The sequence below is a fragment of the Chenopodium album genome, chromosome 26 (assembly GCF_948465745.1).
Source record: "Chenopodium album chromosome 26, dcCheAlbu1.1, whole genome shotgun sequence".
NCBI lineage: Eukaryota > Viridiplantae > Streptophyta > Magnoliopsida > Caryophyllales > Amaranthaceae > Chenopodium > Chenopodium album.
The window spans coordinates 11,017,697-11,076,060 of NC_137859.1; the positions used below are offsets into that span (position 1 = coordinate 11,017,697).

Consider the following 58,364-nt stretch of genomic DNA (forward strand, 5'->3'; position numbering starts at 1 on the left):
TGTTATATAATCAGAGTGCACGTAGTAATATGTCATGAAGTAATTAGCTCATGATGCAATTTAAATATTTTCTCCCTGTCATTTGCAGGTGAATCATGGAAACTTGGTCAGATTGGAAGGATTTTCTATAGACCCTGAAGATGCTACGTGCTACTTAGTTTATGAGTTCATCGAAAATGGCTCTCTTCATTTTTGGCTACACGAAAACAAGACAAAATTAAACTGGAAAGCCAGACTAAGAATTTCAATCGATATTGCAAATGGTCTTCAATACTTTCATGAGCATACTAGACCACAAGTCGTTCACAAAGACATTAAGAGCAGCAATATTCTCCTAGACGCCAACATGAGAGCCAAGATTGCCAATTTCGGGTTAGCAAGGTCAGGGTGTAACGCTATTACAATGCACATTGTAGGCACCCAAGGGTATATTGCACCTGAATATTTAACTGATGGTGTAGTCTCTCCAAAAATGGACGTCTTCTCATTTGGAGTAGTTTTGCTCGAGTTGCTATCAGGTAGGGAGGCCATCGATGAGGAGGGAAAAGTACTTTGGGCTAGTGCCCATGAAATATGGGACTACATTGATGAGACCGAAAAGGTGAAGAAGTTGATGGAGTGGATAGACGAGTTCCTACAAACGGAATCTTGTTCGGTTGAGGCCTTGACAAATATGATGAATTTGGCTGTTGCTTGTGTTGATAAGGATCCCTCAAAGCGGCCGAGTATGGTAGATGTTGTGTATGTGTTGTGCAAGAGTGATGATCCCTTTTATTATACGTCGGGAAATGAGTTTTCTACATCTTCCTTTACATCAAGATAGAACGGAAAAATGTTTAGGTTGAGATGCATGTAGTCCCTGTATGTAGATGGTTGTTAAACAAATGAACACTAATAGTTTGTTTGTTGATAATGAATTTCCTAGTTAATAACATTATTAAAAACTTGTAAATCACAATTTAGGATTTCTTGACAATTAACACCTACAATTGTTGCTGTTTTAGGAAAATGAGGGAAGACCGTTTGTGAGCCCATCATGACGTCATCTTTCAAAATGGTGGAAAGTTTAATCATTATCATAAAATGTAGGTGGTAAATTTTAATAAAAATACGGTAAGTGGTAATTCCTAAAATAGCAACAATTGTATATAATAATTGTCAAAAAATCCCACAATTTATTCCAAAGATAGATTATCTCTACGACACTACTCTGGTGAAAGAGTGTCAATTGTCAAACACTAAGTACAGTAGTCGTTAATTGCCATTAATTGCATGGGCCTATTAAATTTATTTTGGGCTCAAAACTTATGGGTGCTGGAACTAGAAGTCAAAGTGTATTGGTGGCTTTTCTTCCAAGACAAACAACGGCGGCAACCCCCCCTACTTGTCTAAGTCTCCTCCGTTGACCGTTGCTATTGTCCCTCCCCATAGTTCGAATAAGTACGGAGTAATAAATGGGTTAACATTAAGATATTTGGTCTATAAGGGCGAGTGATGAGAATCGATCAAATGATCATCTAAAATTAGGAGGGAAGCTCTAGCTACTTGAGCTACCCTATCTTAGTAGGCGCTAATCAATTCACTTTGTCTATAAGAAACGACAAATTGAATTGACATCTAAGTATCTAACTAATTAATTAAACGTTTAGGTTTATTAGTGTCAATATTCGACACATTTTTTTTATTTATTTTTTTTTTTTTTCATTCTTGCATGTCAACTAATTACTTTAGAGAATAGAGTAATGAACTACATCACCTCTACATTATGTACAACGTACAAAATCCAAAAAAGGGGCAAATGGATATACTTGGAATCATCTCAAAAAAAAAATATACTTATTGCAAAAAAAACCTAACAAACGCCAATGTTGTAATTTTTTAGCATCAAGAATCAAGATACTTGTAATCTAGTATTAGTTGTAGATGACTACATAATGTATGAGGTCAGATTTTAGAGAGCATGTAAAAAGAAAAGAGAAAGAAACAAAGAATGTGCTTTACAGTTAAATTGAAGGTGTTAAAGATGATGGATTACGTAGTTAATTAATTAATCTAGTGGATTTCATATTTGGGTCTGAGTATGATTGCAATGTTTGTCATCATAGATTGGAGCTAGCTCACAATTCTTTACCTGCATTCTTCTTGATCCTACTCAACGCCTTTATTGTTTTTTTTTTATTTCTCGACTTTTTACACTATTTATATCCATATGTTAATATTTATTAACTTTGACTTTTTTTATTTTTTTTATTTTTTACTACAATGTAATACAAAAAACACAAGTATTATTATGTAAGATGTTGTATTATCATGTAAGATATTGTTAAATTAGTACTAATATATATTTTCACAATAAAAAGAATTGTTATAATATTTTGACTTCTAAAATAGTTGACCTTTTTTTTACTTTTACACTGTTAATATACTCATTTTAACTATAATAATCTTATAAATTTATTAGTAGAATTAAGGATAAGGGAATCTCCACCTCAAAAATGTCTCCAATAAAGTTTGATATGAAGTAACGTAATATACTTCCTCTGTTTTCTTTTAGATGCAACACACACTTTTTCACGGTATTTAAGAATTGTGGGGTTCACATTATATAATACACATTAAAATGGGATGAGTGGTTGTTGGTAGTGTAATTTAGTGGGCCATGTGCTTTAAATAAGGGAAATAGTATGGTTTTTCCCTAAAGTAACTTTCCTTTTATAGTGTGTCGCAAATATTGTGACATTTCCTATTTAGGAAAGTGTTGCAAGTAAAAGAAAACGGAGGAAGTATAATTTTTACGGAGTAAATTATAAAAAGTAGCTATGACATCATTTTATATCATAAAGTTTATGTTCTCATATCAGATCAATCGTATTCATCAATGTGGCATGTGTGCGTGGTATGTCATAATCAAAAATGTCAAAATTAAAAGAACCCAATCGTGGCAAAAACTCTAAAAAGGTGCCTAAAAGTCTCTTTTTCACTACAAAATTCTTGTTGTATGTTTACATTGGCTCCTCCTTTAAACTATGGTACAGGTAGGCGTCCATCATATCATAATGACTCGATTTGCTCCAGCCTACGGGTGGCAATTAATGGATAGGAATTAAGGGTATGTTTTGATTTATTGAATTGAGCTGAACTGAAATAAACTAAACTGAATAGAGCTAAAATGAATTGTTTATGAGAGAAAGAAATTTGGAACTAAACTGAACTGATTGGAACTTAAGTGAACCAAAGAGAATGAACAACCCTAAATCGACTGATGTTTCAAGCCTTCAGCCACCAACAATTTATCCGCCAGCCGATCCATGCAATTAAACTACGGTGGAACGAAGCGGGGCATAGCCACTCCAACACAATTCAATATTTGATGTTTTCTACGATAAAACACAATTCAATCGCTAACATTGCAAATATTAGACATTAGATTATTAAAAATAAAATTACTCCCTCTATTCCTATTGTGAGAGAAATATATGTGGTCAAACCGTAATCAATAAATTAAAAGGAACAAAGGGATTAATTATTTTATTTATTTTTTTAGATATTTAATTGATGGGTGGATGGGTTGGATGGAATTCCATCCAAATCTGACCTGATCTATCTCTCGGATCCATCAATCATTTGTTTAATTTAAGGCTTGTTTGGTTCACCTTATTTTTGCTTATCTGAACTTATTTGATCTGGTCTGGTCCGATCTGATCTAGTTTGATTTGATCTAATGTGATTGTTTGATTAGATTAAACTTTAACCTTAAATGTACGATAATCTATAAGGAAAAAACATATGAAGTGGGATCTTGTTAGATTCGTGAAAATGTGTATTTTATTAATATGTAATTTTCACAATTTTTTTAAATATGAAATTAAAGATATTTAGCAATAAAAAAATCTGATCTAAACTTATTTTTCTAATCTGATTTGAACTTATTTTTTCTTAAATAAATAAAAATTAGGTGAACTGAGCTGAACTGATTGGAGCTGAACTGAACTGAACTGATTGGAGCTGAACTGAACTAAACTGAACTGATTAGAGCTTACTGAATTGAATTGAACTGAAATGAATATTTTATGAGAGAGGAAAATTAGGAGCTGAACTTACTGAACTGAACTGATTGGAGCTGAACTTTATTGAACTGATTAGAGCTGAACTGAACTGAACTGAAATTAAGTAAATATGAACAGGCCCTAAACAAGGTATTCATTGGGTTTAGATGATATTGCCACCCCTACTCCCACCCGAGGATCCACCACCAGAACTAAGGTGGTCATTGTAAATTGAGTGAGGACGCTGTGGAGATAGAGAAATTCTTAATTTTATTTGACGAATTTCAAAGCCAGGTTGCATGTTCTTTCTTGTAGCTTTTTTGGAATTCCTTCGTCTTATTTTTATGAAAATGTATCAATGTGACACTTTGTTGATGTATAAATGTTTTGATGATGAGGAAATTAAACTGAAGCAAACTCATCTAATAAAGGTTTCTCAAGTGTTTGTTTAGCTTAGGTGAAATTGATCTTGGAGATGAAAGACGTAGCTGATGCTAAGAAGCCTCGAAGAAGCTCTTTATTCAGAAAGTTATTCAATAAGAAGAAGAGTTCCCTCACAGGAACTAAGTTCCCTAACAGGAACCTGAAGATGAAGGACTAAGTTCTTTGGAGGAACTTAGTAATACGTGAAGCCAAGTAATTCTACCAGATCAAAAGCACAGTGCAGCAATAGTTTAATTAAGATTTTATCTTCTAGATTTATTGTTAAATATGTTAAGTAGGATATGCATGGAATTTATTAGAAGTGTGACAAGATAGCTTGGCAAATAAATTATTTCCGGAAAATATAAAAGATAGAATTCGAAAAAGATTTTTAACTTAAAAGCTTATTTCCTAAAATCTGATGTTAAAAAGATATTATGCTTTTTAACTAAATATTTCTATCTTATTTTCTGAAAAGATTTTCTTCACAAAGATTTACTTAAAACCGTATTTTAAGATAAGTTAAGTTTAACTTATTTATCTTTTTGAAAACCTACTTTCTATACGAGTCTTACTTGTATAAATAGTAGAGGTCGAATTGAGTTTAGGTTTTGTGAGTTTTATGTGTGAAGAATTACAGAGCTTAAATTGTGTAAGTTTGCCAAGCTTATAAACTTGTCATATTAGTTTCGGGTTTCATGCATAGCTTGCCTATCATATACTAGGTGTTCATTATTTGTATTTGGCTTGGGTTATTTGGGTAGTAAGTATTTTATTAATTTTGTTTATTGTGTTAGCTTCTGGTGAAAAGGGGGAGATTTGTACTTGGGGAGTACGAGTGAGTCTAAGTGTGGGACTTGGACAGGGAGAACAGGGTGCTGTTCTGTAGTAAGTTCTTTTAGGAACTTGAGAGTAGAGTCTTTATTATAGTAGGTTGTAACTTGGTGTTTGCCCTATTATAGTGAAGTATTTTGTGTTTGAAATCCCTAAGGTAGGGTCGAGGTTTTACTTCTAGTTGGGCACTAGAAGGTTTCCTCGTAAAATACTGTGTGCTTTACAAGTTCCTGTTTTATTCTGTTTTGTTATGTTTTATAATTCGAAAAAGTAGTCACTAGGAACTCATCTACAATTCACCCCCCTCTTGTAGAGTTCGTCTCAACTAACACACTTATTTTTAGTCCATATATAACTCACACCTCTAATTAGGGCATGTTCATATTTATTGAACTAAACTAAACTGAATAGAAACTGAATATTTTATGAGAAAAGAAAATTAGGAACTAAACTGAACTGAAATTAAGCTGAAGTGAACAGGCCTTAATTTAAGTGCTTAGTTGAGAAAGCTTTTTTTTTTTTTTTTTTTTTTGTGAGAGAGGGGTTCGTGGTACCTCTGTAAATGTGGCGCGAATCAATATAAGTGAAATTTCAAATCAGCTCCTTGCACGTCTTCTTTAAGTTGCTGAATTTTCCACGGCATTGAGCCTTTCCCTGCAAAATATTAATAATAAGCAAATTATCCCCTTCAATAAATATTTTTGAAATATTATGGGCCTGTGCCAAAAGAAGACCATTACGAAGGGTCGTAACTTCTGCAATAAGAGGAGTACATTCATACCAATATTAAAAGAACGACTACAAACATTATATTCTAAAGTAAAGTACTTACTACGCTTACCTTGTCATTGTCATTTTACATACACAATAAAAGTAATTATCAACTAACAACTACTATTCACCAAACATTTTTACACAAACAACTTATATAAGCAATTGATCAAACGATTTTATATCATCACAATCAACTAGTCAAACTAGCTCACGCAAACAGTTAGCAACGAAATACAAACTTATTCTCAATGTCAGATAGAGCTAGGTCATGGAATCAAATCTTCTATTTACAAATCACATCTTAATTCATCAAATCTACACTTTAATAGTGCAAATACTTTTGTATTGTTGCTATATAATCTATCCTTATCGGTGAAACTTTTTAGCCAAGCTGACAAGAGTTTATGCCAGAATGTAATGTGGTGAATGCTTCTTGTTCAAGCTATTGATGTTTGAAGTCTTTGAACCAAAAAATATGCTCTATCAACCATATTCTTCACGATAACATATAAATATACCATGATTTATAATTCATTCGTCTTTACTTATTTTTTATTAAAAAAGGATATAGAAAAAGTTAGGACATTCTTCTCTTAAGATCAATGATATATTGATATGCCTACATGAGCCATGAAGTGACCCAGGGAATTGATACAAACATTGAAACACATTTGCTACTCTATTTTCTTTTCTATAAATATGACAAATTCAAATGAGGAGAAGAGATTTATAACTCATTCAATACTTAAGGATGCTTTTATTGATTTGATTTTGTTCTTCATTAATTTCAATCGCATAGGTGGTATAAATTAAATCTTATTTTACTTCATTTTTTTATTAGATAAATGTTCGAGCTGAGATTGTATTATTTTAATTGAGAAACACATAAATCATCTATATCTATATTTAAAGGCCTGTTCTCATACATTGAAATTCAGTTCAGTTCAATTCAGTCCAGTTCAGTTCAATTCAATTCAATTTAGTTCAATTTAGTTCAGTTCAGTTCAACTCCTAATTTCCTTCTCTTATAAAATATTCATTTCAGTTCAGCTCAGTCAGCACAGACAATGAGAACAGGCTCTTAGTATTTAAAAACTATAACCAAGAAACTAAGAAAGACACAGGTCCCCATCCATTCTATTACACTTCTCTAACCATACTGCCACATGTCATCTTACAATACTAATTTTTTATTATACCATTTTTTTTTAATTCTTTCATTAAACTTATAATTCATCTTTCATACACACTTCATCTCTTCATTTTCATCTCTCCCCTTTAATTCAACCTTTTCCTATTCTCTTTTTAATTTTAGCCCTTCCACCTTCTATTTAAGCCTCTTTTTCGATTAAAGTTCCAAAATTTTAATTTCTTTAAGCATGTTTCTGATTACATATTATACCCAATAATGACTTACTGATATTTCCTCACTTATCTCTCAATATAATTTTATATGAATAATCCGTGCATTACACGGACCAGATGGCTATTTTAATATAATACAATGTCCATGCATAGACATTACCACTATTCAGTATTCGCACATTCATCGATAATCAAGTAATAGCATCTTTGAGGAAGATAAAAATATATGAAATGGGTAATTTGGTTCCTTTTTCAAAGAATATGACCCCAAACACGAGAATCAAATACACTTACAAATCTAATTTATAATTACAAGTTAGAAAATTGATTAATTTGTAGAAAATATTCGTATTATCTATTACTATAAACTTTTTAATTATACAATTATTGATTAGAGCCATGTGGAGTATTATAACATAATCATGAATTTCATATCATAAAGCATCCAATAATTTTGCTTATCATACAATTTGTTCCCTAAATTAAAAGTTAGATTATTTGTTCTTTTTATAAAAAGTACAAGATCCTAATCACCAATCAATGGTTCTCAACCAATCTCTCTTATTCTCTGTTAATTTTTATTTACTGTACTGTCCACATTTTTTTTTTAATTTTCTAACAATAACAACACGTTTAACTAATGAATTTGATATCATGAAAGCTATGAAAAAAAAAAAAAATGTTTCTAAGATTCGGTATAATCAACCATTGTAAATAATGTTAAAATATCATATAGCATAGTGATGAAGGACTTTTTTAGATTATATACCTCCTTTTTATGGTCAAATTTTAGATTTTTAGAATATAGTGAAGGGCTGAAGGCCAATATCAAGGAATGTGAAAAGTTTGTGTCTTTCTATCTTGTCTTTAAAGAAATGTTTGGGACTTAGGAGTAAACAAATATTATCATATACTGTAGTATAAATGTATAATACCCCATAATCCCATATCATGGAACAACTTTATATATTCACTATTTCACTGTATTATTTCATATATATACTTCCTCAGTCTTTTAAACAGTCTTTTAAAAAATACTTGCAACATTTTTTCTAGTGTACAATATTCATTTACTCCATTTTAATTACAATTTATGATTTATACTTGAAAATGTGTTCATATAAGATAATGTCAGATTTTTTTAACGTTTACATCATCATAATTTCATTTCTATAATTTTTACAAATATATAATTAGAGATGTAGGGCTTGTTCCGATTTACTGAAAACAACTGAACTGAATTAAACTGTTCTGAACTGAAATGATCGAATTGATTAGAGTTGAAATGAATTGTTTATGAGAGAAGGAAATTAATTAGGAACTAAACAAAATAGAACTGAACTGATTGGGACTGAACTGAACTGAAATTAAGCTGAAGTGAACAAGTCCGTAGTATTAACTATTGAAGTTATATGCATTGGTAAACACGGAAAACAAATGATTCAAGAGAAAAAAAAAATAAAGTTAGAAAAGTTTACAACTCCACTTGTCGGTATAGGTTAAATGCATAAGTTTTATGCTTGTCAAAGTACCACTTTGACCACAAAAAGTGGTATTAGGGCCTGTTCACATTTACTTAATTTTAGTTCAGTTCAGTTCAGCTTCAATCAGTTGAGTTCAGTTCGGCTCCTAATTTCCCTCTCTCATAAAATATTCATTTCAGCTCAATTCAGTTCAATTTAGCTCCAATCAGTTCAGTTCAGCTCAGTTCAGTAAATGTGAACGGATCCTTAGTTAAAATTATGAAAAGTTGATAATATATTGAAAAAAAAAAAATCACATTCAAATTAATCAAAGAGCTTTTTTTTTTGGACATATTTGTATGTTTATGCTAGTAAAATACTCCGTATTATGGTCAAAGTGTGAATAGCATAAAATTTAAATTATTACATTAACTTTTTTCTTTTTTTTTTTTTTTTTTGAAACCAAATTACTACATTAACTTGAAATAGAAGGAGTAGTCCAAATTGAGACACCAAAGAAAGAAAATGGAACAACTAAAAAGAATACAGTAAACACAAATTTTTGTATGCGGCTGGCCACATGGTGCGGCAGGGGTTACTTGTATGGTGTTACTATAGGTGTTACTTGTTTCTGGGGTTACTTGTATGGGTGTTACTGGTTTTGTCAGGGGTTACTTGTAGGTGTTACCTGTATTCTGGGGTTACTTGTATTGGTGTTACTGGTTTTGGTCAGGGGTTACTTGTAGGTATTACTTGTATTATGGGGTTATTGTATACGTGTTATTAGTTTTGGTCAGGGGTTACTTGTAGGGTGTTATTGGTTTGGTACGAGATTTTGATCTGGGGTTACTCAACCCATTCAAGTGTTCCATACAAGTAACCCCAGAATACAAGTAACTCCAGAATTGAAACAAGTAACCCAGAATACAATTTTTTATTTCAAGAGTTACTTAATTGGACGATGTTACTGGTTTTGGTCAGGGGTTACTTGTAGGGTGTTACTAATTTTGGTCGGGGTTACTTGTAGGGTGTTACTGGTTTGGTATAGGGCATACGTACAAGCAACCCTTGAACAAGTAACTCATACAAGTAACATTGAATAAGTAACTCATACAAGTAACCCTTAAATAAGCTAGTAACTCATATAAATAACCCTTGAATAATTAATCATACAAGTAACTCTTGAATTAACTCATACAAGTAACCCCTGAATAAGTAATCCATACAAGTAACCCCTTAACAAAAACAAGTAACCCCTAAAAAATACAAGTAATCAGTAACTCGTGAAAAAAAATAAAACAAGTAACCCCTGAATAAGTAATCCATACAAATAACTCTTGAAAAAAAAAAAATTATAAGTAACCCCTAAATAAGTAATCATACAAGTAACTCCTGAAAAAAAAATACAAGTAACACCTGAAAAATACAAGTAACCTTGACAATACCCATTATTTTTGTTGACTTGGCAGCAGGCCACACCATGTGGCCTGCTGTACCAAAAAGGCACTATACAGTAAAAGATGTAATTGTCCTTTATTGGTGTGAATATGTAATGCTACCCTTAGATAAATTACATTGAGTATGTTAAACGTTATTAGTCATTATTCCATTACTTAAAACAATCAAACAATTCACATGTTATTTATTTTGCTTATGGCAAATATTCTCCGAATACAATATATGTTCTGTAGTCAAAAAAATTATTCTCGATAAAAATATATTGTTCCTCCAAATCTGCCTTGATATAAATTACAAAATTGTCGCCAACTCCTCAACAAATCCCTACTTTTGAAATTTAGATAATTTTTGGGATATTTCATATAGAGTTTTGAAAATTTCATAAAGCTATTGAGCTTATATCACAGTTTTAAATAGATAAATTTATGGTGAATCAGTCTCACTCAATATTTTATACGCAGTATAACATAAATTACAAAGTTGTAGCCTCTTCAACCTTAGGACCCTACAATTATTCCACATGTATGTAGAGGCATTGAAATTCTCTTCATAAAAAATCACCAAATTAGCTATTGCTATTTGCTAATGAGGTTTACACGATCGAGATCTTGCTTTTTAAGACGCAAAAGTGACGCCTAGCTTTATGCCTTTACTTTCGAAAAAGATATGAGCCCATTACACGACCATAGTGTAGCTTTCGAATTAACTTATTCATGGTCAGAAAGCAATAGAAAGATATTCATAATTATGTATGAGAATTTAAGAATCATAAACGTCAAATAATTATGACAACACTTAATACTTTGAATTCTAAATGGCCAAAGACCTAAAAAGCAATCGTAATATGGGACCATTATATATTATGGAGGCCTTTACCACGCACATATAGCTTAGCACAATAGCACTCCTACGGATTGGAAACTTAGGAGGATGGCAACAATTTTATACAGTCCGAACGAAAAGTCGATGTCATGTATAAAATATTCCAAATATACAAAGTAAAAAATTACAAGAGATTTAAAGTTAATAAATTTATAAGAATTGATTAAAAACTTCCTTTAAACAAAGTTTTGATTGTTGCATATTAAACCGTGTTTATGTCCTATTAACATAATCACCGTGTTTAAAGATTATTTTCAACAATGGGGTCTATTAACGATTAATCTGCTACATACATAAAGATGATAACCATACATTATTTATATAACCTTGTATCTAATCTAATTATTTTGATTACAAAGAAATAATTTTCCTCAGTACACTCAATAATCATCATTATGTAAAATCAACCACAAGTCCACAACCATGTCAACCACCAATGAAAAAGAAAAAGAAGATTTGAGAGAAAAAAAAGATTGAGAGAGACATACAAACCACCAAAGCAAGAAATGTTGTGGTTTTATTAAAGCTCTATCTATGGAATTTTGATGGTCGAATTTGACTATAGCAATGTTGGTGGTGAGAGAAGAATGATGACAAATATATAGCAAGCAACGGTGACGCAAAGGCGGTGAAAAAAGAGCAACGGTGGCGGTTGAATGGTTGGGGAAGTGAATAGTAAAGGCGAGGAGAAAAAAACAATGAAAATGACCTAATAATTATTACCCTAGGAAAGTTTAAACTTTGATTGAATGGTATAATCTCGTTTCAGAGTTCAGACATATAGCCTAGGTCCATAACAATTACACCTTAATCTTTCTAGTCTATTGCCCTCATTCAAGTCGAAACCTTAGTAAAATGCCTTGTAGTAAAATAATAATTTTTATTTAACATTCTTAAAACAATGTTCTCTAATGTTTCTATATACGGGATAGTCCCAACTTCCAAATAAATGTAAAAGAATATAAGAAAGTGCAATTTACCATACAAATTGCAAAAAGAATACATTTACAAAAATATAATTGTAAAATAAGTTACAATGTACTTGACAAAGGTAATAAGAATTGCACCTGTTACTGTTGAGCTTAGAGGTTCGATGCTTCAATCCTTAATAGCTATTGTTCTCTTCAGCTTAACTTCAGTTCAATTCAGTTCCTAATTTCTTCCACTTATAAAATATTCAGTTCAGTTCAGTAAATCAGAACATGCCTTTAATTTTGAAATGTTTTTAACACTTTTTTTTGGTGCATTCATTTTGATTATTTGAGAAACATTTATGGTGCCTTATAATGATAACTTGTCCATTACAACATAGGGAGAAATCTTACAAGAACTATGGTTTTCTCAAACTTATTCAACTCCGAAAATTGCCTTATATTGATATTTTATAATATGTAGATAACTTTTTTACTTTATTTCATTTTTGGCAATTATATTTTACACTACTTTATTTGTCTTACCTCACAATATATATTATATTTTTCTTGCATCCACCCACCCACCTTTTTATCCTCATACTTTTTAATCTCTCTCACACTCACCCCTTTTTTAACCCCTCTCTCTTTTACCTTAATTTGTGTACAAATAGTAAATGTTTAAAACATTATGAAACAAAATCAAAACATAGAGCCTGAGCCCTGAAGTATAAAGTTGGACTAACTAACATGCGAGAAAGATCGTAAAATCTAATGGGATCCTTCACCATAACATTTAAAAATCATATTTTTGGACATTATTTGATTGAATGAAGTTAATTGAAGTGGGGGCAAACCTCTATAAAACTACAACAAAACTGGACAAAAAAGAAAGCACATGCTAACACTGAGAAAACACCCAAAAAATACCTTGTGCACAATACAAATGCAAAGTTCGATCATCACACGGCAGCAACGGCGGTGAAACCAACGATTTTCACATAAAAACAACAACAAAATTAGGTGGGACTGCAAAAAAAAATCCAGACCCACTTCAAATTAAGGGAAGAAAAATTGAAAGAGATCTCCTTTTCTTCTTCTTTCGTCGCTTTTTTGTGCCAGAAAGTTTTTTACAGAGTAGCAATTTTTGCAGAGTGACACAAATTATACTTGTTTTGAGTCAGTGAACAATTGATTGAAGACATACCCAGATCATATTTTTGGGTTAATTTTGATGGGTTTTCTTCTGATTTTCAATCCAAGTTAAGTACAAATTTCTGGGTTTTTGAAATTTGGTGGGTTATTATTTTTCTCTCTCTTCACATTTCTGGGTATGATAGACAATCTGTTTGTTTTCTTGTGGTCCGTGTTTTTGTGTTCTTCTATGAGCTGTCTTCATTTCTGAGCTCAATACCCAGATGGCGAAATGCCCTTAAAATTTGAATAATTTCTTGTTTCTTACTCTCTCTCCTTTTTCACCGACTTCAATATTGATTGATCAAAGTTTCTAGTTCTGGGTGTTAGTATAATCATAATCATATAATAATAATAATAATAATAATAATAATAATAATAAAACCCAGTTGTTCAATCATATTCATTGTTAAATCCCCAATTAGCAATGTTATTAATGGCAACTGAGAGTTTGCCTAGTGATGTTCTGGGTATTCCTATACTAGAACTGCTGTCAATCTGCATAAATTTGGCCTTGTTACTTGTTTTTCTGTTAATGGTGTCTGCAAGGCAATTCAATACTTGTATTGGCAGTATCAGGTTGATTAAGAATAATGATTCGAACTCGAATTTGACCCCAGTTCGAGGAGGATTAGACTATGAATTGAGTGAAATTGTAGTGGGTATTGGGTATAAACTGACTGTGTTGAGTTGCTTCTATGTGTTGTTAGTACAAGTAGTTTTGTTAGGATTTGATGGGGTAGAAGTTATTAGGGAGGCATCTCATGGAAATGTAGGCAGTTGGGTGGATATATGTTGGCCTGCAACTCAGGTTTTAGCTTGGTTAGTGATGTGCCTTTTGACACTTCATTGTAAATTTAGGCCTTCTGAGAGTTTTCCTATGTTGCTTAGGGTTTGGTGGTTTGCATCATTTGTTGTTTGTGTGTGTAATTTGTACTTTGATGGCCGAGGTTTGGTCGAAGAGGGGTCGAATCGTTTGTCTGCCCATGTTGTGGGGAATTTTGTTGCAACCCCTGCACTTGGGTTCCTTTGCTTTCTAGCAATTAAGGGTTGTAGTGGGATACAGATTGTTGGGAACTCTGATCTTCAAGAGCCGTTGCTTGAAGAAGAAGCAGGGTGTTTAAGGGTTACTTCTTATAGTGGGGCTGGGATCTTTAACTTAGCAACTATTTCATGGTTGAATTCACTTCTTTCCCTTGGTGCCAAGAGGCCTCTTGATTTGAAAGACATTCCTCTTCTTGCCCCTAAAGACCGTTCTAAGGCGAATTACAAAATTTTGAACTCGAATTGGGAGAAATTGAAGTCTGAAAGTTGTTGTGGGGGAAAGCAGCCTTCATTGGCTTGGGCAATCCTTAAGTCGTTTTGGAGGGAGGCAGCTTGCAATGCTGTATTTGCTGGATTGACAACACTGGTTTCGTACGTTGGTCCGTACATGATTAGCTATTTTGTTGATTACTTGGGAGGGATAGAGACCTTTCCCCATGAGGGTTATATTCTTGCTGGGATATTCTTTTCAGCTAAGTTGGTAGAGACTTTTTCTACTCGTCAATGGTACATTGGAGTTGACATTTTAGGTATGCATGTGAGGTCAGCTCTGACTGCTATGGTGTACAGAAAAGGGCTCAAGTTGTCAAACTCGGCCCGGCAAAGTCATACTAGTGGAGAGATTGTGAATTATATGGCAGTTGATGTCCAGAGAGTGGGGGATTACTCCTGGTATCTTCATGACATATGGATGCTACCAATGCAAATTATCCTTGCTTTGGCAATTCTCTACAAAAATGTAGGAATAGCTTCTTTGGCAACATTGGTAGCCACAATTGTATCCATTGTTGTTACGGTACCTATAGCGCGAGTGCAAGAAGAATATCAAGACAAGCTAATGTCTGCCAAGGATGAAAGAATGAGGGCGACCTCAGAGTGTTTAAAGAACATGAGGATTTTGAAGTTACACGCTTGGGAGGACAAGTACGAGCATATACTTGAGGAGATGAGAAATGTTGAGTTCAAGTGGCTAAGGAAAGCACTTTATTCTCAAGCCTTTATCACATTCATGTTTTGGGGCTCTCCCATATTTGTGGCTGTAGTTACTTTTGCTACTTGCATTTTGTTGGGTGGTGAGCTGACTGCAGGAAGTGTACTTTCTGCTCTTGCCACTTTTAGGATTCTCCAAGAGCCACTGAGAAATTTCCCAGATCTTGTGTCAATGATGGCCCAGACAAAAGTTTCTCTTGATCGTCTTTCTAAATTTCTTCTTGACGAAGAAATCCAAGGAGATGCAACTACGATACTACCAAGGGGATCTTCTGATACTGCCATTGAGATTAAGGATGGAAAATTCTGCTGGGATCCTTCTTCTACGAGAACAACTTTGTCAGGCATTGAAATGAAGGTTGAAAAAGGGATGCTTGTGGCTGTTTGTGGAATTGTTGGAGCAGGAAAATCAAGTTTTCTGTCTTGCATCCTTGGAGAGATACCCAGAATCTCTGGTGAAGTGAGTCCAGTATTTGACTTTGATTAAATAAAATAAATTTCATTAGAGTAGTTAATTATTAATGAAGTTCTTATATATAAATAGTAATGACTCATCTCTAACTGTGCTTACATGATTGTTACCCAGGTCAGAGTATGTGGTTCTGCAGCTTATGTATCTCAATCAGCATGGATTCAATCTGGAACTATAGAAGATAATATCCTTTTCGGAAGCCCAATGGATAAACCAAAGTATAAGAGTGTTATTAATTCCTGTGCATTGAAGAAGGATCTAGAAAATCTTTCACATGGAGATCAAACCATTATTGGAGACAGGGGTATAAACCTAAGTGGTGGCCAGAAACAGAGGGTGCAGCTTGCCAGGGCCCTATATCAGGATGCTGATATCTATTTGCTTGACGATCCCTTTAGCGCTGTAGATGCTCAAACTGCATCTTTTTTGTACAAGGTTGTAGATACTTTGGAGTAATTTGCTTTGAACTTCTACTAAATGAGATTTTCTGACAAAAAATTCCGTTGCAGGAATTTATACTGACAGCTCTGGCTTCGAAGACTGTGATTTTTGTGACACATCAAGTTGATTTTTTGCCCTCTGTTGACCTGATATTGGTATGACATTCATATTGGTTTATGTTGATGGCAATATATATTTTCTACAGCTGCCTTCATTGTGGTTCTAATATTTTCTTTGCAATTTTCAAATACGAAACTGCTACCTTTTAACATTGCATTCCCAATATTGTTCTTTGTAATAGTTTGCGGGCTTGCCTATTTATTATATGCCTATTCTTTCCATGTTTTTCTTTGCAAGTTGGGCTCTTGATTCACTTTCATAATCTAGTATTTTGCATTTATTCTGTGTTTAAGAATGTATATATGAACAGGAAAAAGTTTTTTTTGTGGTTTATGTTATCATTATGCATATTGTAGGTACTTAGAGAAGGACGAATAGTACAGGCAGGGAAATATGATGATCTTTTGCAAGCTGGCACGGATTTTAACTCCCTGGTATTTGCTCACAATGAAGCTATTGAAGCAATGGACTTGGGTCATCACTCATCTGAAGATTCAGATGAGGGTTCTAGCCCACAGAACGACTTTGGTGACATTGATCATGAAACTAGTAGTTGTAAAGGTAGTTTAGTGAAGGAAGTACAGGCAAGCATGTCTTCTCCTGACCTAAAAGCAATTAAAGAGAAAAAGAAAGCAAAGCGAGCAAGGAAAAAACAGCTGGTTCAAGATGAGGAGAGGGAAAGAGGTAAAGTCAGTATGAAGGTGTATTTGTCATATATGGCAGCAGCCTATAAAGGATTGTTAATTCCACTCATCATCCTTGCACAAACACTATTTCAAGTTTTGCAAATAGCCAGCAGTTGGTGGATGGCCTGGGCAAACCCACAAACAGTAGGAGATACTCCTAAGACGAGTAATGTAACTCTTCTTGTTGTTTACATGGCACTCGCATTCGGAAGCTCCTGGTTTGTATTTGTGAGGGCTCTTTTAGTGGCAACCTTTGGGCTGGAAGCTGCTCAGAAGTTGTTCATAAAGATGCTTAGGTGTATTTTTCGAGCACCTATGTCATTTTTCGACTCTACTCCAGCTGGACGGATACTTAATCGTGTAAGCTCTCTACCAGTGCCTGAGCCCTTACCTCCCCCCCATTTTCTTATACTACGTATTTTAACTTTGGATGTTTCCTTTTGGACTCTTAATTTAATCTTGCTTCCTTTTTGTTGCCTTTAGTCTCACAAGTTTTTTATGACCTGTCAGGTTTCCGTTGATCAAAGTGTTGTAGATCTGGATATTCCTTTCAGGCTCGGTGGATTTGCTTCAACAACGATACAGCTTCTTGGCATAGTTGGTGTAATGATGAAAGTTACCTGGCAAGTGTTGCTTCTTGTTGTTCCAATGGCTATTATTTGCTTGTGGTTGCAGGTATGCATTGTGTCTAAATTTGGCCTAAGAATTTGAAATTTGAAGCTGTCTGGAATCTCCATGATTATGAGTCTTTCTCATCCTGTCTGTGTTTGGGGATATTAGTGTCATTGTGTGGGGTGATTGGAGGTGAAGGAGTGGATTTAAGGACACTTAGTAAATTAACTAGATTAAGACACTTATTTGGAGATGTACTGTAAGTCTGTAACAGATCTTAAGATAGAGTGACACTAATACATAGTTTTTGATCCCAATCATCACACTTAAAATGTATGTTTTTTTTGTTTTGTTTTGTTTTGTTTGTTCCGAGACTAACTTTATTTATATTGTGATTGTGACTATATTCTTATTTGAAGGAATCATTTACCATATGCTGAATATATGTGGTACAATTTTAGTTTTTTATTGGAGTATAAGTTCTTATACTAGATCTAACTGCAGAAATACTACATGGCTTCATCACGGGAATTGGTTCGCATTGTAAGCATCCAAAAATCTCCAGTTATCCATCTTTTTGGCGAGTCAATTGCTGGAGCTGCCACTATAAGAGGATTTGGGCAGGAAAAACGCTTTATGAAGAAGAATCTTTATCTTCTTGATTGTTTTTCCAGGCCATTTTTCTGCAGCATATCTGCCATCGAATGGCTATGCCTGCGTATGGAGTTGCTTTCCACATTTGTCTTTGCTTTCTGCATGGTTTTGCTCGTGAGCTTCCCAAGGGGAACCATTGATCCAAGTATGTATATTCCTTTCACATTTCAGAATCAGGGTAGCTAGAACTCACTGAATTTCCAAATGGGGATAGAGAATGGATGTTAAAATGACTCCGTATTATTTTACATTATGAATCTTCATAATGGTTCCTTAACCAGTAAAGGAATACTTGGTCAGTGATTTCCAATAATTTTATTGTTAACATAATGTGGTAGACTAAACAAAAGAATCACGGCTTCTCAATTACTCTGTATATTGTAGTCAGTAATAAAAATATGGGTCTAGCCCTCCACACCTCATTATTATACCTGTGCATTCTTTGCTCCAGGCAAGTTCTTTAACTTATAGTTCAGTTCTTGCAACACAAATGTGTTTTCCTTTAGTAGTTCTAGTATTATTATTCATGTACACCTAAGTAGTTGTTTGGAATTTTCTTTGTGGTGTGGAATTTGGATGTACTATAGGATCAGGATGCCTATTCAATGAAATTTTTATCTGCAAGTTGTTATAGAAGTGGAGAATACTAATGCATCTTCATTAGGCTTTTTGTTTGACTTAGAATTTGATTCTGGTGGATAAGTTAGGGCACAGAAGCCGAGGTTAACTTTAGGAAACAGAAGCTAGCTAAATAAACTAAGCAATGTTCATAAGAATAAAAATACTACCAGAATAGCGCCTACTTCTATATGCCTATTATGACTTTTAAAGATTGAGAGCTCACCATTTGGTCCCTGACTGATTGACTATGGCTCTAGACTTGGGTTGCTTATCCCCTTAGTGAGATAACATAATATCTACAATGCTAATTTGTTCCCTTTTTTCTGATAGGTATGGCAGGCCTTGCTGTGACCTATGGCTTAAATTTGAACGCACGTTTATCACGATGGATACTTAGCTTCTGTAAACTTGAAAACAAGATTATATCTATAGAAAGGATTAATCAGTATTCTGAAATCCCAAGTGAAGCTCCTCCAATTATTGAGAACTGTCGACCTCCAGCTGCATGGCTGGAAATTGGGACTATTGAATTGATAGACCTGAAGGTTTGCAGTTGTTTATCTTTACTTGCTTACAGAATACCACTCTAAAGTTGCTTCCTATGCTTACAGAATACCACTCTAAAGTTGCTTCCTTATCACTATTACACATTATATTTGTGTGAAGGAGGTTAATAATATTAAGTTTTATGAGTCCTTTCTGTTGATTCTTCTTCTGACAGGTGCGATATAAAGAGAACCTTCCTTCTGTTCTTCACGATTTGACTTGCACATTTCCTGGTGGGAAGAGGATTGGCATTGTTGGGCGTACTGGAAGTGGAAAGTCAACATTAATTCAGTCACTTTTCCGAATGGTTGAACCTGTTGCTGGAAAGATTATTATTGACAACATTGATATCAGCACGATTGGACTTCATGATCTCCGAAGCCGTTTGAGTATCATTCCACAAGACCCATCCTTATTTGAAGGTACCATCAGGGGCAATCTTGATCCTCTTGAAGAACACACTGATCAGGAAATTTGGGAGGTAATTGTCTGAAGTCAACCCCCCCTCCCTCTTATGTATCAAACTCTAATTTTAATTTTCTATAAACTTGTATATATTTTGAATTCGAATTTATTATTACACGGCACTCTCATGTGGTGTTCTTGAATAGCTCCTCTTTTATATAGATAGATTTTTTTTTTTTTTTTTTTTTTTTTTTTTCTGCCAGTTCAATTTCATTTCTAGGACCTTAGTTAGTATCTTCCCTGGTTGCTTTATATTATTTTGTAGATTTGAGAGAAGCAATCTGAAACTTCCTGGTTTTGTCTATACTTGTGTGCTGTTCTAATTACTTGCATCTTATTTTGGTGCAGGCACTTGATAAATCGCAGCTTGGAGCCCTCATTCGTCTAAGAGGCGAAAAGCTTGATTCACCAGGTCTGTTGTCACATACATGAGAGGGCCTATAATCTGTACTTCTCTATTTTATATTATTATTATTGGCCTTTTTTTTTTAACCAAATTTAGTTTTGTTATACATGTAGTGCTTGAAAATGGAGAAAATTGGAGTGTGGGACAACGTCAACTTGTTTCTTTGGGCCGTGCTTTGCTTAAGCAAGCAAGGATACTTGTTCTTGATGAAGCCACTGCTTCTGTTGATACAGCGACAGACAATCTTATCCAGAGTTTGATAAGAGCAGAGTTTAAGGACTGCACAGTTGTGACCATAGCGCATAGAATACCAACAGTCATGGACAGTGATTTTGTGTTGGTCCTCAGTGACGGTGAGTCTGGAATCTTTTGTGTACAATTACTATTTGTTTCAGGTCTTTTTTTTTTTGTCCCTGTCGTTGACCCCTTCGTTGTTTCTCAAAAATGCAATTCAGGAGGATTTTGTGATTACATACATTATATATTATTTTTCCAACCCTAACGAATAATTTCCACATACAATCCTCCCCCTTACCGAACAAAGGCTTTTCTACTGTTATTTTTCTTACATCTGCTTGCATATTCGTAAATCGTAATTGTTGTAAATTCAGAATACCTTTCATATTCTTAGGATATTATTGTGGAATGATAGGGCTAAACAGCTGGAGTGTTAGGGTGATTGATGTTTAGTTGAGTGAGTGTAGAAGTGTAACCACTCATTTTGTGGTGGTGCTTCAATAATAAAGTATAGGTTTTGTTTGGCCTCATACACTCTGCTGACATCAGGAGCATGAAGTGTACATTGAGAAATTGCTCTTAAAAGATAACTTTCAGAGAAGAATGAAAGTCAATATTCTATTTTTGTCCTCAGAAATTTTTTTAACACATACTGGTTGATAGCGTTGTGAATTTGAGAAGTTTCTTGAGAATTTTCATGATTATATATATTCATTAATTGTGATGGTACATTAATTACTCGCAATTGGAACGTTTGCACACTCAAGGCTCATCTACTGTTGTAAATCATTGCAGGTCGAGTGGCTGAGTTTGACAGTCCTGCACGTTTGATGGAAAACAAGTCATCTGTGTTTTCTATGTTGGTAGGAGAATATACATCAAGGTCAAGCAGTATATAATTTTCATGAGTAGAAGCCAATTTCAGGCCAAGGTGGAACCTGTTCTGTTTCAGGCCGACCTTGAAAGAAACTGATTGTTTCTGCGCCTACCGAGCTGCAGCCCCTCGGCCAATGAACAAGTGAGAAAGGAGGTCGGAACTCCATAATTCTCAGTCCCATTTCTGGGCCACGATACCCTCCAGTTTTGAAGAACAAGATTGCCCTATGTGTTTACAAGGGCTTGACTTGGGATTTTCTGCCCAATTAAGAGTTGATGGAAGACGGGGTTGAACAGGGTTCAGAGATAATAACTATCTGAAGCCAGAGATCAATAAACGATTCGGATTACAAGAAATCATAACCCATGCTGATGAAGAAGCAGCTACTCGGATCTTTTTTGTCTATAGATATGTAGAGCCTCAAACAGACTATTATTGTTGATCCCACGCTCCCACTTCCTGTAAAATAATACAATCTCATGATTTGTAAAGTTGGTTCTTTTTAATGATAATTCATTTTGCACTATGCTGTTTCATCTTCTTGCTGGTTTTGCCGTTTAGCTTGTTGGATTAGAAATACTCTGGCCAGCACCTGGAGAAAAGCTTTTTCGAAGAGGGACTAAGCCCTGCTCTTTAGAGTTGTTTCTTTAGTTTAGTCCAGTAAATTTTCCCTACAAGTATAGCTTTAATATAGGCTCCTGAATTCAACTTACAACTTAATTTAATTGGCACTTATAGGGCAGTTCATATTGCTCTAAGAGAAATTGAGATGCATATGAAGCTTTAGTAGTCGCTACTAATGAGTAGAATGACCCATAGCGAAAAATTGAGGATTGGAGGTTCATCTAGAAAGATGGTAATAATTAGGCAAATTGACCTAATCAATCTTAATCCTCGTATTTGAATTGCATTCTATAACGAAATTTCCGATGGCTTTTGAAATGTTAGGCTATTTTCTCCAAATTTTATTTTATTTTTATTGATCGTGTTCAAATCATTTTTCTAGTCAAGACAAGTTGGATCAATTTCTTTTAAGTTAGGAATTGATGCAACTTGTACCCAACTTAACCAAAAAAAATTACTTCGTATAATCCAATAAATTCAATACAAATTCAAAATATAGTAGATTTTGAATGGTCTTATTACTCTACATTTCCCCCTTAATGGGTTAAAATTCTAAAATACTACCCAAAGTATGAAATCAAATCTCGTCTACATCATTGTCTTTTGTGACTTTCTACCTACCAAAAATCAAATATAACCCCCAAATCTGACCAAATTCTCTTCATCTTAATTCAACCTCGCACGCATTCAAACGGTCTGATTAATTTAATCCGATCCAAACAATTCATTTACCACCTCGGACACGAACCCAATATGGGCTCGACTTTGCTCCCATGATCGGATCCCCCACCCTCCAATATCCACTCAAACGAGCAACCACCCCCTTTTCCTCTCTCCCCACCTCTATTCCTCCGCACTGCGCCCAGTTAATTGCATCAGCTGCAAACCCTCTTCATCTTCCTCTTTCTCTCTCCTCTCATCGGAGACAAAATGCAGTCGATTTCCAGGCGATTATCCCACCAATCTTTCAAGACTTCTCCTTCAATTTCATCTTTCAAGTCTCTTTACCCTCTTTCTGATCCTCGTAATCTCTCTTTCTCTCTCCTCTTACATTTTCTCATTCCCAATTTTTCTGGGTATTGCAAATTTTTAACATTTCTAGGGTTTTTTTGGATTCAATTTCGCATTGTTTGTTTTTGAAATGATGATTGTTGATTATGTGGGATTTAGGTTATGCTGCTGATCAATCGAGGTATGGATCTACTGTCGCCACTAAAGGTGGTGGGCCCTTAGTCAGAAAGGGAACTGGTGGAAGATCATCTGTTAGGTAAATTTATAACAGCTTTATCTTAAATTTATTGAATTTTATCAACTAATTGAAACTGCTATTTGTATGAATTCATCTGTTGAAAATGTAGCTTCTCTAATTTGTAAGCATTTCATTTTGTATTTTGAGGTTATATAAATTAATGCCTTGAGAAAGAACCTGTTTGAGTTGAGAAATTAATCGGGTTTCGGAGGTGGTGAATTATTAGGAAGTGATCTGTTGTGGTATTTTTGTTAGGTTGTGTATTGTTGACAATCAAACATTGTTGGATTCTGTTTTTTGATTGGAAAAGAATTGGCTAGTTTGCCAATAACCTGCTTCTGCTCTCCGGGTCTGATGAAGAAAAGGCGATTAATAGTTTATGATTGATTAGTGTAAAGCCGGAAAATGACTATTCTGAAGTTTCTTAGCATAAGTAACTTAATATAGTTGCTAATTGACAAAAGGCAAGGTGAAACAGTGAGTAAAAGGTGGTAGGTTTTTTGTTATATTCTTTCTCTTAAGTTTAGAAGTTTGGTGCCTTTAGACTAATATCTTTAAGCTGAGCTTCAGAGTGCTATTAGAGATTTGGAGGTGAATGTTTCTGGAAATGATGTTTAAGAGAAAGTGAACTAGAAAGTCTTGTTGTAACTTTAAGGATGGATGGTGATTTTTGAGCTCAATGAGGTGTTGGCTATTAATACAGAGTAACTTTTAGTGTTTTTGATGCCTTTTGGCTAAACTAAGATTAAGCATTTGGCCATCAGTAACTTGTCTTCAGCTGCTTGGTGTCAACTAGTTTATTATATAATGAATTTAGTACTAGTTTTTGGATTTATGCTTTGTCACATTGTGAGATATTTGGGTTTGTAGACTTGCCTTGCATGAATGTTCAGACTCTGCTCGAATGCTTTATACTTGCTTCATGGAATTTATCGAATTTCGGTTTCTTGCTCTTTGATCATTCAACTTTAAGCTTATTCTTCTATTAAATGAAAGGGGTTTTGAGAAAGGGTGAGAAAGAAGCTTGAACACTAGGAGATCCGTTAGGGTATAATTGAAGTTTTGGAATGTAGTTTTTTGAAATACTACCTGTATATGTTTCTATCAGACATGAGCTGCTCTTGAAGCTCATTAGGTATTGAAGTAATTGCGCTAATGCACTATTCTGACTAAGAAGTCCAGTTAGACAATTAGGAAACCTTTTGACTTATCCATTTATAATGGATAGTTTGCTTACAGTTTTACGAGTCCATCACTCTCTTGGTATGGATCTCCTGAAAGAAGACTGAAACTTAAGGCCTTTATGGTTTTATGAGATAGTATTTCAGGACAATTCCTCCTTTTGCTATAGTTTTAAAGGCCTCTACAAGCAGATATGAGAATAATTGTAAGCTAGATGCTTAATATGTCTATCTTCGCCATGATTCTGGTTTACATAGCTCCTTGTGCACTTAATATTAATATGCATTAAGTTTCTTTTAGTAAAAGAGAGAAATGAGTTGATGACAACACGAGAAACTAATGTAGAGAAGGGAGAAGAATATTAGAGAACGCTATGCAAAATGCACAGATCTCACCTTTTGAAGGGTCGCATGGCTGCTTATCAAATCACCAAGGCTATCTTGTAGGCGCTTGACTGAAATCTGTAGTATTTCGTTTTTTTCTTTCTACATTCTTGAAACCAAAAGCTGCTTATTCAAATGGCTGATTTTCCATTCCTGTGGAAGTTACCAAGGTGTATGCTCTTATTAGTTGCCATATATCAAGAAGTTTGAATTGTTCAGCTTAGCTAAGCAAGTTAGGATCTCTGTGTAAATTTGTTCATGTTGTGTCTTGCAGTGGCATTGTTGCAACAGTTTTTGGATCAACTGGCTTTCTAGGACGTTACCTTGTACAGCAACTTGGTGAGTCAAGTTACAAAACTTTCACAAACTATTGGTTTTAATTGTTCTAGTGGTATCCTTTTAAAATTATATGCCATATACATTTTTGAACTATGATGCTTCAACTCAAATAATAGGCATTAGACTTGTATGAGAAATCAAATATGGAAAATTTTAACCTCAAGATAAGGAAGCATGGTTAAAAGTGTCCAATTTTTGAATTGGTTTTGGTGATATGGCTACTGAATTTAATATCCTCACCATGGGTCATGAGCCACCTATTGTATTTGATGGGTATGGTATCACAGGTGATGAGGGTTGACATCACCTTGGAATACAAAATAAGTTCTAAAAACTCCAGCTTTATACTCGCTGGTCTCCCTAGGTTTGGGCATTGGTTTGTCCTAGCCTTTTTTACCATCTTTTGAACGTTAGAAAGGATCCTCTCTCTCCTGTTTCCCTTTTCAGTATACGGTTCATGTTCTGACAACTTCCTAGTTTACTGCAGCTAAAATGGGGAGTCAAGTTTTGGTTCCTTTTCGAGGTTCTGAGGATTCTCCTCGTCATCTCAAATTGATGGGTGATCTTGGGCAGGTAAGTTTCTATATTGAGGTTTGAGTATTTGTTGCAATTGCAATTTAAAGTGGGCCCCCTGATGCATGCTATTCTTTTCAGATTGTACCTATGAAGTATGATCCAAGAGATGAAAGCTCAATCAAAGCAGTGATGGCAAAGGCTAATGTTGTTATCAATCTTATTGGTACTGTTCTCTCTCTCTCTCTTTTTTCCCCTTTCAAATGCTATTTTGAAATGCTGGGTTTTCTTATTCTAATTACATAAATCTTGGCAGGGAGGGAATACGAAACAAGAAATTACAGCTTTGAGGAGGTCAATCACCACATGGCTGAACAGCTTGCTCAGGTTGGTTATCTATTTACACATTCTGCACTACGTACATTGTACAGTCAATTGTTTTTTTTTTTTTTTTTTTTTTTTTTTTTTTTTTTTTTTTTGGGGGGGGGGGGGGTTGCTGAAAAGTAATAATTACATAATAGTGACACAAAAAGGCTTATGATCCATTTACAAAAGCGGACTAAGGGCAAGAAGAATAGACCCTCGTCCTTGAGGGCGTAGTAAGCATTGAGGTCAAAAATGTCCTCCAGCTTATTATAGGAATGACAATTGATTGTTCTTCAAATCATTAACTTTGGTTGTTTTACATGAATTGCCTGTCTTATCAAGGCATTTCAAGTTGAATTTCAAATTTTGATGGATGAGCTTCATTTTTTACATTAAAATTCTGGCTTAACTTTGGCTTAGGCTGACTTGTTCATTTGGTGTAAAGTTATTCCAAATAATGTCCAGACTTTGAACTAGTTACACCTGCACATAACTGTTTATTTGTGAACTTCAATGAATAATTCACAAGTTCAAGTTTCAATTATGTGTTTATTTAAAGCTGAGATGGTGAATATTGTTAATTTATGTACTGATGGGCTGGTGATATGAAATAAATGTATGAAAAACTTACTAGAGCCTAAACAAATCTCAAGATTGAGGCCAATAGCATGCTTGGGATACACACTCTGTGCCAGTTAAGTAGTTAATTCAATGAAATCCCTGTAGAAATTTTAGCTTCGGTGCTACACTAGTCGGATGATAAACTTGATCATAAAGTAAACAGGCATACTGTAAATTATCAGGGTTGATTACCCTTGCATGACTTGAGAATTTGTTTTAATTTACAAAACTTGGAAGTCTTTAATGACTCTTAATAATTGAATTCTGCACTTGAGAAGCAGGTGGTGAAAGACTAAATAAGTTGATGAAAATACCTCCAGCCTACACCAAGAAAACAGCTAACAGTTCTTTAGCTGGAAACATAGAATTTACACTTTTGTAATTTGACCAAGCTTAGCATTGCTAGATGAATCAGGGGAGTAGGGGACTGCATCTCAAAAAACTCAAGTTCTAGTCAAGTTGGCTACATATTTGAGTATCAACAATGAATAGATGGATAAAAATGAGCTGTTGAGATTTTTAATTTTATAATGCATATAGATCCATTTTACCTATTTCAACTTAAAGACTTCATCACAAGAATGAAAAGAAGAGAAGCACCTTGGCTCTAGCGCAACCCATAAGATCTTGTAAAGAGACCTGTTGGCTGCTTGTTGACTAACAACGAAAATGAACCCCCTTCATTTACAAAGTAAACCCATTCTTTCAAGGATTGAAAAAATAGTTAAATCATGTAGAACATGTTTGTAAGCCTCCCTTTCCTAAATCTAGCGTGCACAGATAATCACATTTGCTTAAATTATAAAATAATTACTAAATTATGAGAAAATTCAAGTTTATCACCAAGATAAACAAATATTGTTAATCTTGGTGGAAAATTTGTAAATATAATTGTACTATTCTTTATTTTATTCATATTATTGCTTAGTTGGCAGTTTACTTTACTCAACTTGCATGTGTATGACAATGACAGCAATATAGTAAATAACGGAAGTTAACTTCGTCCGTTAACATCCATTCCACAAATTTACCATCCATGGGTTAGGAGAGAGAAACCAGATTTGAACTTTGGGGTAGAAAATTGAAGCTCAAAATTAGCTTCAATGGAGGATTTTAATGGAGGACGAATGCAACCCTACTCTTCAGGTTATGTTACTTGGACTCGGATGAAGTGTCAAATTAAACACGGGTGTCCAAGCATCGGACTCGCTCATTTTCTTGAAAAGGTTGTGTTTTTAGTTAAAAATGAAGTGTCCAAGTGTCGGTGTCCGACACGTGTCGTGTCGACACAGACTCGTGAGGTACATGAAAGAGTTCGAGTAACATAGGCTTCAGGGGTTCACCATACCCTTAATTACTCCCTTTTTCATAGGGTTTTCGTTTTTCGGAGATTGGTTGTGTTGGTGGAGATTGGGGAGGGAAGAAGAAGATTGAGGAAGAAGAAGAATGAAGGAAGAAGAAGAATGCAGCAAACGGCAGTTATAGTTGTTCAATGCTGTTATATAGTCATCCAAAGAAGTATGTACCAATTTACGCATGTACCCCTGACTTCCAAATGAAAAGCCAGTAATACTCCCAGATTAACGAGGTACCGTTAATCTGGCAGATGAACTGGGTGTGCCTTATAAATTATATCCCAAAAAATAACTTACAATTATGATACTCCCTCTAATTTTATATAGTCAAAAGATTCTAAATTGGATTAACATTAGGAAATGGAGGGAGTAGCGATTACTAAAGCCATTGTACTCACCCATCCCCGCGTTTTTAATTAGGAAGTCAATGGGCTTCGTGAATCTGCTTATTTCTTGGAGGGGAATAAGAACCTAATGGGAAAGCCAGGCTGTAAATTGGACACTAGGTTGAAACAAAACATGATGTGCCCTTTTAATTATTGTGTTTGGATGACCCCAATTAAACTCCAGTCCTAACTATGTGGCTGGGAGCTCTATTACTGAGCTCTCTCATGATTTATTCCAGTGTGTCCCTCCTGAAATCTTATGCTATAACTCTTATACTCAAATGCATGAGCTCTATGCTTTGACATTTTGCTATGCTCCCAAGGACGAACTTTTATGTTTACATGTCTGTAAATTATGTCAGTATGTCTCTAAATGAAAGTTTAACAAGTACTTAAGAAATGAAGAATGCAATGGCTTCTCTTCTGTTTGTGCTAATAGATATTTTATTCTGCAGATTGCTAAGGAACATGGTGGCATTACGAGATTTATTCAAGTTTCTTGCCTTGGGGCATCTCCAAATTCTGAATCCAGGATGCTTAAAGCTAAGGCTGCAGCAGAGGAAGCTGTTTTGAGAGAACTGCCCGGAGTAAGTCTGATTTATCTCTTTCAGTGTGTTTTTTTAGTACGGAGTATTACTCAATAGTAAATTAAGGCCTTACTGTCAATGAAGCTAATCTATTTTGCAAAATCTTTTGAATTCTGATGATGAGTCTTATTTAAAGTGCTGGGTACTCGTGTGAAACTATCAAACTAGTATTAATCCTGGGCTGTAGATTGTCTTGTCTGGATTCTCTCTTTCATGTAACAAATATGCAAAAGGTCATAATAACAAAGTTTCTAGATTCTACATCTATTATATTTTGATGTGTTTCCTTTTTCATGCTTATGGCACTAGTTTCTATGTTCTACACATCTTGCAATTACTGGCTTGGATTTGCTTTTTGGTGAATGGCAAACAATACGTAGGTAGCATTTTGCATAATAACAGGATTAACATATGTTTACATGATCTGCAGGCAACTATATTGAGGCCTGCTACTATGATTGGTACAGAGGATCGGATTCTTAATACCTGGGCACAGTTTGTGAAGAAGTATAGCTTTCTTCCCCTTATTGGGGATGGATCAAATAAGTATGTCTAGAATTGATCTTGAACTTGTTTTGTTGCAATATTCTCTCCTCCCCCTTTTTCCTTTTTTGGTTAAAAAAAATAAAAATAAAAATAAAAATAAAAAAAAAAAGAGAGAAGGGGGTGAGGGTTATTTGGCCATTTTTTTTCTTCTTTTTTTTAAATGCTTTTCCCGTGTTGCTCTCCAGAATACAGCCTGTTTATGTGATCGATGTTGCTGGTGCAATTGTTGCATCTTTGAAAGATGATGGCTCTAGCATGGGAAACATTTATGAACTTGGAGGCCCAGATGTCTATACAGTGCATGAATTGGTAATACATTGAAGCTTTGTAGTGCTTCACAAATTCAACTGCTTGGATTCTAACCAAAGTCTTGTCTTTTACAGGCAGAACTTATGTTTGAAACAATTCGTGAATGGCCTCGGTATGTGAAAATTCCTGTGCCAATAGCAAAGGTAAACAATTATTCCATGGCATGTTTGCTTCCTTGTTATAGTACTCAGAATCTTGGCCCATTGTAAGTACTAGTGAATGGACTATATCTACCTTTTGATAGTTTTGAGGGGGACAATACATCATTGCCACACATACTGGATTAGGAGTTTCTTTTAAATTTTGAGTAAGCTGTATGTCTTGAATGAAGCTCGAGGAGTATCGTTTGCTATGTATTAATGCAGCTTACTTTATTCTTAGTTTTTACTTGTATGAGATGGTTGTTTCTTTAAAATATAAGTAAAAGATATCTAGGAACGGGCCTTAGCAAAATTCCATAGTATTTGCTTGTGCCTTTTGTGGTAGTGACAAATTTTTTGTAATGCAGGTCATTTCCTCTCCTCGAGATCTCTTGATCAACAAAGTTCCATTTCCCTTACCATCTCCAGCAATATTCAATCTGGATCAGATCCATGCCCAATCTGGAGATACAGTTGTATCAGATAAGGGTTAGTATATTCAATTTTAGTGTAGGGTCTAGCAATTCTCCTTCAGTTATTTTTAGTGACCACAAAGTCCACAATATTGAAGTTTGGTCTGAATGATTTCACAGCTTTAACGTTTGCGGATCTTGATATTGCCCCACACAAGCTCAGAGGATATCCTGTTGAGTATCTGGCATGTTACCGGAAGGGTGGGCCACAATTTGGGTCTACAATCAGTGAAAAAGTTACTCCTGAGACTTGGCAATGATATTACTGATCAAGTTCATTAATCTTGCTGGAAGCTCTTGTTCCTACTGGTATTTTTGTAATAGGTATGTGATGCATTCACAATTTCATGTATGCTGAATGAGTATCGCAGGCATTACTTTGTCAACATTTCTTCTCATGTGATCCTCTGTTAGTTATAGTAGGCGGCGCGACAGTACAAATTTTGAGTGCTGACCATCTTTAGTGTTGCCATTATAGGTCTAATCAAGGTTGAAATGCCTGCTGTCAAGAAACAAAGAAGAAATAATAAACATGATTATTATGTCATTCAGGGTTGTATAATCTTGAGAAATGTTCTCATCATCTGTATTTTTTGAAGCCTTTGCTAGTTTGAATTGCTGAGGCTGATTTATATCGGTGAACAGTTGTCTTTTACTTCAGAAAATCCTGTGCCCGATGTTCCCTCTGCTTTACATTGTCCTTGTTCTTTACTTTTTATTTTCGAGTGTTAGAACACTATAACAAATGGCAGCTTTTGGTTGAAAAACTCACTGGATCTGTGGGCGCTTGTACATGCAACTCCTACTGTATCTGGGAACTCATTAGATCTCCATGCTTCTGATCCAAAATGAAGAGTATCATGTTCCATACCTATGTCAGAGTATTCAGGGTCCATCGTGGCCTTCACGGTCCATCACAGTTACTTGAGCATAGTGACGAGATCCAGCTTTGCCCTAAATAAAGTCTTTGTACGAAATGAATGATAAGTCTCGTGGCAGTAAAATTCTTTTCTTGTTCGTGTAATTTCTCTGATTTCACCTCCATGCCTGTAGCCTGTTTATTCAATTACATCTTTCTAATGTCAGATTCAACGATAAAATACAAGTTCTTTCACAATTTTCTTCTTAATTCCCCTTCTCTTTCTTTTCCCTGCGTAGCTTTTCCTTAATTGTTGTCAAAAAAAAAAAAAAAATCATACGACGAGTTAAATTAGCAGAAGATAACTGAGTGATGGGAAGGATGGAGGGAGTTGCTTTATTTTCCTCTCAATCTTTTGAACATTGTGAAGATGTGGTTGCTAGAAGGTAATTGGATCTCTTCAACTTTCTTTCCATCCTTTCACCCCATTCCATACCATTTTAAAACAAGCGAAAACGGTCCATTAACTCTTGTTTCATCCTAATTTATTCATTGCAATACACTGTAAGGACTAAGGAGATTGAGATCATACTACGTTCTAGATTTATACGTAGTGATGGTAAGTCTAGAAAATTAACCTGCGTCGACCTTTAGAAATCCTTTGGCAATGAAGGGCAAATCATTGTAGCAAAACTGCTTCAATCTTTAGGAAGCGGATACAGAGTAGTCTGTAGGAGTGTAAATAGCCTTCCAACTTTCAATCTTTATGTATTGAGTGTTGATCAAGTCATTCTTAGGGAATGTTGGCTTCCTTGTAATGGCAATAAAGTGGACAGTGGAGCATCCCATTTATGTTGAGGAGAAGCTAGAATTCCCATTTTGTATGTAAAATAAATGACAAACGAAACAAGGAAAGAAAAACACAATATGAAGAGCTTCAAACATTGTAAGGAAGTAGATGGCAAATTGAGCGAAGACATACAGAAACTGCTCAAGAGTATAATGAGTCAAGAAGAGGGCGATCATGTCAGCTTTGATCGCGTTAATGTGGAGGGAAGCAATGTTGGTGCAGTGATGAATGTACGTCAGAGCAAACCGAAGGAGCTGCCTGACAGTTGTAGTATCAATGTATATGTAAATAACAATGTACAGGGAGTGAATAACTCCATTTTGGTTGGGAGTGAGGTGAAGATGGGTGACCCTGGGCTTGGCATTTCATTCGGAGATGTTGCGTGGGAGAGAGTTAAAAGCAGCAAAATGGATATGAGTCTAGTTTTTCACAGGTTTGGGTTATGTGCTGTGTTTCTATGTGCTTTTCTTCTTCTTGTTTCCATTCTTCTCCCTCTGCTTAATGGGCAAAGTCATGAGAACACCTCCAATCGCTCTCAAGTTCGTGTTCCTTGGGCTAGTGAGGCATAGGTTTTTAGTATTTTGATCATATCCTTGCCTAAAAGAGGAAGAGAAAGGTGATATTACAGCAAAATTTGCAGTTCATATTTGTTTGTTTGTTTATTGTTCTATACTTCTATGCGACTATGCCTCAATATTAAACTGTTGGGTTAGAACTTATGTATGATTAAATAAATAATGCTTTATGAGTTTATATAACCATTTTTGATAGTCTTCTTTTACATTTTGAAGATCCGATAAATATTTATAATTCCATTTTGGTTGGGATTGAGGAAATGTGGAGTGAATAGGGTCATAGTTAGTCATGGAATCTATTGTGTAATTTACTTCTCAAACAATGTGTTATTCTAACTTCTTAATACCTTTCTCAACAGTCAACATTAACAATTATGTTGTAAATTATCTGAGGATCTTCCATAGTCGTTTTGATAGCGTAAAGATTGTCACCTTCAACTATAGGATAATTAATCTTCTCTAAAAAAAAACTATAGGATAATTAATCTCAAGAAAGAGCACGCATTGATACTTTTTAATGTGTCAAACCTTCCACATTCAAAATAATTGAATTGGATCTGTAGGATGTCACAACCTCTTTCTTCTTTCTTTTATGACCTCTTCCTTTTTCTTTTTTTTTTTTTTTATTATTATTTTTTTTATTTATTATCTATTTATTTATTTATTTTAAATAAGGGCTTATGATTGTTCCATCTTGATTCCTTGAGGGATGCCACTTAAACTCCTAGAAAAGAAAAGGAAAATACATACCCAATCGATAGTTTGCCTAAATCAAACTGGTATTCCATATTAATTAAACTTGAAACACCAAGCATTAATTATGTCAGTGCCCTGTGTGGTATGTACTCAATAATTGAGGCAAGAGTAGCTTCATGCTCATGTATACTTTGGCCCCATGTTTGAGACTACTTGATTTGTTTGGTTGATTTGGCCTAACAATTTCTTCATGTACTTGTATATTATAAATAATGCATACAAAATAGAAATAGGGCTCTTGTATTTACCTTCTTTATAATTTTTATATTTTCGATAATCATTCTGCTCTTGTATTAGTCGATGGGATTATTCAAGTCAATCTGATCTTACTTAATACATTTTTACATATACGGGCAATACCTAAAAATGCACCAATTGTGAATACCAGATGTTTGGTAAGATCTTATTATTTGTCTATGGGGATCTTAACAACATGTTTGGTAGGTGGCTTATATTAATAGCATTTAATTTGTAAGGCTCAATGAGTTTGAATATATTTTTAATTTTTTATAACTTCTTTTATTTGATTTAATTTTTTTATTTTTTTTAATAACTTCATTCCAAATAAAACATGCATGTTTATAATTTAGAATGTCAAAATATCACATTAGTATGAGCCATTTTTCTTCGTCGTCATTTGTTTAATAATAACATAATCAATAATCAACTTGCTCATTTAAATATGTCATGCATTCTTTACCTAATAATTGATATAGAATTTCTGAATTTGTATTATTATTGTGTACAATAGAGGCATAGACACATATCAAAATATTCAATATATAAAGATTGCTCCCACTTTTATTGGGTATCCCTATTGGCCAAAACACCCTCATAATTCTTTAAATGAACAAATCATTATTTCCAATTCTAGACCTCTAAAGATATATCTTACAAAAATATATTATTCTCAAACATAATTTTAAATCATGAGATTATTGGTATATAAGATTGTGGGAAGAAAAAAAAAATTGTGGGAGAAAGTTGAACATTCAAAAGTCAACGATTTAGCTAGTACGGAGTAATTGAGAGCTTACTAGAATAGTTTTACATTTGTATGATTGTATGATAACTAAGTACATGTATAATTATAGTATAATAAGAGTCTATGAACAATGAACTTTCCATTTTTTTTTCCAAAAAATATAGAGAAATGCCAGTTGTTGGGGTAGAGGTCCTTGATTCTCTCAATTCTTATGATGGGCAACTTAAGAAATAGGAAGTAACGTGCCACTTCCTCTAGGTTATATGTTAATTTATGCATCATCTTTGGGAGTTCATGGTGATGGTCTATGTTTATATGCTAGCTTCTCACAATTACTGTTGATTGACATATTCCTTGCTATACTATACACCACCCTTCTATATGGTGAATGAGAATTGAACTCGCAATGTTGTAATATGTATGTATAATGTACAAAGGCTTTTACTTCCACTTTCTAATTAGATGAAATTCATTTATATTAAGTACATCATATATAATACTATAATGGTAGAATTTGTTATATACACTCGGGTGTACCGTACACCCAACTAACCCAACCTTAGTGTTTCATCTTCATTTGATGATTAAATAAAAAACAATCATCAAAATGAGAACAAAATACACATGAATGTACGGTACGGTGTATATAACAAGCTCTCATATATTGGTACAGATTGACATTGGTGGAAGGACTTTGTGGCTTACATGATCAATTGGCTTCACTCACATTTGGACTTTTAGAAAAAAAATTCATATAATTTTAGTAGTTTTTGTATGTAAATGCATGCATGACTTCAATTAAATTACTCTTATATAAGCTGATCTAATAACAAAATATCTAAATCCACATTGCTAATTAAGGTAGTTAATTTGATTTATTAATATGCTCCAAATTTGCTAGGATAATAGTTTTTCAATCTTCCCTTGTTCGAAAAACTCTATCTTGCGCTACTTATGGAAATTCTATATTAATCTTGCACCATTTTGCATGTTGCTCATCATCTAAAATACTTTGAACAGAATTAATAAAAACTTTAAAAGACATGTAATTACATGTTAAATATACACATAGAAATAATTCAAGCAAGATTCAATATGATAATTTATTTTCATCCTCAGTGTTGTTACATACTACATAATTAAAATGTACAAGTATATGGTCAAATTATATGAATTTGATCTTATTAAAAAAATCAAACGGTGCAAAATAGTATTGTAGTATTTCGGAGTAGATTCCAACATTGTGTATATAAGGCTACAACTTGTAGTACATCATTATTTAATGGAAGCAAACAAAATTACTACTTACGTTATTTTTGAGATCCAATTAAGACAAACGCACCGACACTTATTTGCATGCAAGGTTATGTTGTTTTTAATTTATAATTTTTGTCTAAGGAAAATTGTATTAATTAATAATATATTAGGAAGCGTTGATAGAATTAGTCATAAAACTAATGTGCTCATTTAGTCATTCTATTATCCCAAATTTTGAATCATCTCAGAATAATTTCAGCTTTTGAGGCTAGCTAGCTCTCAAAACAGAGGAAATTAGGGGTTAGATTTAAATTAAAATATGCATGCAAATCTGGTAGCTAGCTCTCAAAACAAGAAAATGCATTAAGGGTTAGATTTAGATTAAAATATGCTAATCTAGTAATTAGTGAGTGCTCCTTAGCCCTTAGGTTGTGGATCATGCCCCCCCCCCCCCCCTTATTACCAATACAATCTCGACTTACCACTTATGGTGCATTTTATTCACCTAATATTCGCTTATTTACGGTAATTCACCAAATTAGTTCTCACTTGAAATACATATATATTCTTAATACTTCATATTAGAAGATTATTACAATAATGCTACCACCCTTAAATTCGTGTGAACGATTGCAAATGTATGCGCCATAAGTATTTTCTCTTAACTAAGAACCTTGGTGTGCCCATAACTTAATTAAGAACCTTTTATATATACCCGGGTATACATAGAGGTAGGTGTGCCCAAAAGTGTTTTTTTGTTTTGCTCAATTTAATATAAATTTGCTCATTTTAGGTTTTAAGATGAGTAAAAAAAAAAAAAAAAAAAAAAAAAAAAAAAAAAAAAAATCAAATGAGCAAAATGCACTTGGAAGTGTATTTAACAATTTTCAAGTAAAATTAAATTGCATGCTCCCACCAATTCATCTTCCACAATTCCTCACACTTCCAATTTCCAACCTCAAAATCACTCAAAAAAACAAAATAAAAAAAAAAAGAATAATGCTATATGATAGAGAATATCCATAGAATATTCTCATCTTAGGTTTAGGATATATTTTGTATAAGATTATCTTTGATATCTGTACATATCTTATAGTTACCTAATATGATTAGATTTTTCATTGTAACCCTATAAATATTGATCAATGGAAATAACTCTAATGAGGAGTTTATATTATCTGACATTATATGCAGCCCATGCATATAAACATTTAATATTAGTGGCAGAACTAAGGGGGATTAAGGTGAGCCCTGGCCTCTCCCATGACATAGATTATCTATTAAATGTTGCAAAACATTATGTTAGTTATTGTTAGCTCAGCTAGTTTTCATTAGTAATGAGATCTATTCTCAATTTTTAATCTTAAGTTCGAAACCTACTCCCAATTTAATGCGTGGTTAGTTCGTGCAGGCGGATGCACGATCCACATGGTGCATCTCTTCTAAAAAAAAAAGCGGAAAGAACATTGCATAGAAATATAAAGAACATTTAGTTTAAGTGAAAAGAACATATTATAGAATTGTAAAGAATATTGTATAGAAATGTAAAGAACATTCAGTTAAAGTGCAAAGAACATATTATAAAATTGTAAAGAACATAACATGTAGTTAATTAATGTTCTTTATCTTCATGTTCTTTGATTGTCCGAATGATGTACTTTTATTTGTGACATATGTTAATTGTTTATTTTGAAATGTTCTTTGAATTTTGTCTTTAGATTATGGTGGTTGAATAAATGATGTTCATTACATTATATTATCATTAGAGGTGATAAAAAAATTCGGGTCGAGCCGGGCCTTAACATAATATATATCTCGTGTCCAAAAAACCCGGAAAATATAGTGGGCTTTTCGGGTTTTTTTCGGGCCGAGTTTCGATTTTTAACTAAAAATGCATTTTTAGACTTGTCTAAATCCGCCTTATTTTCGGGCCGGATCGAGCCGGGCCAAAGTTGATCACCTCTAATTATCATGTTTTTAATTTATATTGTACTTTATATATATACTAGTTTAAATTCTGTGCAATGCACAGTTGTTATTAATTTTTTAAAGAGTTATTATTGTATTGAATTTTATAAAAAAAAAATTATACTCATAATATTAATTCAAAAGTAAATATAAAAATATATTAGTTGGGTTTATTTGGAGAGCTATTATTGTTAATAATTTTAACTGGAAGAAAGATATTTTTCATTATTATAAAATGATTTCCTTACGGAATCTTCGTAAAAACGGAAAGTAAAATAGGCGGGAAAATTGTTAATGACATTGTAACAAGTGTCATTTTAGGTTCACTTTTAGTATAGGTTAATTGATATATATATATATATATATAGAACATGAATTTGGATGTTTTCTTTACAAAATAGTTTTATGTTCTTTATAAAACAACTATATGTTCGTTACAATACAGCTATATGTTATTTACAAAACAAATGTATGTTCTTTACTAAACAACGGAATGTTCATTCCGCCTTTTTTTAAGAGAAAACGATGCACAGAGCATCGTGCATCCGCCTCCATAAAAAATATCACTCCCAATTCCCAACGTTTTTTTTTTTTTTTTAATTTTTATTTTGCTCTGCACCTTATCACTTTATTTTGGCCCTGTTTGGGAGAAAGCTGAAAGCTGATTGAATTAGATGATTTTGACTAGCTGATTTTATTAACTGATTTGACTAACTTATTGTATTAACTGATTATATAAAAGTGTTTGGTAAATAGCTGATAGCTTAAAGGTAATTGAGTATGTGAAATGACCAATAAGTTAATTGTGGGGTAGGTAGTTTAGATAAGATTTTAAATTAAATGAGGTTAAAAGTGTCATTTCACAATAATTAATTAATAAGCTAATTGAAAAAGCTCCTAAAATGAGCTTTTTCAAAAAGAGCTTATTTAGTGGAATAAGCTCTTTCAATAAGCTTACTACCAAACACTTGTATTAGTTTGTTTTACTAGTCAATCAGCTAAAGTTAGTCAAATAAGCTAATATATCCCCAATAAATTTATTACCAAACAGGACCTTTTTATTTTACTTTGCAATACTTACTTAGTTACATGCATAAATATTACTATTTCGTATAAAAAATTTATAGTTCTACTACAAGTATTAAAAAAATGGAGGAAGTATATTGAGTTTAGCCCCCTTAATAAATAATTTTTGGCTCTGCCCCTGTTTATATTTTTTTAATTTCCTAACTATATACTCCCTCCGTCTCATAATATAGTTCTTGTTTTCCTATTTTCGAGACCTTAAATGTTGTTCCTGTTTCTATTTTTGAATAGTATGTAAAGGCTATTATACCCTCATTTTTTTTTACTTTATTTATTGTACTTTCTAGTTTCTACATTACCTTTGAATTTCGCACATGCTTGGTACTTTTTCCCATTTTGTCTATAATTGTATTTTTCACTTTAATTAATGTTAAAACACAAAAAGGAATTTTATAATGAGACGAAGGGACTGGTGTCGTTTGGTTGCTATTCCCATAGGAATTTGTATTTCATGGGAATTAAATTCCTACATGAAAATCATGGAAATTGTATATTGTTGTTTGGTTGGCAAGAGGGAAGTTGCAAATCAAGGGAAATATGACTAGCGGGGGGTTAGGTAATTAATTTTAGGGCTGAGCAAAACTACCCAAAAAACCAAAAACCCAAAAAACCGATCCGTAACCGTTCCGAAAATTAGGGTACCTGATCCAATAACCATAACGGTTCGGGTACCCGTTCCGATAATTTGTTATCGGGTATGGTTATGGGTATCATTTTAAAATTAACGGTTACCCGATCCGATCCGATAAGCATTTTTTTTTGCTTGTTGTCCCTACTTAAATCTATTAATATAAATCTAAATTTTCACTTTACTTCATAATCACTTTATTATATCAATGATTAGTAATATTATTAATAATTTAGTCAAGATCATATGGTATTGTTGTTAATTAGTTGAAAATTATATCATAGTAACCACATAATTAAGTATAATTATCATTATTGGATATCTTATTGAGTACCCGATAACCGATCCGAAAATCCGAGTACCCGAACTTATCGGTTCCGGTTATGGGTATCACTTTTAGTGATTTTGGTTATCGGGTACCCGAACCGTTAGTATTAACGGTACGGGTACCCGTCCCATGCTCACTCCTAATTAATTTCCCATATTTTATGGGAAGTCACAATTCCCATGAGTTTGCAATTCCCTCATTTACACTTTTTATTGTCAACCAAACAACTCATTCAATTTCAAATTTCCATGATGTTCCACTTCCCCCATTATCTTTGTATAACCAAACAACGCACGATTTTCTAATGTGTTTTTACTGCTTATATAGTTACATGTAGCTCTAACGGCCATGTAATATTTTTTTTTTTACGTAGTAACTTAATTAGCAACGTAGCTGACGTCATTTGCCACGTGTCTACGAATCCACCGGCTACCGACAAATTCCCATCTCATAAGGCGCACAAATCTAACGTGAGCCGCCCTTCGGCCATATTTATACTCTCTTCTCCACTTCATCTTCTCCCATTTTCTTCCCTCTTTCTCTTTGTTTCTCTCTCTCCTCCGCCATTTCTGGAATTTTCTTCATCATTTACTTTTCTACTACTTTACATCTTCTTCATATACTTCATTGCATGAACATTTGTAAGTTTTTCTCTCTCTTCTCTTATCTCCAATCTGCTTACTCTATATCACCTTGATTACTTCAATTGATCAAGTTCTTGCATTGGTAGTGTAAATATTTCAAATTTTCAAGATACCCTTTGAAAAACTGTGATTAATTTGTATAATTTCTGCTTGATTTGCTCAAATTTGTACTATTTTTGAGTCTGTAAATCAATTTTATACTGATTGTGAAGAAATCCCATCTGGGTTTTGATGATTGGGTAGTGAATTTTAGTGGGTTTATTGTTGTTTTATGGATTGTATTAGTAATTTGATCAAAGGGGAAATTAGGGTTTTGGGATTAGGATTAGGATTAGGATCTGGTGGTGAAAGGTGGTGTTGGGGTGTGTGATGAGACGGCGTTGGACGGTTGGATCATTTCCGTATCAAATGGAGAAAGGGAATGTAAAGAATCATAGTAAAAGACTTTGTGTGTTGAGTTCATTGTGTGTGTTGTTTTGGAGTTTGTTGTTGTATTTTCATTTTGTTGTTTTAGGAGGTAGTACTGTGAATGAGTCAAATTCATTGCAATCGAATCCGATTAGAATCGAATCGTTTCATCCTGTACCTATTGAACCTACCCATGTTCCGGTTTCGAGTAATGTTGTAAAGTCAACTAGTGATGGTAATGAGAATGAGGTGATTGATGATCCCTCCAAGGTGTCGTTACCGGATGAGTCTGAGCCGTCTGAGGGGAGTAGTAATGGTGGTGAAAATGAGGGAGGTAATGATGAGGTTGAGGTTGAGGTTGAGCACGAGGTGGTTTCGTCTGTGAGTAATCGTAAAATAGATGTTGGATCGAAGACTAGTGATCCTAGTCCTAAGGATGAGGTAGTCCCTAAGGTTGAATCTCCTCCAGAGTTTCCGTTTATGAGTGCATTGAGGACGGCTGAGAATACGAGTGATCCTTGTGCTGGAAGGTACATTTATGTTCATGATCTTCCCCCGAAGTTTAATGATGACATGCTTAAGGAGTGTAGGAGTTTGAGTCTTTGGACTAATATGTGCAAGTATACCACCAATGCTGGTCTTGGTCCTCCACTTGAGAATATAGAGGGGGTGTTTTCGGAAACTGGGTGGTATGCAACGAATCAGTTTGCAGTGGATGTGATCTTCAATAATCGGATGAAGCAGTATGAGTGCATTACGAAGGATTCTTCAATTGCTGCAGCAATATTTGTACCCTTCTATGCTGGGTTTGATATTGCTCGGTATCTTTGGGGTTATAATATATCGAGGAGGGATGCTGCTTCACTGGAATTGGTTGATTGGCTGATGAAAAGGCCAGAGTGGAAAATAATGGATGGAAGGGATCATTTTCTTGTTGCAGGAAGAATCACTTGGGACTTCAGACGATTATCGGAAGATGAAAATGATTGGGGTAGCAAGCTTCTATTTTTGCCTGCAGCTAAGAACATGTCTATGTTGGTGGTAGAATCTAGCCCCTGGAATGCAAATGATTTTGCTATACCATATCCTACCTACTTCCATCCTGCAAAGGATGCTGATGTATTTGATTGGCAAGATCGGATGAGGAAGCTAAAGAGAAAATATCTTTTCTCTTTTGCTGGGGCGCCTAGACCTGGGAATCCAAAATCGATTAGAGGTCAGTTAATTGATCAATGCAGGAGCACAAAGGCGTGCAAGCTTTTGGAATGTGATTTTGGAGAGAGTAAGTGTCATTCTCCAAGTAGCATTATGAAGATGTTTCAGAGTTCCCTATTCTGCCTACAACCTCAAGGGGATTCATATACTCGGAGATCAGCTTTTGACTCAATGTTGGCGGGTTGTATACCTGTATTTTTCCATCCTGGTTCTGCATACACCCAATATACATGGCATCTCCCTAAGAATTTCTCAAGTTATTCTGTGTTCATTTCCGAGAATGATGTTCGTAAGAATAATCTCAGCATCGAGGAAACTTTACGGCAAATACCTCCTCAACAGGTGGAGATAATGAGAGAGGCAGTCATCAAGCTCATTCCCAGTTTGATATATGCTGATCCTCGCTCCAAGTTAGAGACCCTTTCAGATGCCTTTGACGTATCTGTGCAGGCAGTTATAAACAAGGTTACAAGGTTGAGAAAGAACATCATTCAAGGAAGGACAGAGTATGATAACTTTATTGAGGAAAACAGTTGGAAATATGCCCTTCTAGACGAAGGCCAAAGAGAAGTTGGATATCACGAGTGGGATCCTTTCTTCTCTAAGCCTAAAGAAGGTGAAGGGGATTCAAATGGTGCTTCCGCGGAAGCTGCTAAGAGTTCATGGAAGAACGAGCAAAGAAGTCAATCGAGAAAGAGAAGCTCCTTGTAGATCTTTACTTAATGATTAGATTCATACAACTGATACTGTGAACTGTGAAGCCCTGAAGAACTGAAGAAGCTTCAATTAGTGAGGTAAAAGTTGCTTCACATCAGAACTTTTCGCTTAGGATTATCAGGCATATCATCTTGTTCAAATTGTTCAAACATTATATTTTGTTGGTCGATAGGATACATTCTACTGCACGATTTTGCGTAGTGATACATAAATTGTAGTATGATACATACATTCCTATGTAATGCATTTTACTTAGCCAGAACTATATTTTCATTTAATGGTTCAGCATTGGCACTTATATGAGATTTTCTTCAATAATTTTGCCCATTATTGATTATGAAGTACTTTGTATAAATTTATATGCCTCTAATCACTACGGTGCATTATTATTGTCATATTGGTATAAAAAAATTAAAGTATTTTAATGGTCGGTTTACTTTGTTATGAATGAATACATACATGCCAACTTTCGTACCATTGATCATGTACTAACATTTTGATTGGCTATGTGATGTAAAAATATTAGTACAAAGAAAGTAGTGCATTTTAGTGCATGAAGATTTGGACATGTGAAAATAATTGTTGCAAACTTGCAATTTTGAGCAAATAAGGAATCTTGTATGAAAGTGAATTAGGTGGGACTTTTCAGCCTTTTCAGTGGAACTTAAGGCATTTCAATCATCAACATAACTATGCTTTCTGCCTTTTTCTTCCCTAAAATCTGGTCAATGATTGGACCATCTTTATACAATTATACATACACAATTAGACATAAAATTCAAACATAATTATTTACGTGTTATAACTGACCCATAATTAGTGCTGTCAAATTTCAAACCGAAACCGTTTAACTGTCCGAAACCGACCGACCCAAATGAGAACCGAACCGATTAAAAACCGAATTTTTTGGAACCGAAAACCGACCCGAACCGTATTTTAGTAAACCCGAAACCGAATCGACCCGAGTAATGGTAAACTGTTTAAGAACCGAACCCGTTAACAAACCGAACCGAATATAAACCGAACTGAATGAAAACCGAACCGAAAGAGAACCGAACCGTATCTAAACCGAAACCGGTTCCAACCCGAAACCGTTTAAACTGGCATAAAAACCGTTTACACCGAACCGTTAGCAAACTGCTACCCGTTTGCACCAAAACATTTAAAAACCGAACTGATTGTAAACCGAATTGGTTATAAACCGAACCGTCTATGAACCAAACCGCTTATAAATCGAACCGTTTACAAACTTATTTATTTTTTTTTATTTTGAATAGTACAAACTTTTTTATATAATTAAATGGATTGAATATTAGAAATCTTAGAATATATTTAGCATATATTCCAAATTTATCAATTTTTCTAAAGAGCCACACACAATATTCCAAACTTATCATTAAATCTGCAGACTAGCGGTTTCTCTAGAACAGTCAAAGATGGAAATTTTGGAACTTGGACAGGACAAATTCAAGTGTCTCAAACTGTTAGACATGGATTCAATGGAAAAAAAGCTTTTCATTAAATCAATAGGAAGATTCTAACTCCATAGGCCATTGAATATCACAGTTAATTGCATATCCTGAATAGTTTGAAAAATCATAAAGGTTAGGATCCCTTAGAGTCAATTCAAAGGCTTGCTATATTTTTCTCAATTGTTTTGAATGAACTTCAAATGTAAGAGGAGAGCTACCTTCAAAATACCAAGGTTTTATACTTCCAACTTCTAAATTCATCAAGTTTTCATCTACATGAAACACAGTAACAATGTACTCAAAGGGTTTCAAAAGGGTGAGAGTGGTTTCATGTAAATCTAACCATTGATTTTTTAATCTATGGTTCAGATTGGTGATCCATGTGTGTTGTGGGAGAAAGAATCTAACCATTGATTTTTTTTAATCTATGGTTCAGATTGGTGATCCATGTGTGTTGTGGGAGAAAGAATCTAACCATTGATTTTTTTAATCTATGGTTGAGAATGGTGATCCATGTGTGTTGTGGGAGAAAGAATCTAACCATTGATTTTTTAATCTATGGTTGAGAGTGGTGATCCGTGTGTGTTTGTGTGTTGTACATTCATCTACAAAAATATTATTCCTTCAATTCTTTAGTATTTTTTTGCCCCATTTGATCGGGATCAGTGCCCAAGACACGTATTAAAATATCTACTAGTATATCTTTATTTTCATACACGTAAAAATTATAAAAACGTTATATTAATAAAATGTATAAATAGATTAATTTAAAAAGATCACTAATGAGCTACTTCGTATAACTTTGTAGTTTGTACTAATACATACGAATAACGATGATACAAATATTTATCTATGAGATATTGAGATGGTTAGATACCACGTGTTCATAATGTGTAGTACATATGATCGATTGAACTGATCAATATGACCTTGTTAATTAGTCATTAGTGTTTTCTTTCATTATACAAATCAAAGCACTTTGTAATATCTTCATAATTTCATGAAAATATATAATGATAAACGAGTCATAATTATCAGTCTTGTTGACTAATCAAGTATCGAATTACCAAATTGCAAATTTCCATTTCACAAGAAGTCAAGAACTCATCAAGTCATGATTATGATTGTATGCGTAGTATATAAATGATTAAATAAGAAGCATATAATAACCTAATTGTATAACAATAATACATTAATACACTAATTCTTATAATCTACTTCGTAATAAACTGGTAAGATCAGTATGACTAAACTTGAAACAGAACATAATATGTATTTATAAAATAAATGAGAATTTGTTTATAATATGTTGCCTAAATATGAAATGATTCGCGACTTGCCGACTTTATTTAAAACTTGTGAACGCAAAAGGTTAGCAAGTACTATCAAATTTCAAACCAAAGCCATTTAACTGCCCGAATCCAAACAACTCGATAAACAATTTATTTTTTGAAACCGAAAACCGACCCGAACCGTAATTTAGTAAACTTGAAATGGAACCGATATGAATAACGTTAAAGTGGTTAAACCATCGAAGAACCGAACCAATTATAAATTGAACCGAAAAAGAACCGAACCAGTAAAAATCGAACCGAAAAAGATCCGAACCAGTTATAAACCGAACCAAAAAAGAACCGAACTGTTTCTAACCCGAAACCGTTTCCAACCCGAAACTGTTTGAACCGGAATAAAAACCGTTTACACCGCACCGTTAACAAACCGCAACCCGCCTGCACCGAACCGTTTACTACCCGGACTGTTTACAACCCGAACCGAATTAAAACCTCTTAAGAATAAACCGAAACCGAATCGAACCGATAACTATTTAAACCGAACCAAAACCGACCCGCGAGACAATTAAACCGATTCCAAACCGACCCGATTAACTACCGAACCGATTTCAAACCGAACCGAAACCGAACTGTCAAACCGTTTTGACAGTGCTACCCATAATTATTGGTGTTAATTTGATAGTTGTAAATTTAGTTTTACAGCTGCGTTACCAAAAGTAAGGCTTGCTACATTTTCGGCTAATTACATTGTTTCGTTGTGTTTCTCAGTTCTTACTTCATACCTACATTTTGTCTTCGTCTATAATTATTTCTTACAAACTTAAATAAATAAGTAAATAACATAATTATTACAAGTCGCAAATTAATTTAGTATTTTCAACCGTCCTAAAATAGAATACTCCCTCTGTTTTATTTAAAAGTGTTATAATGTTACACACTTACATTACTTTATAGTACTACATAGGTCATAATTTGACCAGCTTGATTATATATGTGCGGTGGAGAATCTTATATATACGAGTATGGACTGAGAATACGCATATAATATTATTTTACTACGAGTACATTATAACACGATGAATGTGCATTGTGCATTTGTGCACGACCATGAAAAGAAGTGGAAAGTCATAGAGTTTGATTAATTTATAGAAGGACTACCCAATAATGTTTAATTTTAATTAAGTATAATGTTTGTAACGATGGATGCATGAATTAATAGAGCAAACTAACTGCTCACAAAACCGCGTAGACCAGCCCTTGTTGTAGACTTAGCAATGGGAGTGGCATTACATACCATTTATGTCTTTGTGTTGCATGTACATGTACACTAGCATTTATATATCTCTAATTAGGATCCCTCTTTTTCTATTTGTATTTATCGACCGGTACATTGTACCAAATATATGAATTGAAAGTATCAATTATTTACAATGATACGCATTGTTACAAATAAAGGTATATTAATGTATATCGATTACAATTGTGAAAAATAATGAAAATGCTATATGTAATAAAAGTAATAATAAAAATTGAAATTGTATAAATCAAATTAGATTAGTCCTTATAAGCGATTAATATTCAAACATCAACCTAAAGTCCTAAATAAAGATGGATTACATGAGCTAGGCTAGTCTAGAGGCTCAATCACAATATTATTTGGTCAGATTATTCAAGAAAACAAGAAGATTTTCAGCCCTTTACCCTTTCATCTTACCTACCCTTAAAAAAAAATAAGTTACTAGGACAAATTGACAACTCAACAAACTACAAAATCAGCAACATGCATGGTATCAACCAAGCCAATATTTAATTTGTGGGTAAAGGCAAATACGGACTATGAGTTAGCCACAAAATATGAATAGGCCAACATTAGAGCGAGCTTAAAAATGACCATACTTTGAAGTTTAAGCTAAAGCTGTCAATTTGGGTATTCAAGTCGGATTTGGGTCGGGTCAAATTAGGTCTCGGGTTAAATCAGGATCAGGTTGTGTCGGGTCAATCTAACTTCATTTTAGGACTTCAGGTTCAGGTCGGGTCAATTTCAGTTCAAGTTATTACGGGTCGTTCACCTTTTCGGATATAGGTCTGGTTCAATTCGAGTTAAAATCAGATCGAGTTCAATTTCAGGTTCGGGTTGTGTTGAGTCGGGTTTGGATGGGTTACCAAGATGGTACATTTAGGTTCGGGTTAGTGTTGAGTCGGGTTTTAGGGCCTGTTCATATTTACTGAACTGAGCTGAACTGAACTGAATTGAACTGATTGAAGCTGAACTGAACTGATTGGAACTGAATTGAACTGAACTGAACTGAATTGAGTTGAAATGAATATTTTATGTGAGAGGGAAATTAAGAGCTGAACTGATTGGAACTGAACTGAACTGTTTGGAACTGAACTGAACTGATTGGAGCTGAACTGAACTGAACTGAACTGAAATTAAGTAAATGTGAACAGGCCCTTAGTTCAAGTTCAATTCTAATAAATATCGATGTGGCCAAGTTGAACTATATGATTACGTCTTTCATAATTTGATCAAGCATCATCAAGATTTTATTAAACCTATATACGAGTAATAGAGAACCAAAAAAATACAAGTTGAACAAAATATTTTATTAAATCAGAATGAGGGTTTATAGAATTATACTAGTATATAAGCTGAATAAAAGGTATATAAAATTTTATTAAACATTCCATGACTCAGGTTCATGTTTTAATTGGGTCGAGTACTAGTTCGGGATTAGATTGTTTTCAGGTAGGATTAAATCGGTTGACGGTTACTATCAGGTCGGGTGCAGGTTTGGGTTCTGTAACGAAAGTATTGGATCAAATTGGTTTTCAGTTAAGATCAGGTCATGTTCAGGGTACAAGTTACTAGTTTCACCGCATTGCTCGAGTACAGGTTGGGTTCAAATCATTGTCGGTTAAAGTTAAGTTCTCGGGTCGAATCAGTTTTTGACAGCTCTAATAATCCACAATTTTTGAGGAAATTTTGAGATTTTGGGGCCTAGTGGCAAAAAGTGTTGAGACCCTAGGGGATATATTTCGGAGTCATATAATGTCGTTTGAAACCATATATGATCATTATATGTTGTCCTAAACGTACGTGGTATGCTTAAGTTTACGAAATCACTACAAATCGTGAACGGGTAAAATGACTGTTTAAGGGCATATTAGAGGATTCCACCGACCCAATTGGACACCCAGAGGGTATTAGGGACCATGGTAAACATCTTGGCAATTTTTATTTTCGGGTGAAAAAATGTCAAAAAATTACAAAATTAAAGGTTGTAATCTACGCTTTTTGAGAGAATTTTGAGGTTTTGGAGCCCGATGGAGAAAAGTGTTGAGACTCTAGGGGATATATCTCGGGGTCATATATTGATGTTTGAAACCAAATATGATCATTATATGTTGTCATTTTTGTACGTGGTAGGCTTGAGTTTACGAAATCATTGCAAGTTGTGAACGGGTAAATGACCGTTTAAGGGCGTATTGGATGGTTCCACTAACCCCATTGGACTCCCGGAGGATATTAAGGACCATGGTAAACATCTCGGTAATTTTTATTGCTGGGCAAAAAACGGTAAAAAAAAATTACAAAATTGAAGTCTATATCAACGTTTTTTGAGGAAATTTTGAGGTTTTGGGGCCTGGTGACGAAAAGCCTTGAGACCCTAAGGGTTACATCTCAGGGTCATATAGGGCCATTTGAAACCAATAATAATGATCATCATATGTTGTAATAAATGTCCGTGGTAGGCTTGAGTTTATGAAATCACCACAAGTTTTGAACGGGTAAAATGACCGTTTAAGGGCATATTGGGTGGTTCCACCAATCCAATTGTACTTCAGGAGGGTATTATAGACCATGGTAAACATCTCGGCAATTTTTATTTCCGGGCAAAAAGAGGTCAAAAAATTACAAAATTGAAGGCTACAATCCACGCTTTTTGAGAAAATTTTGAGGTTTCGGTGCCCAGTGGCGAAAACCCTTGAGACCCTAAGGGATAAAACTCAGGGTCATATAATGCCATTTGAAACCACATATGATCATTATATGTTGTCATAAACGTCCGTGGTAGGCTTGAGTTTACGAAATCATTTAAAGTTGTGAACGGGTAAAATGACCGTTTAAAGGCATATTGGATGTTTCCACCGACCCAATTGGACTCCCAAAGGGTATTATGGACCATGGTAAACACCTCGACAATTTTTAAAATCCACTCTTTCTGAGGAAATTTTTAGGTTTCAAGGCCCGGTGGCGAAAAGCCTTGAGACTACTCTAAGGCCGAAGGGATACATTTTGGGGTCATATAATGCCGTTTGAAACCATATATGATCATTATATGCATGTTGTCATAAACGTCCGTGGTAGTCTTGAGTTTACAATATATAAACGGGTAAAATGAGCGTTTAAGGGCATATTGGATGGTTCAACTGACCTAATTGTACTCCCGAAGGATATTAGGGACCATGGTAAACATCTGGGCAAATTTTATTTCTGGGCGAAAAAAGGTCAAAAAATTACATAATTGAAAGCTATAATTCACGCTTTTTGAGGAAATTTTGAGGTTTTAGGGCCCAGTGGCGAAAAAGCCTTGAGACCCTAAGGGATACATCTCGGGGTCATATAATGCCGTTTGAAACCACATGTGATCATTATATGTTGTCGTAAACGTCCGTGGTAGGCTTGAGTTTACAAAATAACTTCAAGTTGTGAAGGTGTAAAATGATTGTTTAAGGGCATATTGGATGGTTCCACCGTCCCAATTGGACTCCCGGAGGATATTACGGACCATGGTAAATATCTCGGCAATTTTTATTTCCAAGTGAAAAAGAGATCAAAAAATTACAAAATTGAAGGTTATACACGCTTTTTGAGGAAATTTTAAGGTTTCGAGGCCCGGTGGAGAAAAGCCTTGAGACCCTACGGGATCCATCTCGAGGTCATATAAAGCCGTTTGAAACAATAGATGATCATTATATGTTGTCATAAACGTCCGTGGTAGCTAGGCTTGAGTTTACGAAATCACAACAATTTGTGAACAGGTAAAATTAATATTGAAGGGAATATTGGATGGTTCCAACAACCCAATAGGACTCCTGGAGGGTATTAGGGACCATGGTAAATATATCGGAAATTTTTATTTTCAGGCGAAAAAAAAGTCAAATTACAAAATTGAAGGCTATAATCCATGTTTTATGAGGAAATTTGAGCTTTCGGGGCCTGGTGGCGAAAAGCCTTGAGACCCTAAGGGATACATCTCGAGGTCATATAATGCCGTTTGAAACCATACATTATCATTATTTGTTGCATAAACGTCTGTGGTAGGGTTGAGTTTACGAAATTACTTCAAGTTGTGAACAGGTAAAATGACCGTCTAAGGGCATATTGGATGGTTCAACCGACCAAATTGGACTGCCGGAGGGTACTAAGGACCATGGTAAACATCTTCGTAATTTTTATTACCTCACTGCGCGAAAAAGGGTCAAAAAATTACAAAATTGAAGGCTATAATCCACGCTTTTTAGGAAATTTTGAGGTTTGGGGATTGGTGGCGAAAAACTTTGAGACCTTAGGAGATACATCTCGTGGTCATATAATGCAGTTTGAAACTATATATGATCATTACATGTTGTCATAAACGTATGTGGTTGGCTTGATTTTACGAAATCACTCCAAGTTGTGAACGGGTAAAATGACCGTTTAAGGGCATATTGGACGGTTCCACTGACCTAATTAATTTGACTCCCGGAGAATATTAGAGACCATGGTTAACATTTCATTAATTTTTATTTCAGGGCGTAAAAAGGCCAAAAAAAATGTAAAATTGAATAATCCACGCTTTTTTGGGAAATATTGAGGTTTTGGGCCTAGTGGCGAAAAAGAGTTGAGACCCTATTGGATATATCTAAGGGTCTTATAATGCCATTTGAAACGATATATGATCATTAATGTTGTTATAAACGTCCTTGATAGGCTTGAGATAACGAAATCAGTGCAAGTTGCGAACGAGTAAAATGACCGTTTAAGGGCGTATTGGATAGTTCCACTGTCCCAATTGGAATCCTGAAGGATATTAGGGACCATGGTAAACATCTCGGCAATTTTTATTTTCGGGCGAAAAAAGGTCAAAAAATTACAAAATTGAAGGCTGTAATCTACGTTTTTTGAGGAAATTTTGAGGTTTTGGGGCCCGATGGAGAAAAGTGTTGAGACCCTAGGGGATATATCTCGGGGTTATATATTGTTGTTTGAAACCAAATATGATCATTATATGTTGTCATTTTTGTACGTGGTAGGCTTGAGTTTACGAAATCATTGCAAGTTGTGAACGAGTAAAACGACGTTAAGGGCAAATTGGATGGTTCCACCGACCCAATTGGACTTCCGGAGGGTATTTGGGACCATGGTAAATATCTCGACAATTTTTATTTTCGGGCGAAAAAAAAGTTCAAAAAATTACAAAATTGAAGGCTATAATCCACGCTTTTTGATGAAATTTTGAGGTTTCGGGTCCCGATGGCGAAAGTTGTTTAGACCCTAGGGGATATATCTCGGGGTCTTATATTGCTATTTGAAACCATATATGATCATTATATGTTGTCATAAACGTACGTGGTAGGCTTGAGTTTACGAAATCACTGCAAATTGTGAACGGGTAAAATAACCGTTTATGGGGCATATTGGATGGTTCCACGGCTTCCACCGACCCAATTAGACTCCCGGAGGGTATTAGAGTCCATGGTTAATATTTCGGCAATTTTTATTTCCGGCGAAAAAGGTTAAAAAATTACAAAATTGAAGGCTATATTAATCCACATTTTTTGAGGAAATTTTGAGGTTTAGGGCCCAATGTCGTAAAGCCTTGAGACCCTAAGGGATACATCTCGGGGTCATATAATGCCGTTTGAAACCATATATGATCATTATATGTTGCCATAATAAACGTCCGTGGTAGGCTTTAGTTTATGAAATCACTACAAGTTTTGAACGAGTAAAATTCACTAGTAGAAAATAATAAATGGGAAGCCCCAAATGGCAAGCGGTTTTGGAATTCCGCTTCCCAAATTATAAATGGCAAGCGGTTTGGGGTGAACCGCTTGCCAAATTGTAAATGGCAAGCGGTTTTGGGTGAACCGCTTGCCAAATTGTAAATGGCAAGCGGTTTGAACCGTGAACCGCTTGCCATTTGTTAAAAAACCCTAAAAGATTAAAGGCCCATCTATTCTCTCTACTCCCCTTAGCCCCTCAATACTCACGCTCTCTCTCCTCCCCTCCCCTCCCACGATTCTCTCTCTCCTCCTCTATCTCACGCCCTTCATTCTCTCTCCTCTCCCCTCAAATCCTCTATCTCACACCCTCCATTCGATCTCTCTCTCCTCCCTTTTCCCCTCATTTTTCCCGTCGTCCTCTTTCCTTTCTCCATCTCCTTCTCTTTCTTTTGTCATCTCCTTCTCTTTCATCTCTCATCTCCTTCTCTTTCGTCCTCCCTCACGAACTCAAGGTGCGGTGGTGGTGCGTTCCCTTGAAGGACGACGGCGACGAGTAACCTTGAAGTCCGGTGGTGGTGCGTGTGGGTCTTCGAGTTTTCTAGGTCAAATTCGACCATAAAAACTCTAGATCTAGAGTTTTCATGGTCGAATTTGACCCATAAAACCCAAATTTCAAGCCAATTTTGAGGGTTTGGAGGAATTCATGGTATGCTCCTTTTTTTTTATTTGTTTTTTAAAGTTTTTTTTTTTAATTTTATGGTGATGTGTGGTTAAATCGGTTTGTTTCAGGCCGATTTGGTTTGGGTGGGGGTTTTGGTGGGGGTCGTGGTGGGCGAAGTGGCTGGGATCTGGTGGATTGTGGTGGTGCTGCTGCTCGTGCGTGGCATGGTGCTGCTACTGGTGCGTGGTATGTTGCTGCTGCTGGTGTGGTCCGCGATCTGGAGGTGGTGGTGGTGCACGTGGACGGTGGTGGTGGTGCGCATGGACGGTGGTAGAAGTAGAACAAGAGCTCTTCGTATTTTTATTTATTTTTTTTTTTAAGATATCTTGTATTAATTTATTTACTTGTATATACTGCAAAAAAAAAAAAAAATTATTTACTTGTATAAATTTTTGTAATTTTTTTTTTTTTATGAAAATGTAATCACATCAATTAATTAATAAAAATATTATTGTTCTTATATATATTTTGTTTGTGTATCAATTTTAGTGAAAAAAACAAAAAAAAAATTAATTTTTTTTTTATTTTTTATAGCCCTAATGGGCAGTGGTTTGGCGCCAAAACCGCTGCCCATTCTCTTCAAATGGCAAGCGGTTCTGAACCGCTTGCCATTTAAATGGACAATGGCAAGCCCCCCAACAGCAAGCGGTTCAAAACCGCTTGCCATTAGGGGGTTTGAACCGCTTGCCATTTTGTTTATTCTACTAGTGATTAAATGACCGTGTAAGGGCATATTGGGTGGTTCCACCGACCCAATTGGATAGAGTTCTGGAGGGTATTAGGGACCATGGTAAACAACTCGACAATTTTGATATTCGGGCGGATAAAGGTAAAAAAAAGTACAAAACTGAAGTCTATAATCCACGCTTTTTTAGGAAATTTTTCGGGCAAAATTGACGGCTATAATCAACTCCTTGTGCAAGTACATGCTAAGTTCATATCATTGTCGGTTAAGGTCGGGTCCTCGGGTTCAATTCGAGCCAAATTCAGATCGGATTCAATTTCAGATTCGGGTTGTGTGTGACTCGGGTTTGATTGGGTTAGTAGATCGTTCATTTCGGTTCGAGTTAGTGCTGAGTTGGGTTTTGGTTCAAGTTCAATTCCAATAAATATCGATGTGCTCAAGTTGAACCTATATAATTACGTCTTCCATAATTTGATACGCATTATCAAGATTTTATTAAGCCTATATTTGAGTAATAAAGAACAAAAGGTATACAAGCTGAATCGGATTGTGGGTTTACAGTTTTGTACCAGTATATAAATTGAACAAATGGCATATAAAGTTTATTAAACCTTCCATGACTCGGGTACATGTTTTAATTGGGTCGAGAACTAGTTTTGTCTCAGATTGTTGTTGGGTCGGATTAAATCGGTTGACGGTTACTCTCAGGTTGAGTGCAGGTTCGGGTTCAGGTCAAAAAGTATTGGATCAAATCGGTTGTCGGTTAACATCAGGTCGGGTTACAGGTCACTAGTTTCATCCCATTTCCGGGCACTTGTTGGGTTCAGATCATTACGGTTCAGGTCGGATTCTCGAGTCGGGTCAATTTTTGACGGCTCTAGTTTAAACCACAAGTTAAGCACATAGCACTTGGTTCCATTTATGGCACCATCTTGGTCCCTTAAACACCAGACAGGTCATAAATATTCGTATCATGAGATCAGCATTTGTCAATTGTCAATTTGTCATACATACTTAGTTGATATACCAATTTTTCTCATAACAAATTAGGAGTGAACAAGGTCAACCTGTTTTCCAATTTCCATAGCTCTGCTTGTTTAATCTTGAATGATAATCTCTTATATAATCTCTAAAAGTATGTTTTAAGGATGGTGTAATTGAAAATACATAGGAAATGATAAGGGGTTACATAGCTTAAATCTTATTATATGAAAAGGATCGAAAACAGTTTAAGAATTTTGGTAAACGCAATTTACTCTCATATTTGATTCTTTATTGGTCGTGTTTGGTTAAAAATTGAAAACTTAAAAGCTGAAACAGATTATGTTAGCTAATTTTGACTAGCGAATTGCATTAATTGATTATATTAGTTGATAAAGGTACTTCAGTTCAGCTCAGTTCAGTTCCTAATTTTTATTCTTTCATACAATTCAATTCAGTCCAGTTCAGTTTAGTTCAATTCGGCTCCAATCAAATCAGCTTAGTAAATCTGAACAAATCCTTAATAAACCTAAAAGTACAAAAAAGGAAATTATATACTCAGTATTAAAATTTAAGCAATGTAGTAGTGTTAATTTTGTTTATTTCAATAAAAATAGTGATTTAAAAAAGAATTTCACCAAATATTAAATTGAAAATTTTGTTTTGTCTTGTTTAGTTGACATTGAGGCGACTCTCACGCTCGTGAGACGACCTCTTTTCGGTCGTCTGACTTTTGGACCACGGCGGTTAGGCATACCATGGTCCAGACAGGCGTCAGGGCAGACTCCAGCAGACTCCGAGCATACCCCGACGCAGCCTTTTCTCAATCGTCTCATATGACTTGGTTTCACCTTATTTGGACGTGGATGATTAGCCGTACAACGGTCCAGGCAGACACTAGCATAGACATGTCTGGCCTCACTATCGACACAGTTTATTCTCGATCGTTTGTTACAACCAAATACACTTTTTTGGACTCTGCGGTAGCCCTACCAGGTTATTAATATTATCATCGCCATTTAATTGTCATCATATTAAAGTATATTTTTACACTTTTTTTTATTTTTTCTCTCCAATATTTTATTTTGATTTGTAATTGATAAAATTTATCAGCGGTCAATTTTCCAGAAATTTGAAGAATTAGTAGTTGTTGAATTGAGAAAGCGTGAAGAATTTAGTTATTGCAACCATGACGGTTATTGAAATTGGCGTCACACCGAGTGAAAACCATTTCAAAACGATTGATAACAACATGATTATTTTAGTGTCCTAGCAACTGTCGGGGAGGCTTTCAATTCAATACTTCGTGTTAACTAATATAAAACAGCATTTTAAATTTGTTTCTATTACATCTAAACAAATTTTATATGCACTATAGTTCAAGTTTTATGTCGAAATATTTATCAAGGAATTACGGAGTATTGAATATGATTATAAAACAATATTTATGTTCGACAACTACCAAAATCATAAATTAATATTTGAGTAAATAATACACATAAAAAATATTGTCTTTTGCTGTGACACTTAATTTTCAACATTGATGTGATACTTGATTGAGATATATACTAAAATAAACACATGATATAGTTTCAAGTGGCATCTCTTGATGCACCCTTAATTTATTTATTTTTGGTAAATATCTCCATATAAACTTATAAGGCGGTGTTAAGTACTAAATGCAGCACAAAATAACCTATATGCCAAATTTATTATTAATATAAATATAATAAAAGACTAAAACACCCTTATATAACTTTAAAATCCCAATATTCCATTTCACCTCACATACAATATTTATACTATTCACTTTCAATAACGTTTTCCCCAAAATCAACCCAACAATTCTCTAAATCTACCTCTCCTATTCCATGAAATTCTCCTAATTTTCAAGGAAAAACTATTCAAAAATTTGTTTAACGATAAGAAATTTATTAACAAATACAAAAAATAGAATCTAAAAATGATATTTCGGAAATAAAATCTGGAAGCTATTGTTAGGTCCTCGAAATACGAAATGGTAGTACCTTGTATTAAGCCCAAGAAATCTAATCTGGTATACAAATTTTTACCTACACCCCATGGTAGGGAACACTGCCTACACCCCCCCTTCGATCCGCGCGTGCCCCACCCCCGCCCTTTTTCATTTATGAATTTCCTGTAAATTTTTTATAATATGTTCATTTCTATATCGGTAAATGTTCATGTATAAATCATTAGATGTTCATTTTTATAACAAGGAGTTTTTGTTCAAATTAATACTACCTCTGTTAAATGTTATCTGCAACTTTTGTCATTTTTGTCCGCTAAGCATTATGTGCAACAAAAAAATTTCTTTCCTCTTTTAGTAAAAAAAAACTAGTCAAATGTCAATTTTACCCTCATTAAAAAAATTAAAACACAATTTACTAATTATAATCAGATTTAATTAATCACTAATTTCTCTCCCAATTTTCACCCCAACTAACCCAATCTAATTCATCAACTCTTCATCATCAACTCTTCATCTTCAACTCAAGAAATCCAAAATCATCTACATTCATCTTCATCTTCATTCATCTACATCTTCATCTTCATCTTCATCTTCCCCCATATATTCTCTCTCCTCTCTCAATATCATTATCTCTCTTCATCTTTCTTAGATCTTCTTTCTCTCTCTTCAACTTCTTTAAAAATTTGTAGTGGGTTTCATGGATTTGAGTTCTTCTTTCTCTTTCTTCAGCTTTCAAGAAGTTCAATTCGTGATGAATTTGTGGGATTTTCTCGGTTTTCCGTCGGATCGGGGTTTTGTTTTCGAGGAGGTGGGTTTTTTTGGGTTTTGATTTAAGTTGGGGTGGGATTTCTGGTTTTTGATTTTCGTGGGGGTGGGTTGTTCTGGGTTTTGATTTTCGTGGGGTGGGTTTTTCCGGGATCTGATTTTCGTGGGGGTCGAATTTTCTGGGTTTTGTCTTCCGTTGGTGGTGGTGGTGGTTTTGTGGGGGTTGGTAGTGGTGGTAATTTCATGAGGGTTGGTAGTGGTGGTGGTTTCGTGGGGTTGGTAGTGGAGTTGGTTTCGCGGGTAGGTGAAGGTGGTGGCGGTGGTGGTCTTGGTGAAGGCGGTGTCGGTGGTGTTAGAATGTTGACTGGTCTTGGTGGTGGCGGTGGGTGGTGTTGGCTGGTCTTGGTGGTGGCAGTGGGTGGTGGCCGGTCTTGGTGGTGGCAGTGGGTGTTTGATTAATTATCCAAACATTCTCTCTCCACCTTAATTACATATCCCTAAAATACATTAATCACCATTATCAAATTTTGCATCGTGAACCGCAAACTACTCCAAAGTTGCAGATAACATTTAACGGAGGTAGTATATATTA

At 34.7% G+C, this 58,364-nt stretch overlaps 4 protein-coding genes across 4 annotated transcripts in view; all 4 read left to right on the forward strand.

Moving 5' to 3' along the window:
- The window catches only part of LOC145618582 (serine/threonine receptor-like kinase NFP), a 3,092-nt gene extending 2,238 nt beyond the window's left edge, over positions 1 to 854 (forward strand). Inside the window, exon 2 of the mRNA XM_081673357.1 lies at positions 89 to 854. Within this exon, the coding sequence (XP_081529483.1) occupies positions 89 to 823 (735 nt within the window). The 3' untranslated portion in view covers positions 824 to 854. The remainder of the gene's footprint in view (positions 1 to 88) is intronic.
- A 12,197-nt stretch (positions 855 to 13,051) lies between these two features.
- LOC145616659 (ABC transporter C family member 5-like) lies at positions 13,052 to 22,048 on the forward strand. The gene is made up of 11 exons (XM_081671421.1): positions 13,052 to 15,844; positions 15,971 to 16,291; positions 16,366 to 16,452; positions 16,774 to 17,463; positions 17,614 to 17,778; positions 18,220 to 18,514; positions 19,321 to 19,535; positions 19,712 to 20,017; positions 20,350 to 20,413; positions 20,521 to 20,760; positions 21,440 to 22,048. The coding sequence occupies exons 1-11, from the start codon at positions 13,778 to 13,780 to the stop codon at positions 21,541 to 21,543; spliced, it is 4,554 nt and encodes a 1,517-aa protein (XP_081527547.1). The 5' UTR covers positions 13,052 to 13,777; the 3' UTR covers positions 21,544 to 22,048.
- Positions 22,049 to 22,977: 929 nt separating this feature from the next.
- LOC145616619 (NADH dehydrogenase [ubiquinone] 1 alpha subcomplex subunit 9, mitochondrial-like) lies at positions 22,978 to 31,287 on the forward strand. The gene is made up of 13 exons (XM_081671372.1): positions 22,978 to 23,169; positions 23,316 to 23,412; positions 25,234 to 25,298; positions 25,786 to 25,871; positions 25,953 to 26,037; positions 26,128 to 26,198; positions 28,995 to 29,126; positions 29,557 to 29,672; positions 29,858 to 29,981; positions 30,056 to 30,124; positions 30,490 to 30,610; positions 30,715 to 30,918; positions 31,073 to 31,287. Exons 1-12 carry the CDS (start codon positions 23,076 to 23,078, stop codon positions 30,852 to 30,854), a joined length of 1,200 nt encoding a protein of 399 aa, XP_081527498.1. The 5' UTR covers positions 22,978 to 23,075; the 3' UTR covers positions 30,855 to 30,918; positions 31,073 to 31,287.
- A 9,113-nt stretch (positions 31,288 to 40,400) lies between these two features.
- On the forward strand, positions 40,401 to 43,188 carry LOC145618111 (xyloglucan galactosyltransferase MUR3-like). The gene has a single exon (XM_081672899.1). The coding sequence runs from the start codon at positions 40,900 to 40,902 to the stop codon at positions 42,862 to 42,864; it is 1,965 nt and encodes a 654-aa protein (XP_081529025.1). The 5' UTR covers positions 40,401 to 40,899; the 3' UTR covers positions 42,865 to 43,188.
- Positions 43,189 to 58,364: the final 15,176 nt, after the last annotated feature.

Bases quoted from the DNA above. Each gene is read 5' to 3' on its own strand.
- LOC145616619 (XM_081671372.1), top strand. From the start codon at position 23,076: ATGCAGTCGATTTCCAGGCGATTATCCCACCAATCTTTCAAGACTTCT. The intron at 23,413-25,233 runs GTAAATTTATAA...TGTGTCTTGCAG, and splicing joins GGTGGAAGATCATCTGTTAG to TGGCATTGTTGCAACAGTTT. The intron at 29,673-29,857 runs GTATGTCTAGAA...GTTGCTCTCCAG, and splicing joins ATTGGGGATGGATCAAATAA to AATACAGCCTGTTTATGTGA.
- LOC145616659 (XM_081671421.1), top strand. From the start codon at position 13,778: ATGTTATTAATGGCAACTGAGAGTTTGCCTAGTGATGTTCTGGGTATT. The intron at 16,292-16,365 runs GTTGTAGATACT...ATTCCGTTGCAG, and splicing joins CTGCATCTTTTTTGTACAAG to GAATTTATACTGACAGCTCT. The intron at 20,761-21,439 runs GTGAGTCTGGAA...AAATCATTGCAG, and splicing joins TGTGTTGGTCCTCAGTGACG to GTCGAGTGGCTGAGTTTGAC.
- LOC145618111 (XM_081672899.1), top strand. From the start codon at position 40,900: ATGAGACGGCGTTGGACGGTTGGATCATTTCCGTATCAAATGGAGAAA.